The sequence below is a fragment of the Crocodylus siamensis genome, chromosome 2 (assembly GCF_052110815.1).
Source record: "Crocodylus siamensis isolate JL-2025a chromosome 2, ASM5211081v1, whole genome shotgun sequence".
NCBI lineage: Eukaryota > Metazoa > Chordata > Crocodylia > Crocodylidae > Crocodylus > Crocodylus siamensis.
The window spans coordinates 181,117,230-181,189,318 of NC_143396.1; the positions used below are offsets into that span (position 1 = coordinate 181,117,230).

Consider the following 72,089-nt stretch of genomic DNA (forward strand, 5'->3'; position numbering starts at 1 on the left):
AAAGCAACAAGTAAGCCTGTTCCTTAGAAACAATGGGCAGTTTTTCTACGTACAACTTGAAGATCCGATTTAAGAGATCCCAGTAGTATTACTGGCCTCCCCACAGGCAAGGGGCCAGGCCTGGATCTGGACATGAGGAAAGACATGAGAGCCAAAACCAAGATGCTAGACCAGAAATATATTTTTATTAATAATAATATTATGTCAGCAGCAGCACAATTCCAAAATGAAAAATATTTTTCCCTTTACACAGACAGACAGCTCCATCCATAGCAGTAGCAGCAGCAGCAACAACAGTGAGAGAACTGTTCATTGAGGCACTAAGTACACACAGATATCAATGAATAAACTGAAGGCTGACTCAGATGAAGGCCTTGCATCTTCTTCCTCCTCACTGCCCCCTTGGTTTCCGCCACCCAGGATGCTGTGTTTGCAGAAGGGTTTAACCAATGACTTGTTTGCATGGTCATCCTCCAGGCCATTTTTATGAGGTCTGGGAAAATGGCACTACTGCTCCCAGAATCAGCCCCAGAACACTTACAATACACACTTATCTTTAAGTAAGTGGCATATTTAACAGTGGGTCTGATCCAATGTCATTTGCTATCATCATAAAATTCCCCATGGGTGTCAGTGAGCACTGGATATACGCTGAGTGGATTGCTCATGTACTTAAAGTTAAGCATGTGTTTCAACACTGGGTTCAGTCTGAGTGTCATTCACTCCTATTGCTAAGGCACCTTTAACCACAAGGGATTCCCTTTATTCAGCCTCTTTGCATGCAGAGGGGTAAAGGAAAGAGTTGGGAAAACAATATTGAAACACTATGGTGTATTCTTTTACTGGAGTGATGTAAAATAGACCAAAGCCTCCCTGTTGAAGTGAATGGCAGGGCAGGTGCTCTTGATTTCCTGTAGGTGGAAATCAGAATAGTGAGCTCAGCTGTAGGGTTGGTTCTTCTTCCCTCCTTCTAATTATCTTATCTTGAAAAAAGGTAGCTGCCCAGATAATTGTATTTTGGGGCCAGATGTTAGAGGAGTATTTCCTGCAGCTAGAAAAGCCCCAAGTGTTTGTTATTATCTTTCAGAGTTTATTATTAAGGGTCAGGTGGAAGGGCCTGATTCATAAGACTCCAGGAAGGGGAGTGGGAGGAGTTAAGTGACCACACAAAAAGTTCCTGGGATAGAGGTGCTGTCTCCAGACTGGGAGTTCAGTTTTCTCTGAGCTCTGGCTTTGAACGGCCAATTTTAAGAATGAGGATGGAGGGAACAATATTATTTTAGGAATTTATTTCTGTCTGGAGGCTAGACTTCTCATAAGCTCATGCTAGTTTAGGAACTTGGTGCAACTCAGATACTTGATCTTGCCTGCCAATTTAGCTCAGGGCAAGACCTAGAAAAAGCTCCTGAAATTTATTCCTGCCTTAAGAGAGCATCAGGTTTCTCGGATCTAGACTTAAGTTAGGAATTCAGCTCAAACTAAGAGTTAGAGCTTTCAGGTTTCACTCAGAACATCCTCTCTTTCAAAAGCAGTGATGTGGGGGGGGGGGAGAGTAAGCAGAAAGGGCTACTTTGTGAAGTTTCTATTGGAATGTCTTTAATTTAAAGGAACATGTTTCTAAAGGGATCTTAAAGTAAAATTCCTGACTCCCTATATCTTTCTTCTGCTCTTGTCCTCTTCACTTTGCTTGGGAAACCATGATCTGCAGGCCATGCAGCAAGATGTGCAGGATTTACTTGTGGGGACTGATTCCCAAGTCAGTTAGCAGTAGACAATAGAAAGGCTTCCAATGATTTAACTGAGCTATAGATTAAATCTTTGGCCTTCTGTAGAAACTGATTCAACTTTAAACACATGCACCTGTTTGGAATCATTATTGAATAGCATCCTGATACCTATGGTGATAGAGAAGCCCTAAAAGAACAGATTAGAGCTTCTGGCAAGGACCTCAAAAAGGGCACAGTGGTAGAGAAAGAGAGCAAGTGGCCATCTTGGCCACAGTGGGAGGAGGAGATGGTGGAGGCATAAGGGAGGAAACCAGGGTGGTTCTCATACTAGTTGATAACATTCAGTGCATCAATTAGTGCATGAAGTTCATCCCTCACATTCTCCAGGGAGCGGTGGATCTTTTGTGGGTTATCCAGGAGCTCGATGCTGTGGGTGTATGGGTCATATTTCACTGAGAAAGGCCGCCTGATGCGTGCCGCATAGCTCCTGAAGAGAGAAATTTGTAAATACAGATGGATTGGAATAGTACAGGTTTGAAAAACAAGAAGGACATTCTCATGAAAACACTTCCAAAATAATTTCCCTTTTTCTTTTCCTTTCTTTTTTTTTCCAATAACTTTTAATTAGGAAAAACAAATAGACCTATCCTTGCTCTATTTTTAAATTCTGTCTTCTGTAGCAATAATGACTATCTAGTCCTGACATATTACAGAGATATTTCCATTCATTTGCATTTCATCCCAGATGAATTTGGCACTGACATTTCATTAGGCATAGGCATTATACTTTACTTAGCTTAAAATAAAAAGTGAATATGAAATTGATCTTGTCATCAGTAGGTATTTCTGTAAATTACAAAACATCATCTTGGCATAGGTAACATTTTCAAAAGTGCTGCAATGTCTTTTAAGAAAGAAAGTCTGAAAGCTTGCAAGTAATTTAGGAACATGCATCTCATGAATTTAGGGGTTTGCCCAGAGTCTGACGAGGACTGAAAATAATAAGAAAGTGCTACAAGTAACAGTAGAAATTTTAAAATATGAACAGAAGAGGCTCAAGGCTGGAGATAGGGTTTATTACAAAAGTCCTGGGAATGCAGGGCACATTTGCTAAGTATCTCTGTATGTGAAAGCTACAGTACTTTTACTTTCAATTGGATCTAGCTACAATCATAGTTGTGGATCCTCAGCACCTTTTCAAAACCAGGCCCCAGTGGTCAACGTTCTAAAATCCAAAGGTGTGAGAAACAGAGAAAAAAAATAAAAACGGATATGTTCTACATGGAATCTGCAGCCACTATTTGACTATATATATTCCCTATCTAAAAGACCTGCAGCTTTTATTAAGTCTATACTCTCCTTTTAACACTTCCTAATTGCTTAGGTTATGGCACCCTCTTGTGGGTATGTTAGAGACATTCAATTGCAGTGAATTTTGAGAGAGGCAAGGTTTCTTTATGATATATTTTACTGGATCAGCTGTATAGTTGGGAGAGCTGCTGGGCAAGCTTTCAGGCATCAAGTGATGTTCCTTGTATATTTCCTGAACCATCATGCCTACAACACTCTAACCCTGCTACAATATGGAGGATAGATATTTGGAAAAGGTATGATCTTTCCCCCTCACCTACTGAGGCCTTTATCAAATACAGCATTTTCATTGTTACTCAGGTTAGATTTATTAGCTCTATAAATTCTGGCTCAAGAAAGGAAAGATGGTCTGGTGGGGCACTGAAAAGCAGAGGCATAGCAGTGCTGGTCTAGCCACATGGTGCCCACAGCAGTGATGACTCCTGCTGTGTTGATTTGTAGCAGTGCGATCAGCCTGCCTCAATCATCCCCACCTCACTTATGCTACTGCTGAAAGGGTTAATGTGGGTGATTAAGAGGAGTCCAGTGGCCAAAAGTATGTTTTTTCTTGTAAATAGGGTAGGGCAGAAACATAAGGCACAAGATTGGAGGGGACCTTCTCAGATATCTCAGGCAACTGTGTCAGAGCATCTTTTTCAGAAACTGATCAAACACCATCTAAAAGCTAGCTGTGTGTTTTCTGTTCCTTCCTTCCCATCACAGTCCTCCTTGCAGTTGGTAAATCATTGCAGAGCCTCACAAATCTGAAGGGTATTGTTTTCCTTCTAATTTCAGTCTAAATTTGTCCACGTCCAGTTTATAGCTGCCTGTGTCACAAAAAAGCATTAGTATTACTGTAGGTGGCTGGAAACTGGATGGATAGCAATGTATCTGCCAGAATATAAAACTTTGAAGAACTAACTCTCTTTCTCTGCCTCTCTTCTGTGTCTGGCACAATAGGAACTTGGTCCATGACTTTGATTCCTATTAGTTAGTATAAACTGGTGATGGTTCATCATTATGATGATTATTATTCTTGTCATTATTGATATTTGCATTAGTTACCTCATGTTCAGCTCATGTATAAATATCTAAGTGGCCTTCATTGAACCTTTAAATAGCATCAAGTATCAGGTCTTCTAGCAGGGTCAGGTATTATAAGCAATTCTCTGAGATACTGTGAATTTCCAATAAATGGAGATGGATAATTAAATTATCTGGCATCACAGAAGCAGCTGAGTTTCTTTGAAAGGAGAGATTGGGAAGGAGCAAACCTGAACACTTGTGTCTCAGGCAAACACTGAAAGCACAGTAAAGGGTGTGTTAAATAGATTCATGGGTTCACTACTGATTCAGGGAGCTATGAGACATGGTAGGCTATGAGCACACTATTTATGATAAATTATTCTAGCTTCAAGAAATCCTGAGTGTGTACACTATGTGGGGTGCAGCAACATGTCAGATGGGGTTGCTTCAGAAGCATGAGATTGAACCCTGGTCTGGATTCATGATAGTGGCCAACCTTGCAGTAAATGGATTGGGTTAGTTAGTCAAAGGCAGCTGAAAGTGGTGAACACATCATGCTCCTACATGCCACTGAGCTCACATGATTAAGGCACATGAGGTTCTGTAGTCAGTGGGCCATTAGGCTTGGGAGAATCACTGACCTTTTGAGATGCATTGTTTAACAAACACCTATATTTCCTTTCATAATGAGAAAATAGGTGATGTTTCTCATTTTAAAAAGAAATAATAGGATGGAGCATAAGTATTTTCTTTTGTAGACTGTTCTGCACATCAGTTAATAGACAGACTGTAACCAGAGCAGTCTCCCACAGCACTGAAGAAGACTGAAAAATCGTTGCATTTACCTTGCTGTATTACTTCAAGGCTCAGTCCTACAAAGCATCCTATGTGTTCCTGCACTGATGTAGAGCCAAAACAGTATGAGTAGGGCCTTCCTCCCCAGAGCAGCTTGCAAGTTATCCTCAAGGCAAGGACCTGTCACTTTGTCCATGGAGTACTATGCAAAGGTAGGGTGGGTTTTTTTAATTGTTTATGCCATATTAGGACATTTAAAGTCAGAATAATTATTTTTTTTCTTAGTGGGAGGTAGATTCAAATGATGTTACTGAAATAGGCAGATTTCATTGGGTCTTTCTCCAGAACCTCATGTGTGCTATACCCCAACAGCAGGATATTATATGATGGGCTAGTCAACCAATGAAATTTGAGACTAAGATGTTATAAGCTCTGAAAAGCATTCATTAGCTGAATACTTCTTCTGCAAGGGTAGGTCAGATACCTAGCAACTACTGAGAGCTCACACAAGTTTCCAATACATCACAATGTACGTACGACAAGCCAATTAGTAGACTTCTCATCTAGGAAATATGGTTTGGCCTTACTTAACAAAGACCTTCATGAGGGGAGCAAAACCAAAAATTAGACTGAACTCTCATAACTGAGGCCTATTGGTTGCCTTCTCGCATAGAACTGTGGGACTTTGGGGTCTTTTTTTCCTCTACAGACTCTTTCAGCTGCAGCACTGTTCTTCAGCCCTTCACAGCTGTATAAATGTGTATAAACACACTTGCACTGATGAGATAACTGTTAGCAGCGTGGCAAGGGTAGGGAGTGTGACTGAAAAAAAACAGAGTACTAGACTGGAGATTTAAGGGGAACTTTGACTCAGACCTTGGGATCTACAACCAGGCATGAGTTTTTAGTCTCTTTGCCTGCCCTCTGCAATGTCAGGCTGTCACTGATGCTAGAGGTAGGGCTATCCTCTTGGATCCTTGTGATTAAGAAGCAGGTAGTAGATGTGGCTATTCTTTTAAATCATGCAGCCTGATCTACCTTCCAACTCCTGCCACTTGCTGGATTAGTGTTCTCAAAAAGATAAAGGATCAAGTAGGTAGGTAGTTCTTCTGGACTCCTGTTTTGAGCAAAAGATTAACAGTTAGGATTCCTGGAGGTTAAACTCTGCACCTCCATTTTCCCCATTTTAAAAAAGAAGCCTGTAGAGTCTTGTGAGGCCTAAAATGATTTTCCATAAAGTACTTTTGAGACGCTATAAGTACCAAGCATTGTTCTGAATGACACAGCCTGTGCAGGTCCTAATATGTTTGACTGTGTCAACCTAGTTTTCATCTTGGCATTTCCAAGACTCTTACCTGAGTTTGGTTTTCGCATCGCTGAAGCTCTCTGATACAAAATACACTGGCTGGTAGCTCTGATCTTGGTAGGGCTGCACAGCAGCAGCATCTGGGTCGAAATCCCGGACCTCCGGTTCATCTGACAGTGAGTGCTGAGCAAAGCACAAACAAAAAATTTAAAATGGAGACTATGGCTGATGCACATGAGAGGGATAGGGCATGTGGATTGGCTAAAGAAATCAGAAGGTGAGAGGCAAGAGAAGGGGGTTCTTTACTGCACTGAGTCTGTAAACCAAGAAGGGTGGATAGGTTGAGACTTACTATTAACTCCCCATAAGAGGACAGAAGCCCAGCTCCATAGGCCTTGATTATCCCATTTTGTTTGCAGAGTCCAAACTCCACTGTGAACCAGTAGAGCTGTGAAAGCAAAAGGGGAAAGAAAACCCTCAGAAATGACTCTCTCTTTCATTTTCCTTTCACCTCTGAACCTGCACATTCAGCTCAGAGCAGAGGAGCAACATCCATGTGGCTGCTAGGTGTGGCCTTGAAATGAATCCATGAGGTCACTGAGGCAGAAACCTCACTCTGAATGTCCCTATGCTTCAGAGCAGTTTGGATCACTTTCTCCATGCTACAACCACTAAAGTAGCATCAATGACTAGCCTGAGTCCTTCTCCCAAATACTTTTTCTGCAGCTGGACAATGGAACCGCTTGATTGTCTCCCTTCGGTAGATCTGGACTTTTTTTTTATGGTTGGTCTGCGGCTGATTTAATGGATGGTCCCAGCTCAGGAGAAAGTTTCTAAGGTCCCTCCTAGCTATCTAGAAAATTGTTACCAGCTCCCATTTAGTGATCTGTTTTAATCCTTAAACCATCTCCTTCTGAAGGCAATTAGATCTCATAACCATCCAGTTTCCTCAAGTATGCAAAAGCCATGGGAATGTTCTGGGGCAAGGAGAAACATCACTGGCTTAATGAGAGTCTCAGCCCAGCTCCTTTGTTCTTTTTTTTTTTCTTCAGCCCCCACATTCAACATCTTTCATCAGTAAATCCTGTGTTGCTGGGTAGGGCCCAATTCAGTGCCCTTTAAACTTAATGGAGAAGACTTTTGTTAACTTAACAGGCACAGAATCAGGAACCTACTGGCTGACCTTGGTGTCTTTACTGAATCTGCATGTAATGATAACCTGCTTTATAATTACTACTCCATTCTTCCTCATTAATTAAAGGCACTGCCACCTGAAGAGGAGGAGAAGCACACAGTGCTGCTAGCGTTGACTGGGATCTTTTCAGACACTTACAGTTGAAAGTTTCTCGATTTCTTCATCAGTTGCTCCCAAAGATGCAAGTCCAATATCCTGGAAAGGGAAGAAAGAAGGCTAAAGTATAAATCCAGATTGCTTCATAGTCTATCTAGATCCATTTAGTTTTGCTAGTGACTTGGGTGTCAGCCCCAGTCTCAGGCACTGCTCATTCTTTGGCCTTCTCACACTACCTGAGAGCCAGCAGTTCAGAGGCTAGCAGTAGATAGCATCAGACAATTTCTGAAGTCAAACTATAGCAACTTTTTTTTACCGTTCCTGATGGCACCTCTTGTATAGGGAGGTAAAAGGAAACAAGGAAGAAAGGTCATGGCATTGTTTCTAGACTGGGAGAACTCAGGAGATCTGTTTTTTTTTCTGTTGCCTTCCTGTGTGACCTTAGGCAAGTCACTTAATTTCTCAATGCTTCATTTCCCATCTGTAAATAGGAATACTACTTCCTTTTTTCCCTGTCTCTTTCACTTAGATTGTAAATAGAAATTACACCACACTTCCATCTGCAAGGCCCTTCAAGTCCTGTACCTTTATCCTATGTGAGGATTGTACACTTCTAAGAGTTCAGCAGAGTTAGACAGAGCTGGAGAGAGGGGCTAAGTACAGACAGTCAAAAAGCATGAGGCTGAATCAATTCAATCTTTACAGGTTAGTCTAAGTTGTATAAATTGAACTGATCAGCAAGTAAATGGACATTTACTTTTGATTCCAGAAATGTAGCCACATGCCTTCAGTGGCCCAGGCCAGAAGCTGGACAACACTAGAGCACACCTTCCTGCTTGGCTGGAGCAGACCACTTGAGCTAGGCTAGCCTACCCACCCTGCAAGGGGAGGTTTGTGGGGGAGGTGCAAAGCATCCTTGGATGCTGGGGGACTGAGAGTTGACTTGAATCTGGAGGGGATCTGGGATGGAAGTTCAATAAACCAATTTAACCTAAATCAGTGAAGTCTGATACTGCATCCATCCAGGTTTATCTTTAAACTGGTTTCAGGCACTTTGAAAGTGGTTTATTTGCACTGAACTTCTGTTGTGTTACAGTTTTGAATCAGTTTCCAATCGCTTATACCACTCCGTGCAATTTCTGTCCCTAGCAGAGAGTCTGATGACTGCCTGGGTGCTGGCAGCATGAATATAGACACCTCATTGTAAAAGTGGCTCCTGCCTTAGTGAACTGAACCCACAACATGACACTACCTATCAGCCTCACTTGCTATTGAGATGTGATTTCCTGCTTCTGATCAACCCATGTGTCCACCTTCTATTACCCAGTGACTTAAGTTTCCCAGCTAATACATATTTTGCTTTCTCCTTCCCTGCTGTCTCCATGAATATGAGCAGCTCTCCCTAAACATCTACCCAACCAACTCACCCTCCCTGCCAACTTCTCTTCCCCCTAAAAATTAGACCTAAAATTTAGACCATTTTCCTAGCAAGCTGACCAATAGTATCTCCTTTTCTTGTGACCCAGAATGTTTATATACAGATTATTCCTCTTGTTTAATAGGGAGATTGTCAGCTCTGTGATTCAGAGGCTATTTATTTTTGTTCTGTCTTTATGCAGTGCTTAGCACAGTGGAGTCCTGGTCCATGGCTAGTGCTCCTAGACACTCTGGGAATACAAATAAATGACGAGGAGGAGGACTTAAGCAGCAAATCACATGTCACAAATACTAAGCAAATAGTCAAAAGCTGAGCTTAAAGTAAAGAGATCCCTCTCACCAGAACAGGCTGAGATTACAATATCACCACATGTTCAAGAAACAATCAAAAAGTTCAAAGTTTTGTTTGGGGATGACTTGCAGAATGAGGTAGATCCATGGGATAAATTGCATGGTATGATGACTCTCTCCAGCTCTCACTGATAGTCCTACCACATGTTTTACTAGGTTTGGTTTAAGCAGTCAGCCTGTCTTCAGCTATGCTGCCTTCCAAATTATGTTTCTAAAAAGAGACAGAAGTCAAGTAGCTCAGTAACAGCTAGTGCATGTACAAAGCTCTGTGCAGTAATTCCTTCTGGGAGCAGATGGGGCTGGAGTTGACTTGAGTTTCCTTGTAATCACTGACCCTGACTGCATTAGGAAGGCCTACTGTTGGGCATTCAGGACAAGGAACAAAATGGCCTGTTTACCTGGGAAAATTGTGCAAATGTCTTGTCAGCCAGCATTGGTACATGCCCCAGAAGTTCATGACAACAGTCCCTTGCATGAGAAAGAAGAGAGGAAGGATTGATTAGGGATCAATAGATTTTGCACAGCAGACAAGAGTTAGCAGTAATGTAACTTGGGGGGGACAGGGCACCCGCCCTGGGTGCTGATTTAGGGAGATGCAAAAATAACAGCTGCTGCCACTGCCCCATGTACCTCTGCTGTCAAGGTGCCAAATTGCCTAGGTACAATGTGAGAGCTCTGCATGGAGGAGAATGATTTTTCTTTTCTTTTCTTTTCTTTTTTAATGTTGGGCAAGTACTCACGGCTCTGGGGAATGCATGGGTGAAGAGGCGTGCCGAATATACTGTGTGCACTGGAACACCCTGAAGGCCAAGCTGGCTAGGAAGTCACGTGCAGATAGGAGGCCAGCCACTGGTCGGACCTGGAACCCAGTTCTCTCTGAAATAATGCAGACAATTGCCTTTTATAGTGAATGTTCTCTGAGCCAGGTCTCTAAGTGATGCATCATCAGCCATTCAACTTTTTAAAAAAAAGGCAGTAAAAGTACAACTGCTGTAAGTAGAGGCATTTAGTTCTACCCTGGCCACCTTGGGCTTGTTCTTGCAATAAGCAATAAATTACCTGATGGCCCAAAAAAGGACAGTAAATAGTCAAAAGTTAAAACTCCATTGAGGACAACAGGTTCCTTACAGTAATATCTCAGTGCTTGTGCTCAGTCCCACCCTACCAACCCCACATGAAGGATATGGCTTTACACTAGTTTTCATTCCCTCTCCTCCCCATGTCTATCCTTGCTCCCACACTTGCGATACACATCTGCACACAAGGGGTCCCTAAATACTACTTCAGACTCCTATCCTACTCCATAATCTGAATATGAGTCACCAGTGTTCTCTTCTTGTTGTAGAAAAAGCTAACAGCCTACTGGATTATATTAACAGGAATTTCACTTGCAAATCAAGGGAAGCGATTCTTCCACTCAGTTCAGCCCCAGTGAGGTTTCCTTTGGAGGACTGTGCCCAGATTTGATCCTACCTTAAGCAGGGAGCTGGACTAGATGATGTGATGAGGTCCTCCTCTTCAACCTATTTTCCAAGGATCCTTGAGGTTCATGTGTCAGTGCACTAGCTTTACCTGGATTCACAGACTGGGGCATGTATTGATCACTGAACTCAGTCAGGCTCCCCAGAAGGGAATGCTCCCTGTACTAGCTCCCATTTTGCTCCTCCTGAAGTGCACACCAGGATGCTAAATCTCTCCCTCATTTTATACCACCAGCACAACTTTACAATACACTTACATGCTTGCTCCAACCCCCAAGTTCTCCCTCTTCCATATTCATACACACCATCTTTGTATGTGTACCAGGTTATCCAGGGATGTGGAGACCTACACAGTCACCTGTGAACCCACTTGTGCTCCTGGCTTGTGCTTCTCTTCTCTCCCCTTGCACACAATACCCACCTTTCAGAAAGCGAGAGACATCTTCCAGTTGAGGGATATTGTTTTCATTGTAGCCACAGAACTTCTCCAGTAAGTAAAAGGCCTCCAGGTGCTCTTTGCAGGCGTGAGTTGGGTATAGACTCTTCAGTGTGGTGTAAACTTCCTTCCTTCAGAACAACAGGTGAAACATAAGGTGTGAATTCAGCATCTAGCCTAATTCTCTGTACCACTCATTTAATCAGAGCAGACATGATCCAGTACTCATTTTCTCATCCTTTATTTGAGAGGGGTTTCCCAGGGGTTTGTCCTGGGTCTGGTATTGCTTAATATCTTCTTCAGTAGCAATATAGAGGATGAGACCGAGTGCACAGTTCTCAAATTTACAGGTGATACTAAACTGGATGAAACTGTAAGCACTCTGCAGAGTATGGCTAGGATTCAGAATGACCTTGATAAACTAGAGGAGTGGTCTGAAATAAATGAAATTCAACAGGAATTGTAGTAGACTGGGGAATGACCAGCTGGGCTGCAGTATTACAGAAAAGATAGAGGGGTCACAGTGGACCGTAAATTGAATACAAGTCAACAGTGTGCTCTTGGTGCAAAAAAAGCTGACAGCATTGGATTAACAGGAGTGTCACCTGCAAATCAAGGGAAGTGATTTTTCTGGGCTTTTTACACTGGTGAGGCCTCCCCTGAAGTACTGTTATCAGTTTTGGGCCCCACACCTCAAGAAAGATGTGGGTAAACTGGAAAGAATCCCACAGAGAGTGGCAAAAATGATTAGAGGCCTGGGATAGGCTGAAAGAACTAGGATTATTAGTCTGGAAATAAAAAAAAGACTGGAAGAAGCATTTGATTACAGTCTTCAAATAGCTTAAAGGTAATTTATATGCAGGATAGAGAAAGACTATTCTCCATGGCCACAGGGGACAGGACAAGGAGCAGTGGTCTTAAATTGCAGCAAGGGAATTTAGGTTGGATATTAGGGAGAACTTTCTCAGGTGGTTAAGCACCAAAACAGGCTACCCAGAGAGACTGTGGATTCTTCATTTTAGGACATTTTAAGAACAGGTTAGATGGGCACTTAGTTTAGTTGGGGACAGTCCTGCCTTGATCTGGGATCAGATTAGATGACTTCCAGAGGTTCCTTCCAAACTTACCGTTTGACTTGACTTTTTTTCAAGTCACTTTCCAGTGCTAATCCCAGTATATACCTCCTTCTATTTTATGATCTGCTTATTTGTGTAGATGCACTCTCCCATAACAAGTGACTGGGATTTCAAATAATGTTTCTTTTAATGGCTCAGGCTTCAATTGGAAGGCACCATGAAGAACTTTGGATTAAGTCAACACTCACCAAGTAGCTATCTCCTCTGCTGTGTACTCTACATGAGGGATTGGATCTCCACTGAAAGACAATCAGGGGTTAGTAAATAAAAGGAAGTGGATTGCATGCTGTGTGCTATGGATCCCAAGACATTAGACAGCACCCTGCCCCCCTTCTCCCTAACTCTAGAAACCCAGAGTAAGGGATGTACTAATCGGTGGTTCTCGATCTTTTAGGGCTCAAGGCATCCCTCACTGGACTTGAGGCACCTCTCCATAACTTCTGTAAATTGATTGGCACCTAATTTTAAAAACTAACTTATATGTTACAGTGCTTATCTTTTTTTAGTGGAGGTAAATGAGGATGTTTACCTCACTGGGCTGGCAGAGACCTGGTGGGATGAGCCATATGATTGGGAAGTGGATATTGAGGGCTATAGGCTCTACAAGAAGGATAGAGCTGGGAAGGGATGAGGGGTGGCCCTCTACGTGAAAGAGTGGTACCTCTCCTTGTAGGTCAGGTTTAATAGCAGGGAGAGATCTCTCGAGACCCTCTGGGTCAAGATACAAGGGGGTTCAGGAGAGGAAGACCTGATGACGGGAGTCTACTACAGACCTCCCAAGAAGAAGAGAACTATCAGGCAGTCTCCAAGGAATTGACTGAGGCAGCCAGAACTAAAGACCCGATTGTCATGGGTGACTTCAACTACCCTGACATTGGGCAGAGGACCATTTTGCCAGCTCCAGAAAGTCAGCTAATTTCTTGGCAGCTATCAATGACCTGTTCCTGTCACAGGTTGTCAAAGGACCGACTAGGGGTAAAGCCACTCTGGACTTAGTGCTTACCAAAGGGGAGGACATGGTAGGGGACCTGGAGGTACTGTGGGTGACAGTGATCATGATCTGATTAGGTACCATCCACTGGAAGGCTAGGATCCCAAATTAGTAGAACAGAAGTCCTAAATTTCAGAAGGGCAGACTTTGACAAACTCAGGAGGCTAGTTGGAAAGTCCCTCTGTGACCACTGACTGGATGATTTGGGAGTTCAGCATCAGTGGTTCTTCTTCAAGGGACCAATTCTCACTGCCCAAAAAGAAGCCATTCCCACATGATCAAAGAGTGGGAAAGGAGCCAAGAGACCTGCTTGGCCCAACAAGGACATTAAAGAACTTTTGCAAAAGAAAAAAGACATATAATCAATGGGGGAAAAAAAAGGTTCAGCAACCAGGGAAGAGTTCACTTATATAACCATGGTCTGCAGGTATGAGATCTGGAAAGCCAAGGCAGGCATGGAGATCAAACTGGCATGCAAAATAAAGGACAACAAAAAGTCCTTCTACAGGTACATGAGGAGCAAGAAAAAAATCGAGCTCCACTGTGGGACCCTTACTGAATACAGAGGGACAGCCCACAGTTGACCCCCACAAAAAACCTGAGCTCCTAAATGAATACTTCACGTCAGTATTCTAGAAGGCTAACAGGACTGTGTATCTATCCAAAGGCCCAGAGAACATGGGGAAGCCTACAGACGATATGAAATCAGTCCCAAACAGGTGAGGGTCCTCTTAAAACAATTGGACATTTTCAAGTCCATTGGGCCAGATGACCTACATCTAAGAGTACTGAAAGAACTGGCTGAACTCATAGCAGGGTCCTTGGCAAAGATATTTGAAAAGTCCTGGAACTCTGGGGTGGTCCCAGATGGCTGGAAGAGGGCCAACGTGGTGCCCATCTTTAAGAAAGGGGAGGAGGAATGACCCTGAAAATTACAGACCAGTCAGGCTGACTTCAGTCCTTGGAAAAAACTTTTGAAAAAATTGTTAAAAAGGCCATCAATCACAAGCTTGCAACTGACAGGGTGTTAAGAAACAACCAGCATGGCTTTGTAGAAGGCAGATCATGCCTGACAAACCTGGTGTCCTTTTTATGACCAGGTAACTAACCAGCTGGACAAGAGTCATGAGGTAGACATTATTTACGTAGACTTCATTAAGGCCTTTGATTCTGTCTGCCATGAGAGTCTCAATCAAACTGGAGGGGACTGACCTGGACCAGCCTACAGTGAGGTGGGTGGATACCTGACTTCGAGGCTGGTCCCAGAGAGTTGTAATCAATGGGACGGCCTCATCTTGGAGGACTGTCTCCAGTGGTTTCCCAGAGGGATTGGTGCTTGGATCTTTGCTTTTTAACATATTGATTAACGATTTGATTGAGGGAATGGAATGTTCTATGATTAAGTTTGTAGATAACACCAAGCTGTGGGGAAATGTGAGCACACCAGAGGATAGGATAAAGATTGGAACAACCTAGACAGACTGGTTCTATGGGCTGATCAGGTGAGGTTCAACGAGGAAAAGTGCCAGGTTGTTCATCTGGGTAGGAAGAAACTTCACCACAACTATATAATAGGCAGTAGCTCACTGGCTGGCACAGCATCTACATGAGACCTGGGGGGTCACAATTGACCAGAAGATGAATATGAACCAATAGTGCGATGAAGTCACCAGCAGGGCAAACAGAACTCAGGTGGGCATCAGCTGATGTGTTGTCAACAGGTTCAAGGAAGTGGTTCTCCCTCTCTACTCAGCAGTGGTGAGGCCGCAACTGGAGTAGTGCCCAGTTTTGGGCACTGCACTTCAAGAACGATACAGATAAACTCGAGAGGGTGCAGAGAAGGGCCACCTGCATGATCAGGGGCCTGAAGGATAGGCCCTAGGAGGAGCGACTCCAGGAGATGGGTTTGTTCAGTCCAGGTAAGAGGAAGCTGTGAGGTGACTTGATAAACACCTACAAAGAAGTCAACTCTTCAGGAAGGCACCCCTTGGGAGGATGAGGGCCAATGGTTACAGACTAATAGAGGGAAGATTTAGGCTGGACATAAGGAAGAACTTCTTCTCCATAAAGGTAACTAGAATCTGGAACACGCTGCTGGCAGAGGTGGTGCAGTCACCATCCTTGGAGGTGTTCAAGAGGAGTCTGGATAAGTATGTATTTAAGCTAGTTTGAGCTCTTTGACCTCCTACCTGTGGCAGGGGACCAGACTTGATGATTTTACCAGTCCTTTCCAGTCCATTGATTCTATGACTCTAAAGGATTGTCTGGGCAGACACAAGCCTGATTCTGCGCTTATCTGCTTAGTTAATCCGCTTATGTCCTCATACCTCAGGGCACACCAGGATTCCCTAGCACTCTGGTTGTGGATTACTGAGAGATCCTCCATATAGCATGGCATTAATTAGCTAACTCTAAACCTAACTGAGATATACTGGGAAACACACTCCTCTAACATATAGGTCATGGAGCCAATTAATGATAAGCACTTAGTATAGGGTCATAAGGCCAGTACAAGTGTTCTTGGACACACAGGGAATATACACAACTGTAGGGTTTAATAGGAAACACCTCACACACTGTTTTATGAAAGATTAAACAGATTATTTGTCAAATGTTTATAGTTCCCATAGAAATTTCACTCCTTATTGAAAAACTAAATACTGAAAACCAAGGGCATTTTCAGGAGGGTTTTAAATGAGTATCTGTATGGAACAAATGCAGTACCTATACTCAAACACATAACTCAGCATAATTTGTAAACAATGGAGGCCTCTCGGAATATAAGAATTCATCATTTGTCTGTAACTAGAAGTGCTAGAAGCCTTAAAAATAAACAGTAGGAATGCCTCATTTTATTTTAAAACAAACTGGATACCATTGATTGTACTGAAACCTGGTGAATGGAGTTACATGACTGGAATTTTAACATTCACTGGATACATCTAGGGAAGAAGGTTGGAATGGGAAGAAGGGAAGGGAGTGGGGCTCTGTATTAAAGTCACTGTTAGCCACCTGTTGAGTTATTGACAGTTCAAAAGGGCAGGACTTGGAGTGCTATTAAAGCCAGTGTTTTAACTCATAATCTATAAGAACGGGCACTATTGAGCAGCTTGTGACTGGCCACCAAATCAGACAAAGGAAGCAAGATAAGTTACCTTAAGCAGGATATAAAAAAAAAAAATCACAAAGGATGTGGATCAAGGGAACAAGGAACTGTTGTTCACCAAATCCCAGAATACTAGAACTAAGGGGCGCCCCCTGAAATTAGTAGGGGACCAGTTTAACTACACATTACATTAAAAAGTACTTCCTCTAGGTAGTTTTAATTTGTGGAATTCATTGCCACAGGAGGTGGTGTGGAGGCAGATAGATCTACTAATGCCCATTGAACATGAAGTTGAAGGTGTTTCCTCTGGCATCTCTTACCCTCCCTGGCATGACTGGACCACAGGTATAGATGGCTATACGCTGTACAGGAGGGATCGTGTAGATAAAAGGGGCGGGGGTGTAGCTCTCATGTAGCTTAAGTAAAGCTACGTGTCCCTGCAAGCTGATCTTGGTGACCAGGATGGACAACTGGAGACCCTCTGGGTTCAGATCCATGGGGAATGGCACAGGGGACACAATGGTAGGAGTCTCCCACCCTAAGTCCTGAGCTTGACCAGGAGTTTGCCCAGGAACTGCCTGAGGCCACATGCTCCAGGACCATGGTTGTCATGGGTGACTTCAATTACCCGGACATCTCGTGGGAGGATCACTCAGCAAAATCCGAGCAGTCGCAAAGCTTCCTCTCATGCGTAGATGCCCTCTACCTGACTCAAGAAGTCTATGGGCCAATGAGAGGCAAAGCACTGCTCGACCTGGTACTGGCTACAGGGGATGACTTAATCAGCGACCCAGTGATCGATGGGAAGCTGGGTGACAGTGACTATGAGCTGATCACCTTCACCATCCCGCCGTAAAGCTGGCAAGTCAGTCAGCAATACAGAAGTCCTTGACTTCAGAAAAGCCAACTCTGACAGGCTCAGGAGGTTTGTCAGTGAGGCCCTAAGGGACCATGACCCCAGGGGGAGGGGAGTTCAAGAAGAGTGGTTGCTCCTCAAGGGAGTGATCCTCAATGCACAAGCTAAGTCTTTTCCATCTCGAAGGAAAGGCAGCAAGAAGGCACAGCAGCCCCCCTGGCTCTCCAGGGATCTAGCAGACCTCCTGAAGCTAAAAAGAAAGGCCTACAAAGGATGGAGGATGGGATTCACCTCTAAGGAGGATTATTCTGCACTGGTCTGGTCCTCCAGGGAGCAAACCAGGAAAGCCAAGGCTGCAACTGAACTACAACTAGCTTCAAGCATCAAGGACAATAAAAAGTCCTTTTTCAGATATGTGGGGAGCCGGAAGAAAAGCAAGGGCAACATTGGACCCCTGCTGAACCAGATGGGGCAACTGACACCCAGGAAAAAGCCAACCTATTAAATGGGTACTTTGCATCGGTCTTTCATCAGTCCCATGGGATGCCCATGCCCACTACAGGACAGGGAGGTCTGGGTGAGGGAGATCCCCTGCCCTCCATTAATGCTGACCACGTGAAGGAGCACCTTGAGAGGCTGGATACCTTCAAGTCGGCTGGTCCTGACAATCTGCACCTCAGAGTAGTCAAGGAGCTGGTGAACATCATAGCCCAGCCTCTGGCACAGATCTTTGAAAACCCCTGGCGCTCTGGTGTAGTGCCCGAAGACTGGAAGAAGGCCAATGTGGTGCCTATGTTCAAGCAAGGGAGGAAAGTGGATCCGGCTAACTATAGGCCCATCAGCCTGACTCCTATCCTGGGGAAGATCTTTAAAAAGTTTATTAAAGAGGCCATCCTTAATGGACTGGCTGACGCCAACATCCTAAGGGATAGCCAGCACAGGTTTGTTGCGGGTAGGTCTTGCTTGACCAATCTCATTTCCTTCTATGACCAGGTGACCTAGCACCTGGACAAGGGAGAAGAGATTGATGTCATATATCATGACTTCAAAAAAGACTTTGATCTGGTATCCCATGATCACCTCTTGGTGAAACTGGTCAATTGTAGCCTTGGGTCCACCACGATCCAGTATGGAAAACTGGCTCCGTGGTCAGACCCAGAGGGTGGTAATCGTTGGAAGTCACTCATCATGGTGCCCTATGACCAGTGGGGTCCCCCAAGGCTCTGTCCTTGGACCCATATTGTTCAACATCTTCATTAATGATGTGGACATTGGAGTCAGAAGTGGACTCGCCAAATTTGCCGATGACACCAAACTTTGGGACAAAGCATCCCCACCAGAAGACAGGTGGGTGATCTAGGCCAACCTGGACAGGCTCAGGAAATGGGCGGACGAGAACCTGATGGTGTTAACACCGAAAAATGCAAGGTTCTCCACCTTGGGAAGGGAAGAAAAACCTGCAGCATCCTTATAGGCTCGGCAGTGCTACGCTGGCTAGCACTACGGAAGAAAGAGACTTGGGGGTCATCATTCACCACAAGATGAATGCGGTTGCTGCAATGCGATGCTGCAGCTAGTAAGCGAGCAAAACACTGGCTTGCATGCATAGATGCTTCTCAAGCAAATCCCAGGACGTCATTCTCCTCTTGTACTCGGCCTTAGTGAGGCCGCAGCTGGAGTACTGCATCCAGTTTTGGGCTCCAAAATTCAAAAAGATCTGGAGAAGCTTGAGAGAGTCCAGAAAAGAACCATGCACATGACCAGAGGTCAGGAAAACAGACCTTATGATGACAGGCTGAGAGCCATGGGGCTCTTTCGCTTGGAAACGTATAGGCTCAGGGGTGATCTGATGGCCACCTACAAGTTTATCGGGGTGACCACCAGGATCTGGGGGAACGTTTGTTCACCAGAGTGCCCCAAGGCGAGGCCAAAAGGTCATAAACTACTGCGAGACCATTTCAGGCTGGACATAAGGAAGAATTTCTTTACTGTCCAAGCCCCCAAGGTCTGAAACAGCCTGCCATCAGAGGTGGTTCAAGCACCTACATTGAACACCTTCAAGAGCAAATTGGATGCTTATCTTGCTGGGATCCTATGACCCCAGCTGACTTCCTGCCCTTTGGGTGGGGGGGGCTGGACTCGATGATCTTCTGATGTCCCTTCCAGCCCTAACGTCTATGAAATCTATGAATCCATTATTGGTTACTGAATTAGGGGACAGATCACTCTGGAGACATCTGATTCAATGCTCTCCCTCAACAGTGCGAGGAAGTCACCTCAACAGCATGCACCACTGCCACGGTCAGAAACAGAATACTGGGCTAGATAGACCATTGGTCTGGCCCCAGTATAGAACTTCTTATGTTCTTACAAAGTTGCAGCTAATAGTGAAAGTGCAATCCTAAGGAGAGCAGAGGAATATTAATTAGGAGTAGAAAGGCCATATATTATCTTTGTGTATGACATTGGTGTGACCAGTAGTGGAATATCGTGCCCTTTTTTGATGGTCACACTTTAGAAGGTGGTTGAAAAACTGTAAAGTGTTCTGAAAGAATGACAAGAATGATTCTAGATCTGGGCAACATGGCTTATAGAGGGGAACTAAAGATCTCAATCAACTTAACTTTTAGCTTATCCAAGAGAAAGTTGAAAGATGTCTTATTTGTAGTGGGAAAATTCCTTTGGGAGAAGGAGATTTCTTATAGCAGATGGTTCTTTAATCTAGCAGAGCAAGCTAAAATAAGAGACGTTGTTAAAAGATAAAGCTAAACATATTTGGTCCATCAGTGAGGACACATTTATCAGTGAAGGTAATGAATGCTTGGAACAACTTCTCTGGAGGCTGGGTGGATTCTCTAGTACTTCTAAAAGAAAGATGCTACATCTTGGACCAACATTATGGCATTGGTTGCAGAAATTGCTAGATTAGGTTCTATGGCTTGTGGTATGCAATCTGTGAATCTACAGGTTACTGTCCATGTTTTTTAAATTAGGAGGAAGGTAGGATGAACAGACTAGGAGTAGGGGAAGAACTTGGGAAGGCAAAATGGAGTAGGGAAAATGTGGACAGCAAAGGGGTAACTAGGAATTTTGGCACCCTGGGCAGAGATCCCCAAGAGCCAGGAGAAGGTGTGCCAAGGGGCGGAGAGTCTTATCTCCCTGCACTGGGGCTCCTGTTGCCAGTGCCATCATTTCTATGGTAAAATGTGGGCTCCCTCAGAGCCAGCTTTCTGGTGTCTCCTCTAGATTTGTGCCTGGGACTGGTATCCCACTCTCCCACCCCTATTTATACCACTGGTGGACAGACAGAAAATCTATGGGTCATTTTATGGAAGTAGTATAATGAGTTTCCAGCAGGTGGCACTGTGCTGCGCAGATATTAGGAACGTGTCTGTCTTACTGTTTGTAGTGGAAGGCAATTTCTGCTATCGTTTTCCTCCGCTGCCGGTATGCTTGGTCAGAGTATCCCTGTGACAGAAGGGAATAGAGAAACACGTAGTTACTTACTTACCATTTCAGCCAGGAAAGTCCATTGCTGACTGGGAAAAACCTTCCAAAAGTTTGTGATGGTGGCTTTTTAACTGGTCATTTTTTCATTTTTTAAAAATAAAGATTATTTGTTTTGTTTTGGGATTTTGTTTGGTTTTTGGGTTCTTTTGTTTGGTTTTTTTTAGAGATGATTTACTCCAAATGAGGGAAATCCTCTGGCGTGTGTTTTAATATAAAACATCAAACAGCCATTTTGCCATATAAGATATAAAGCTCTATGTCAACATACCTCCAATCAACATAGACATTTTAATGGGGATTTTGTGTGTGCGCACACACACACACTTTGTACTAAAGTAGCTCCATTCCCATCCGAGTTACAGCCCTGTACTCACTTTCTGGAAAGTATGGCAATCCCAACCCAATGTGTGCCACCTCTATTTATCCACTAAGCCCTTCAAACCAACATAAAGCATCAGTATCCCTTCTCTGTCACCAAAGAAACCATATGAAACTGAATCTGTTTTCTTGCAGGGAGGGGGAAAAGGCAGATGGGTTTACAGCAATTGCTAAAAGAGCTATCTGAGTAAACAATGATTTTCTCTTCTACATTGACTAAAAGACAGAATCTCAAAAATAGTCATCAGTGAAAAATTTGAAACTATTTGCTTTGTTTCAACTATTTAGGTTTTTTTTTTTTTGCATTTCATCTTTGTGTGTGTTTATGTTTTTTTACTATAGTTGCTTGAATTTTGAAATAAAAATTGAAATTTTTCATTTCCAAAATAATGAAACAGGACAGTTCCAAATTTCAAAACTTCCCTCCCATTATCTCTAAATTATATCAGTTGGAATTGGTGCTTTTCTGTGAACAGCTGAAGCTTTGTCAGACTAGCTTTCCTCCCCCAAAGGAGATCTTTCCCTGAAGAATTCCTTACTGGTTTCGATAATGGGTTCTTTCCATGTTTTTGTTTCTGATAAAAGACACATGACTGAGAAGCAAAGATGTGTTCAGAGAGACTAACTCACCGGGTGATCCAAATCCAAATCTGGATCAAATTTGGTTACTAAGTGGTGACACTTGTCCAATTCAGAGATTTTTCTTGGAAACCAATGAACTGTAAAAAAGAGAGAGAGAGAGGAAACAACATAATGTACTCTGCTTTCCTGACTGTTCTGTGACTCCAAATGATCCCTCTCACACCTCTACTCCCAGCTAGGCATAATACACTGACCCCATCTCACAATTAAGTATGGCTTCTCTTCCAGCCTCCCAATATTATGCTATTCCTTTACATAAGGAAACAACCAGGAGTAAATTGGTTCTCACTCAAACCAACCTCCAGTCTGCAAGAGCAAAAATATATTGCCCTAATAAGACACCTAAGATTCTACAGGACTCTCTCACTTCCTATTTCTCCTTTTGCTGAAGCTCAAGTCCTCATAAGCTAAGTAGGTGATGAGAGAACACCTTCATTTTATCATTATAATTATCTCCACCATTAGATAGGGACTGATGTCTTGGACAGGTTATTCATCTGTATCACCAGCTCAGATGACACAACAGTGATCAGGTAATAGTGAATGGTTGCAACCGTAAGAAATGTGAAAGGAGTTAACAGGAACCTATAATTACTAAGGTGGTACTCAGGGAATGCATTTATATAATCCTTTCTGTCTAACTGTAGTAAGAAGAAAGACCCCACGACTAACTGCTTTCCATCGTCTTCATCTCTTGCTCCTCTTTTCCCACTATCTGGTCATGTTTAACTGGAGGTGTTACCTATCCAGCCCAAATAGAAAGGCTGAGGCAGTATTGTATTTAAATCACTTGCTGATTCTCTTGACTCTAACAGGATAGTTTCACCCTATTCTTTTTAATATAGGGGTCTCAACAGTAAGCAACTAAAGTTCTCAGTGTATATATATATATATATTTTTTATAAACTACTAACACTACCTTCTATTTCATCTGCCTAATGGTTCTTCCATGACTTGTAACCACGTGGACTAGAGAAACCTCTTGAGTTTTTAAAGCATTATTGAAGTGTATTTTATCCTAACTAGAGAGAATTCGTCTAAGAACTAATGCTTACAGACAAGCAGTTAATCTTTGGAATCTTACTGATATGGAAAGAACACCTTCCATAGAGCCCTTTATGCTCTAAATTCTTATAGTTATTGGCACCAGTAGTGATAAGTTATGATTTAGAGGCACTCTCTTATTCAGAACACTTGGAAATTGGAAGATGGTCCCTCAGGTAGTAGCCAGTTACTTAGAGAGAATCAAAGGGTTTGTACAGAATGCATCCCACTCCATCATAAATTTTGTTTCTTATGATTCTTGTATGCCTGTGTTTATTGATCCTATGATCACTATGGCAGCTGTGTAGAAAGGGCTTCATTTTTAGCAATAAACTTCTACTCCTGTTGGCATTTGGGCCTGGAAGAAAGAATCAGATCCCCCTGAAAGGGAGGAGGGAACAAAATAAAAGAGGAAATTTTGAGGCGTTTGGGCTCACTGCAGAGGTATTTTGTTTTGTTCAAATTCTGATACTGTATCAGTCACCTGTGAAAAATGAAATCCCTGTACCTCCATTTGAAATGCTCATTCCCCACATTTGACTTGAGTCTGAAAGTTTCTTACGCTTGTCTTCCTTTGTGCTCCTCACATCTTCTGACACCCTTTTGATGGAGCTGATGAAAGTGGTAAGATCAGAGCTGTGGACTTCACACCGGACAAAATACTCCAGCTCGCTGGCCCCTTCACGAGGCTTCTTGCTAGGTCTTGTCTCCAGGTGATGAATTTTTGCTTCAAAGGTCTTAAAGAGGATGGAAAAGGGGAGAAAAATCAACCAAATTACATGTAAACTTTCTGAAAAATGAAATCAAAGTGGAAAAGAAAGTCCAGAAGTACAAGGCTTGCCCAAGATGCAGGCAGCATAGGAACATAAATATATGTGGTGGCCCTGGATACATGTGTTTCTGGATTTTTAACACCCAGAAGTCAGAGGCAAGATGCTTTTCTCTTAATTCCATACTCTTGTTCTACAAAATTGATTGCCTTTTTGTTCCATTAATTGATCAAAATTTTCAGCAGAAATCTGCACCTTTAGACTAAATGTGGTTTAGTCTAAATTCATTGGGAAAAATGTGACACAGTTCTCTTCCTCCCCCACCTCTCCCACCCGGTTCTTCAATCAGGAAAATCATAAAAAAAAATAAGTTTTGTCACTTTTAAATAGATTTGAAATTTAAAAATTCTGATTTGCAACTTCGCAGAATGTCGTGTGATATTTCAATATTTTAACTGTTTTGACTATTTCATTCTACTTTAGCACAGGCAGTCATATTGAAGGGCTGAAATTCCTGCAAAAGGAGTGTTACATTTTTCATAGATTTCATAGACATTAGCGCTGGAAGGGACCTCAGGAGATCGAGTCCAGCCACCTGCTCAAGGAAGTCAGCTAGGGTCAAAGGATCCCAGCAAGATAAGCATCTACATATTTCTTGGATCAAGGTCAAACTGATTGGCCTATAGTTTCCTGGGTCTTCTTTCCTCCTTTTCTTGAAGATGGGCACTACAGATTTGTTGCGGGTAGGTCTTGCTTGACCAAGCTCATTTCCTTCTATGACCAGGTCCTTGACTTTAGGAAAGCTGACTTTCATAAGCTCAGGAGGCTTTTTCTTGAGGCCCTGATAGGCCATGATTTCACAGAGAGATGGGGTTCAGGACTTCTGCATTGCTGACTGACTTGCCAGCTTTGCAATGGATAGTGAAAGTGATCAGCTCATGGCCACTGTCACCCAGCTTCCCTTTCCTTCCCTTCAATTCTTAGGTCACTGATTAAATCATCCCCTTCGGCCAGTACCAGGTCCAACAGCACCTTGCCTCTTGTTGGCCCATAAACTTCTTGAAACAGGTAGAGCTCATCCACGCGTATATGGAAGCTTTATGACCAATCAGATTTGGTTGAATGATCATCCCATGAGGTGTCTGGGTACTTGAAGTCTCCCATGACAACCATGTACCAAGAATGTGCAGCCTCAGCCAGTTCCCTGGCAAATTCTTGGTCAAGCACTTGTTCCTGGTTTGGAGGTCTTTAATAGAATCCTACCATTGTATCACCTTCACTACATTCCCCTCATATTCTAACCCAAAGGGTGTCCACTTGGCCTCCTTGGGTGCCAATCTCAGCTTTTAGGAACATTTTTCAGAACCCTGCCCCTTTTTTTTCAGCATGATCTCTCCTGTACAGGGTATAGCCATTTATACCAGTAGTCTAGTCATAGGAAGAGTCCCACCAGGTCTCCATTATCCCTATGAGATTGTAGTCATTTTTGTTTAAGAGAAGAACCAGTTCCTCCTGTTTATTCCCCAAACTCCTAGCATTAGTGTACAGGCAAGTAAGTGTGCTGTTGGAGACCCTAGGCTTCATTGCACTCATGGAGAAGGGCTAGGGTAGGAGTCCATTCCTTTAAGCATCCTAACCTGCCAGTTTTCTGGTTGATACTTGGTGAGCTTACTCTGGTGGTTGTCCACCTATCCCCCAGCAAGCTTAGTTTAAAGCCCAGTCAAGCAGGTCAGCCAGTCTGGCTGAGAAGAACTTCTTCAACCAGTGGAGTGAGGTGGAGGCCACCTCTTCCCAACAGACCACTGCCTCGCTCTCCAAAGAGTGGACTGTGGTTGTAAAAGCCAAAGCCTTCATGGTAGCACCAGTGCCACAGTCTTCTGTTTACTGCCTTGATTCATCTCTATCTCCTCTGTCTGTGACCCATAACTGGAAGGATTGAGGACAAAACCATCTGCTCCCCCCAGCCCCCTGAGCTCTGCTCCCAGTGCACTGTAGCCACTCATGACCCGGCTAGGATTGCTCCAAGCCATGTCATTTGTGCCCACATGAATAAGGAGAGTAGGGTAGTGGTCAGAGGGCCAGATAAGTTTTGGGATCCTCTCAGCTACATCCCAGATACAGGCTCTCAAGAGGCAGGAGACCTTCCAGGCGAAGGGGTCAGGATAACAGATTGCTCCCTCTGTCCCCCTCAGGAGGGCATCACCACAGATGCATTTCAAGCAGGTCCAAGGAGGTGATACTCCCCCTCTATGCAGCACTGGTCAGGCCGCAGCTGGAATGCTGCATCCAGTTCTGAGTGCCGCACTTCAAGAGGGATGTGGACAACATGGAGAGGGTCCAGAGGAGGGCCACTCGCATGATCAGGGGGGCAGCAGGGCAGACCCTATGAGGAGAGGCTACAGGACCTGAACCTGTTCAGCCTCCGCAAGAGAAGGCTGAGGGGGGATCTAGTAGCCTGTTACAAACTAGTCAGAGGGGACCAGCAGGAACTGGAGAAGTCCCTGTTCCCCCAAGCACTACCAGGAGTGATCAGGAATAACGGTCACAAGCTGGCAGAGGGTAGATTTAGGCTAGATATCAGGAAGTGCTAGTTCACTGTCAGGGCGGCTAGGGTCTGGAACCAACTTCCAAGTGAAGTGGTGCTGGCTCCTAGCCTGGGGCTCTTTAAGAGGAAGCTAGATGTACACCTTGCTGGGGTGGTTTGACCCCAGTACTCTTTCCTGCCATGGCAGGGGGTCGGACTTGATAATCTACTCAGGTCCCTTCCAACCCTAGAAACTATGAAACTGTGAAACCCACAATGACCACTCTGAATTTCATCTTAGAGATAATAGCTGGTCATGTTTCTTCTTCACTTGCACTAGCTGGCAGCTCTGCAAGCTCTACTGATGCTGCAAGAGGTTTGTAACTGTTGCAGAGATCCAGGGGGGTGGTCACCCTGGTACAGTGAGCCTTGGGACTACAGACAACCTTTCTCCAGCCCTCTGGCTGGACAGTATTGGGTGCCTCTTGGCCTCCCTGGTCCTGGCAAGAGACCTAGGTCTTCCCTCTATCTGGGGTGAAGAGCCTGGCAGTAGGAGTCAATCTCCTGTTCACCATCCCTGATGGCACACAGCTTCTGCACCATGGTTTGGAGCTCAACTATCTGGGATTCCAGAAACTCCAGTACAGGGCAAACCTCACAAGGGGAAGTTACAATGCTCCTGATCCCATGTACCTGGAGTCATGCCAGGCAGCCCCCACAGCTGAGAGCCAGGGGCGCCATCTGAATGGAGGCTGGAGCCATGGGTTCCAAGTGTGTGGAGGCCTCAGAAGTACCAGAGGGGAGGGATCCAGCCACAGGGGGGAACCTTGGGGTGCAACGTGTCCCACCCACCATTGCACCAGTAGTAGTTTGGCTACTACTGTGCCAACCACTCCCAGTGGTGATGTATATGGGGTGCACATGCACCCCCTGAGAGCACTGGTACACCCCCTGACTGGCTGCACTTGCCTCTTAGGCAATGGGCAGGGGAGGCAGGTGGGACCACTGGTGCCCCCCCTGCAGATGCCAATGGGAGAGTGGAGTGCTGTTGCACCCCCAGAAGTGGCCGCAGCCACTTTTGGAAGCAGCTGCAGTGAATGGCCACAGTGATTGGCTGTCTCGCAATTGGCCGCAGAGGGACACCCCTCCCCCCCCAGTAACTGACTGGTCACTGGAGGGGGGCACATGTCCCCCCTGACTAAGGTGGCACCAATCACCCATGGTCTCTCCCATCAAAGGCCCCACTTACCTCCAGTAGGCAGGGGTCATTGAGGGTCCTGTTGGGGTGTCCTAGGGCTTATGGGGGTACAACAGACTTTCACCCATGTGTCTCACTCCAGAGTTGGGACCAAAGTTCAAATTTCTTTCTTTGAACAGTTGAAACTAAACTGATAAGGGGCTATGTAGTTAAGAGGTACAAACTCTCAGATTGGAGTGTGCCAACAAATGACTACAAATAGTTTTAACAGCATACACTTGACACTTACTTTTTAACACTTTACACATAAGGAGGGCCACTAGTACAACTGCAGTCTTTTCAAAGTCACCTGTGGCTGCAGGTTTCAGGCAACTTTACCCAAAAGGAAATGGCACTAGCCTAAAACCACTGTACCTTTCTTTATGCATTGTAGCTAGCTTTGAACTAGCCAGCTTTGGCTGTTCCAGCTGTTAGCTTGAATGGAACAGCACAAAACTCGGTGTAGCCAACAAAACCCATCCAAGGAGCTGCCTATATACTTGGATAGTTAAAATGCTTTAGGTTTCTGCTGCTGTTGTATTTGTAGACATGAGATGCAGTTACTGCAAGGAACAATCAGCCGGCTTTCATTCACCAGTCAAAGTTCGGTGCTCTGGCCGAGGTGCTGAAATAAACAGGGTCTGTAACCTATCGCCCACAAGCCGGATCCAGCCCATGAAGAGATGTTATAGGAATCGGCATCAGTAGGTGGGAAGTCACAATTGGGCCTGGGGAAGCAGCTTATGGCACAGGCCACAGCTAGATGAAGGGTAGTCAGGAATGGACCCAGGGTGCCTGGAGCCAACAGAAGTGGCTAGAGGCTTAGCCAGGTGGTCAGAAGCAGCTCAGGTGTGGGGAGGAAAACTGGACCCACCTTTATATTGAAGAATCCAGTGAAGCACTGAGAAGGCAGCAGGGGCTTGGCAGGAACGGTGCCCAATCAGAGTTTTTTTTCTAAGTTCCACCTAGACAATGGGTCTTCCCACCATAGAGGGTTGATTTATAATGGGGGTCGGTCTGTTGTCCAATCAGAATTTCTTTTCTAGGTCCCACCCAGGCATTAAGTTAACCCTATTCACTTTAGTGGTGGGGTTGACCTGTTGTCTGGCCCACCTTAGGACAAAGCTGTATTAATTTGGCCTATTGCTAGTGAAGGGTCAATGATCCATGAGAAATCATTCATGAATTTTCTTAAATCTCTGAAGCAGCAAAAGGGCACAAACACCTTGAGTACATTTAACTCCTTCTCGCCCACAAACACACACACAAATACATTTTCTCTGCATTCCTGACAGCATCCACACCACAGTTACAATCCCACCATTAAGCAGTTTTCTCTCAAACTCAGTGATAGTCTCAGCAAAAAAATAAAGAAAATGGAGACATCTCTTTAGATAGATGTAGTACTACATCTTCCTTTTTGTCCAACCATCCAAGGCATCTGCTCTACCTTTTATCTGTGCCCTGTGCCTATTTTAGCCTGGAAGTAGTATATTCAGTCTGATCTCCACCAAAGTAATAGGTTGCCATCCAACTCAGCCATTAAAGTAGCTCTCAAAAAGCAGTGACTGATTGATTGCTTTAGTTTTCCTTCCAATAACTTCACACCACTGATGTGACCTATCTAATAAGTAGCACCTTTCAAATGGATTATTTAAGACCTTGTGAAATCATAAATAACTAGAAAGGCTACTTTTTTTATTTTTGGCTCCTGTTACCTTTGTAAGACAAAAAGAAGACAAAGATACAATGGGAGATCAGTCAGTGGTACCCTTGCAGTTTCTGTAACAACTTGCTTATTCAGAAATATTTGGAACTTTACCTTTCCCCTATACTTTTCTGGCCGGAAGGGAAGGGTGCCATGTTGGGAACATAATGCTGGCAATTAAAAGAACACCAAAACAGTCATTTGAATAACCAGGTGGTAACTTTACTTCAGGTGGTAAACTGGAATAAGACCCCTGAAATGAAAGGTGAGTTATACCAGCTGCAGATTGCTCACCATGGTTACTCTCTTATTAAACAGAGTGGAGATCCCCAAAAGTCAGACATCACTAGCTCAGAGACCACCGTTTTTTTCACTGTCAGCACTCAAACTATGCTGGCGGTACGCACATGTAAGTGCAAATATCAGATGAAACAATATAGCTCACTTTTTTGCCTATTCTCCAGACACTTGAAGTCAATAGAAAAAGAGTAACTTAAGTGGATGTTCTATGTATATACAGTCTGAACTAGTTAACCTCTTAGTGGCTGATTTGATGTGTGAAGCATATATTCAGCACAGGAAAAAAAAAAGCTAGCAGTTGATGGGTTGGCTCAGATGGCTAGTAATGTCAGAGAAGTGATTCTACGTTGAGGTCATAGGTTCAAGTCAATCCTCCTATTAGTGGTGATTGACTGGCAGTAAAATAGCTGTTCAATGGCTTATGAAGTTGCCATCTGTCTTGCACACAGATGCTGATCTTATGAAGGGCCTTTGTTTATGCATCACAAGTAAACTGGGCCTTGTTATATCTGCTCCCCATGGGGAACAGATATAAAATAATGCCACACTAACAGGAGGCCCTTCCCAATCAGTATGAGGCAAATGCATTGAGATAGAGAAGCTACATGGAAAGTGCATTCCATAATATACCTGCCCAGAGGTTGGCCTTCAAGGAACATATTTGGCACTTTTCATCACCAATTAATTTACCTAAAGATAAAGGGGGAAGGGGGGGGGAGAGCAGGGATGAATATACCCTCTTCAAAAGAGTTTAGGCAACTTTGTGGATATTTTCTCTAAGAAAGTGAAAACTAACTCTTGCAGTCCGCTTCACTGAGCAATGATCCATTCTTTTCAGAGACACTCAGTTCTTCAGGAGAGGAAGGGATGTGATTTTTAGTCAATCAGAAGCAGTAAAATGAGAAGGAACAGATGCAATGTCACAGGTAAATTTAATTTAGGATTGTGTTTCTGAATGTACCAACCAACCACCCTATTGCATTGTCCCCTCAATAATCAATACCTTAGCATTAATTTGACAGCTCTGATTGCATTACCTATGCTTTGGCTGCATAAAACGCACAGAGCAGAGTGAAACCAGCTTCCCTGCAGCCTGATTCATGACGAAGCAAATGTCATTATGCTCGTCTGCTTTCATATCTTGAACCTACATTGCCAGAGGGATCTTGGAAATGAATGTTTCCCTGTTATAGCTTGACATGCTTATGTTTTCACTTTTTTTTTTTTTTCCCAAGTTCTCTTTGTGACAAGCTGAACTTTTTTAACACTTCAGGAGGTCCTGATTCAATTAATAAATCACCTTGGAAGGAAGCAAGCACAATCTGCTTGCTTGATTTTTTTTTTTTTTTTTAATGTTTATATTTTTAAATCCAGTGTAAAATAAATATTCCCCAAATCTTTGAAGTGGAGAACCCTGCAAAATTTACAGAACACAAACAGTTCAGCTTCTTGTACCAGATGAGTAGTAAACTGCATTTAAAATTTATTGTTCATGAATTCCCAAGGCTTTCTTAACAGTTGTGTACTTCCTAGGAAGAGATAGTAACTGTAACTGTAACTGCAAGTGTCCAGCAGTTCTGTAGTACAGATAATGCCACTGCTAGCATTAATTATAAATGTATGCATTTTTATCCTGGTTCTATCCCTTCTTGTAGAGGAGATTCACCATCACTCATGGCCAATAAAGAACCTGAGAGATGTTCTGTAAGGTCAGGGCATCTCCTCTGCTCTCATTTCTATTTGTGTAGTTTCTAGTGAAAACTTTTTGCAGATTCAATTGATTTGTCTATCTCAGCTGTCTTTTTAGTGTTGTTGTGCAGTGTTAAAGTCAGGTCCCATCCCTCCCTCCCCAGAAGTGGGTGCATCTCTCCAGTATATAAGAGTGACATGTGTAGTATGGAGGGCCTACTTCTCCTGCCTGTCACACCACTGTAGTTAATGGAATTAAATCTGTGTAAATGGAAGGTGATGTAGGACCAGGACTTGCAAAGTAGCTCCTTTGGCATGCAGCGTGCTATGTTATTATATCAGTAAGTTGTTATCTTTGACTACTGGCTTAATGAATACTTACCTCCAATTTTCCATTTGAGTGTCATAAAGATGCTACTTTTGATTGGTGGCCAGAAGGAAAACATCCAATTAATTACCATTTCCCAACACACTACTGTATATAATGACATCATAAAGAATGTAGCACTAAAAAAAAAATCAATACAGCTCATTTAAAATATGTAGACCAAATTTATCCCTTGACTAAGCAGAGCCCTGTGAAGTCAATGGAAGCTGTTCCATTACACACCTATATGAAACTGGTCCTGAAAAAAAAAGGCTGAAGTTCAACAAGGATGTAATTCAGAGATAGGCAAAGTCTTAAGGAAATGCAAGGTATGTGAGGTAGCTATGTAGTTCACTGCAAGCAGCCTTTGAAAAGTGGGTGATTCATCTGCTGATACAGTCTGAGTCCAGGTCTTCCATGGCTTAACATTAAGTTGAGTACCCTGGGCAACTGTCTTGCACACTAAACATAAGAGGCCATGACTAGAGTGAGGGATGAATACACATTATTTATATGTTAAGTATGCTGGTTACTAGCTCGCTCTAAGCAAGCTGAGAGCCTAGTATTTGTACTGAGCTGGATAGTGCCCTGGCTGTATCTTACTCATTGGGAAACAGTGAGCTAGAGGAAATAGCAAATAGATCAAATTCAGACAAGATGTTCTTCATAAGTTTAATATGTTAACTATGAAAATCAGGTTGTATCTATTTATAGCCTGAACAATTACTAGAGAATTCAGAGTATGGAGGCCTTAAACTTGATTTTTTTTTCCCCCAACTGAACTCTGATGAATTGGCAGATTCCCCATAACACAGTCCTAGGCTGCCCTCGCTCCTGCTACACAGTGTTTGCTTTTGAAAGAATGAGAGATTAGATGCTCACCTCAAAAACTTTAAATGCACGGGACAGGGAGGAAGATTTAGCTCCCTTGAGCATGAAGAAAAGATTCAATATGGCCCTTCCATCCTTCTCCTCAAAGACAATCATTTCTGTGGACTCTGCAGCATCAGTGGCTGCAGCTGCAGCCTCTCTCTCCTTCCTGGCATCTTCAATGAGGCTTTGCCGTCTACCAATGAACCGTGGAGACTGGAAAGGAGAAAAGAGTTAAAGAGGTAGAAGTCATCTCCTCAAGACAACTGATGAAGTATCAGACTTCCAGTCCCTGAATTTGATCTTAACTCCTTCATGGGCTAGCAGAGAACTGCACCTACTGAAGACAGCCAGATAACCTTGATTTGACACCAGACATTTTTCAGAGCTTCTGAATTTAATGATCTTGATGTTCCGCCAGTCAAGCAATCCTTTGTTCTGCAGTTCTGCTGTCTATTAGCTGTCCTTACTAATGAAGGTCCTATTTCACAATCCCACAAATTCATTTCAACTCTTTCTAATGAAGTTATATTTGTTTTTGCTTCAATCTTAAACTGAGTGATACAGCCCTAGGCCCCTAGGATATTAGTGAAGCTTCTAGTTTATATTTTAAATGCAGAAAATGTGTTGTTTCTATTTGTGATGATGCACTTCATCTGCACCCCCCTTTTCAAAATTCTAGATCTAGCCTTGCTTTTCGTTATTGTTCAATATAGAAGGCCCTGGGTCAATCACTGATGACAAAAGGTCCATTATACTTTTACTACACCATTTTTTCTTGTGCTGCAGTAGATTCCAGTGAAAAGAAAATATGTCAGTGACAACCTCTTACTTATGTTCTTTTTATTCAGTGACACTTAAGGCAGGGATTGCTGAGGTAATTCTCCGTCAACGTAAACAGACCTAGTCCTCTTGAACTAGCAAAAGAACTACATCCCTTTACATCCATAGAGAACTTGCTCCATCTCACTATGCCTCCATTTTTTACAAGCAACTCTTGTTTGCTCCCAAGTGAAAAATTCTCTGTTTTGGAGCTGGGGAACTGAGGCACAGGTGTGAATAAGTAACTTGCCCAAGGTTTGGAAAGGCAGGTTGTGGCAGAGTCATGAACTGAGTTTAGATCTCCCAAGCACTAGTGTAATGCTGTAACTTATTTCTTCTTATAAGGAAAATGGCCAGACTGAGGTTGGTCCTATATGGGTCTTCAAACAGGCCAGATATGCAGTGGAGAACAACCAAAGGGTTAGTTTTGCACACGATAATTAACCAGTCACTGAATATTTTGCTACCCTACTGCAACGTATTTCAGGATTTCCTTTTACAAAGTCTTCTTTTAAAAATGTCTAGCAACTTTTATTCCAAGGTATTTATCTCACTAATCAGATCTGGGATTACTAGAAATGAGGCCAAGGGAAACTATTCAACTACAGATTTCCAATATCTCAAGGGAGAAAAAACTGGTAGTTTGGTCTGCGTCTACAATCAGTAGTTCAGGGTTGTTCAGATTCTGGTGATAGCTTGGGTCCTTCTCCTGTATTTAAATATGTCACTGCTTGTGGTTATTAGTGTTCAAGCTTTATAAAATCTGACTTCCCCTTACTTGTTTTACCTGCCAAACTTAGAAACCCAAAATTTTCTATTTCACATTTGGATTTTTTTTTAACTCGCAAAGCAAACAAAATTGTTATAAAATGAACGTTCTCGGATTTTTTCAAAACATTATACCATGCAACTACAAACAGTCTCCCAATGAGCACGAAAAGACCAACACACACAATGAAAAAGAAATAATTTGCAAAAACATGCGAGAATTAAACATAAAGATCAGGAGCACAAACAAACCAAACCCAAGTGTTTCCACTTTTTCATTTGGGTTTCACTGACAAACTTTGAGTAATGAGAAAATTGTCCAATAAACTAAAGGGTTTAGGAAATATTTTGTTTAAAGAATTTTTTAAAAACACATTTTTAACTAGCCCAGTTATTCTATTTACATTCTCTTAGAGACTATCCCCTAAGCATATATCCTCTCTCTCTCTCATTGTGGATTATTTAAAAGTCTGGACACAGCTTTAGGGCTTTACTCTGACATTTTAAAACATGCGTGCGCGCACATCTAGGGAAGGTGGGGTGGTTCAGAGTCATGTACCAACTTAGGAGGAGTACTAAAATAGTCCTCCACCCCTGTGGAGTCCATGCTCCACAGAGTTGCCCTTGCAGCAGCAGCTGGGTGTCCTGACACCATGAGGTTGCTGTAACAGCAAGGGCTGGGGTTGGTAGGTCACATGGCAGCAGTTGCAGTAGTTGCTGCAGCAGGCATAGAATAAATATGTGTATAACTTTTCAAACATTGTATTAAGACTTAGAACAATATGTTTAATGGAACCAGTGCTTATTTTAAATGGTCTGCAATGAACAGGAGAAAAATCCAGCACCTCAGCAGCTATCCACAATAAACAAACTCTGTAATGATCTGAAGTTCAGCACATGCTTTACCAAAAAGATGCTCTCTGCACTTGTCCCTGAAGTTCAACAAATTTTTAATTTTATCAGGGTAAAATTTTAATTTTATCTGGGAAGGAAAGAACCACACATGACAGATTTAAATCCTGTATCTTGTATGTTACTGAACAGGGCTCAGATAGTATGACAGAGTGTGTGTCATATAAAAACCAGTATGGAATTGGGCAGCTGAGATCATGTCTAAACATGAATATGACCCATGTTGTTTCCATTCAGTGAGCTGTGCTACGTTTCTGTCTCAAACATGAGCAGACAATAATATCAGTGCCCTGCTACAACTAATTATCTCGTGCTCCTCCTCTCTAGAATGGATTGTTTCACTCCTATGCAGACTGTTCTAGATCAAAAGGAAATCAGTCCTCCCTGTATGAACGGCTAGTAGAAAGGACAGTGGAGTTCACCTAGTCTGGAGAGGTAAGTTACCAGGAAACGGGATTTTAGCTGGGTGGGGGGGAGAAGAGGAGGGTATAGACAATATAGTTTTCCTGCCGTTTCTACTGCTAACTTGATTTTTATCTGTAGGCTTCCTTTTTTTTTTCATACTACCTTCATCAGTACTTTTATTGAAATATTTTGGCAGGTATTATTTCATTCTCTAGAGATGTAAGCTATAACTTAAATTCTGATTCTGATTAAATCATAGCATAGTTTTGTTCTGACCATTTCCAAACACCTTCCCATTCGAAAGCAGTGATGGGACTGGGAGAGATTCTGGATTACAAAAACAATCTATAATAAATTATATATTAAATAACATGCTGCACTGAGATAAGATGCACCTTAAATAACTGGTCATAGGCAGCACAGAAAGTCTTGAAGGAAACAGGATCTGTGCAACTAACACATGCTGACAAAACTTATTTCAAGAGATAGCGCTATTTAATGTTTCATTTTCCTTTTAAAGACTGAACACTCACACAGGTTGTATTAGAACTTGACTGCACACCTCTACTGTAATTCCTGATAACAGCCCAGACAGATAGAGAGGGACTTTTAAGCATTAATTTGACTGGCAATCTGAAAAAATGTCAATAATTTAAGAGTTAGCTACCTTTAGAAGTTCACTGTTTGCCAATAGGAAAATGCCAAGGGAAGATGCAGGCCCTCCCAAGCTATTTAGTGATCATTTATTACAGAAACCATGCATACATCTTTAGTCCCAAAGCCCTCTTCCCTTCTTTCCTAGTGTGTCTCCCGAAGGCTGGGTTTGTTTACACAGTAGCTGATTTTACTAAATACAGAGGATTCCACAGAAGCAAGGAAAGAGGCAGTCAGTAAAAATAAAAAGAGCAGGGGGAATAGAATTAAAATCAGTTTATTCCCTGCAACAATGCACATGAAGTAATTTTCATTGCCACACACGGTATTCAGAAAAACAGTCTGGTGTTGGACAAAGTGGCCTCATTTGCCTTGTCCCTCCACCTCCAACATCTAAGACCTTTTAAATGGTCTGCAATGAATAGGAGAAACATCCAGCACCTTGGGAGGTGGTAGGAAAAAGGACAATTGGAAATCTCTTGTCTGGGAACTCCCTACATGTAAGGCAGCCCACCAGCGACTTTGTTAAGGGCAGGGCTGGACCATCACTGCTAGGAAAAAACAAGAAAAGGTTTAGAATATATGTATTAGAGAGAAACATATATTCTAAGTCCTGTATGAAATCCAGATTTTCTGTACATGCTCTTTGCACACATGAAACGTCCCTTCAGAAATCTACAAAGAAAGATCTTTATAATCTGGCTACCTAGCATGTCTGGGACAAACTATGAAAGGTACCAGTTTGCCACATGTAGTTGCTAGTCAAAGCTGTGACATAAGATTCTTTAGTGCCATGACTGTGAAGCACTAAGTTATGCCATGCAGATACCACTCACTATGACAGTCAGTCGTCTAGCATAGACCCTTTTTGACTGACTATTCATTAAAGGGTTTCACTCTGAAAAGTCTTGAGTCACACAGGCTACTGTTCTTGGCAACATCAGTTGGGCTGTGATGACAAAACTGTTTTTAACTAAAACTTCCTAAATGTCCTTAGAGCAAAGATAACAGAAGCAGTATATTTGCTGCTGACTGGAGTTTAATTTTTAAAGGTAGCTTATGGCTCAGCACAATGTTTTATCTTCACCTTCTTTAGAGTTATAGGTCATGTGGGATTATTCCACACACAGAGCTGAGAGTCATAAATCTAAACTGGTGGGAGAAACGAACATGGCAATAATAATTACATAGCAACGTTTTGCAAGTTTGCTTGAATTCCCACTGTCTTGCAGATCTGCCAGAATAAAGAGTCATGCATTTTCATTACACTGAAACAGAAGAAATCCTTTCATTTTAAACCCCTGAAAAATAGAAAACCTATAATGTGTTTAGAAGTGCACTTCTTAACCTTAATATTCTTGGCTTTAGTTCATTCGGCGTTTTAATTTAATGGGACTGTTTTATTGTACTATAATTATTATTACTTAAATGCCTATTATAATCATTACTAGCAATAATAATGATGACCTGAATGGCTTTCTACCTCACATTTCTATTTTATTTAGGGTGCATCATTATTAAGACTGGGTTTTATTGGGAGCGGGGGGGGAATTGCCAACCTCAAATACCAAGGTCCCTGGGTGAAGGCAGTACATTAGAAAGTAAATTGTTACTCTGTCCACCTGTCTACAGTTGCAATCCCCTGTGTGGCTTCAGTTCTACTATAGACTTTTGGGTTTCAGGGTGGGGATGGGGGTGTCTTACCATGAGGGCCTCTACTTGCTTGGAGTCCAACTCTGAAACTGCCCTGCGGAAGCCTTTGGCTGAAGAGGCAGAGGAGTTGGGGGTTGGCATCCTTGCTGCTACACGGGCTCTGCTCTGAGCTTTCCCTTACCTTGCCAAGCTTTTATAGGGCAAGTCTGACGTCAAGGACCCTCTCACAGGCCCCACCCCTTCAGCCTGAGGCAGAGAGAGAAGAGGAGGAGGAGGGGATGTGGAGGAAAAAATGCTTCTGTCCCATTAAATCTAATTGCTACAAAGATTGCAGCCACCCAGCTGTCACACACCAGCCATCTCTCCTTCCCCTGCTGCCCCCAAAAGCTTCTGATCTTTGTTCCTTTTTCCTGTGTGTGTGTTTTTGCTCCTCTTGAAGGGGTTGGCTCCTCTGCCACATATATTTTAGTCTTCTCCCCACTTTCTTCTCCTCTTTGAGTTGCTCTGAAGTGGTTGCAAACTGTGTAGAAAGACATAGCAAAGATAAGATTGAGAACTCTCCCTCTCCCCCTTTTTGTTCTGCAGCCCTGATTTTGAGGTAGGGGACTAAACCAACAAGAAAACTGGAACCTTGGGCTTTTTACCTGACCCTGAATTCATGTGCATGCCTGCTGGCATAAATCAGGAATAACTCACACCTTTGACTTCAGCAATTTCTTTACTGCCCGAGCCCCCAAGGTGTAGAACAGCCTGCCATCGGAGGTGGTTCAAGCACTGACACTGAATACCTTCAAGAGTAAATTGGATGCTTATCTTGCTGGGATCCTATGACCCCAGATAACTTGTAGTGGAGTTTGGGATGGCCAATCTTCCTACTGCCTTTTTCAAATTCACTGTACAGAACTCTCTTAAGCAGTCGATTGTTGTCCATACATATGATGTGGCTGACCCAGGTCATTTGCTCCAATGCTAGCATAGCTTCCAGTCATGATTTTGTCAGACCATTTAATTCCCATTATGCTGTGTAGGCGGCGCTGCAGTCAGTTAAGTTTTCTGATATGGCGATGATAAAGGGGACAGTTCTCTAATGAGTATAGGAGACAAGGGTGCCCAGCCACTCCGTAAACTTGGCATTTTGTAGATACTTTGACCCCCTTTCTTGTCCATAGTCTTTTTTGTAGGTGATCAAAAGCTGAGGCAGCTGACTTCAAGCGTGCTAAAAGTTCTTTGTCAATGCTGGTGTCATCGGTAATTATGCTACCTATGTAGCAAAAGGACTTGATGTTGTTTAATTGGCTGCCATTCAATTTTATTTCTGGTGGTGATGGAGGTGATAGGTTTCTGTCAGGAGGTGCTTGGTACAGGACTTTGGTTTTCTTTACGTTAGCACAGAGGCCAAAAAAGGAAGTAGCATTGGCAAAGGAATTCAGTAAATGCAGCAGGACGTCCTTAGAAAGGGCGACAAATGCTGAGTCATCAGCATACACTAAATCCTTTTCTTCACTTTGTTGGGATTTGCTTTTGACCTTGCACCAGTGGAGGTTTAGAAATCTGCCATCAAATCATGTTGTTAGGGTGACACCAGTAGCAGTAGTATGTACAGTGACTTCTAGCACTCCAGCCAAGAACAAAGTAAATAATGTAAGGGCAAGCTCACAGCCCTCTTTAACCCCATGAGCTACATGGCATCAAATGAGTCACCCACTGATACATGGGCCCACATGTTGTCATGGGAGCAGTGTATGAGGTGAATTAGTTTGTCTGGGCAGCCAAACTTTGCAAGAAAGCACCAGAGAGCAAGGCATCCAATAGAGTTGAACACCTTACTAAAGTTGACACATGCAATGTACAGGGGCATTTGTTGTTCGGCAGCTTTCTCCTGTAACTGGCGTAGGGTAAATTAAAATATCATCATGTTGGCAGTGCTGCTTGATAAACGAAAACCACACTGGGATTCAGGGAGTATATTATTTGCAGTAACCTGGAGTCTTGTCAGCAACAGCTTACCAAGGGTCTTATCAGCAACGGAGAGGGGTGAAATATCATGAATAGTTGATGCAGTCATGTCTGTCTCCTTTGTGCTTGTAAATTGTTATGATTTTGGCATCTTTGAAATCCTGGAGTAAAGCCTTGTTATTCCAGCAGAGAGCAAATGGGTCTAGCAAAGCTTTGTGAAGTGTAGGACCACTGTATTTAAGTGCTTCAGCTGGGATTTCATTGGCTCCAGCTGCCTTTCTGTTTGCCATTTCAATATGTGTATTCTTAGCCTTGTCCAGAGTTGGGGGATCTTTGAGTTCATACTGAACTTGTCTTTGCTCAGTTGAGTTGACTATTTGATCATTTGCACTCAACTCATGATTGAGGAGGGTCACAAAATGTTCTTTCCATCTTTCTAATATCATACTGTACTCATTCAGGAGGGTGGTGCTGTCAGTTGACAGGATTGGACAGGTATTGGCTGTTTGTGGTCCATAAACAGATTTTATTCAGGATTTTACTCCTAGAAAAAACCCTCGGATGTTATTAGTATCAGCAGGAGCTTGTAGTTCTGTTGCTTTGTTTCTCCACCAATTGTCCTCCATTCCCCAAAACCTTTTTTGCACTTCATATTTTGATTTCCTGAAGCCATGAGAAAGGAGGGGCTGTCTAGTTTAAATTTAGTGCATGGCTCAATGGGCCACAAGGAATGCTTGAATGTTGTTGTCATTTGCATCAAACCAGTGCACATTTCATTGAGTTGGGACACCAAGGGCTTCTTTAGCTGTTGATTGCGCTGCAGTTTGAAAAGCGTCTCACCTTTCATCAATAGTTCCACTTGCTCTTGCATCGGCACATTGTGATAGCGCAGCATGAGCCGAAGTTGCTAACTGAGTTCTTGCCTCTTCTGTGTGAAGTTTCAAAACATTGACACATTGGTTTGGTTTTGGAGCAACCTTCTGTCTACGAGTGTGAAACTTGATGTTCAGTTTAGTATGGATAAGCTGGTGATCTTTAGAGCATTCTGTGCCTCGCATAGCGCTGGTAAAGTAAACATCCCTCAGGTCATTGAGATGAGTGATGACATAGTCTACAAGGTTGCCATCATTTTGGCCAAGGGTGCTGCCATGAGTAGAACCACTTTTCTGGCATGTTAAAAAAGGGTGTTTGTAATAGCAAGGTCAAACTCCGTGCAGTGTTAGGAGACCCACATCCAAATTTCTCCATGACTGTTCCAAGTGGTGTAATGCAATATCTTCAGTGCATGCATTGAAGTCAACCAGTAGTAGGATTGTATCATTGTTGGGTATGTTTTTTAGAGTGTCACTCATCTGGCTATTGAGCTGAATCTTTATTTCTTCGACAAGTAGTTTTGGGGCATAGGTGCTTAGTATTGGCTGAAAGGTGTTGTGGGACAGTGGTATCCACAGTGTCATTAATGTCATTAGAAGTTATTGGTGCTATATTGACTTATACCAGCTAAGGGTCTGGCCCAGTACAGAATATAATGATGTTTCAGTGAAACTCAGTCAGTTTGCATTCCTGTTGCCTGAGCTACGTGGGTGCACAAGCTTTTTTTTTAACAAAAAATTACACCAGGGAGTTAAGCAGCAGGTAGGGGGTTGCCATACCAGGTCTTATCAGCTCCCAGCCACCTCTGCTTCCCTGCCCTCTTCATTTGAACTAGATCTTCCCTCACATTTTGAACACACAGTTCTTTCTTTGGATTTAATTTAATCTGTAATCCCCTCTGTGCCTCTCAGACTTCCAGTGGTCCCTCTGCTAAACACTGCATGCCTGAAATGTTGTGTATGCGTGTGGATGTGTGTGTGTGAGAGAGAGAGAGAGAGAGAAAGAAAGAACCGTACAAAAGTGAAAGGTAAGAGGCATTTGTTGGACTTTGAAAACACTTAAAATGTTCCTGGAGCCTGTTCCTGCTGTCAGATTCTGAATTACTGCATCCATAACAGACTCAATGCAGTCCACCCTTCCTCTCAATGCATATGTGGAGCTTCCACTACCCTGGAAGATAGTTCTAGGCAGTATACTAAGGGGAAAATTGATTTAGCAAATATATTCAGGTAAGAGGCAAGGACGAGGTGGCCAGTGTTGCTATGCTGCAGTACCTCCTTGTGGATGGAACTGAAGTTCTGGAAATATTTGATACCAAGCGCAAATCAGAGCAGCCCCAAAGCTGCTTTTGATTGTCGACATGGGAAGTGGACCCTGCCTGGCAGGAAGAGCAAAGATGGGACAACGACATGCTGCTTGCAAAAACTGAGATCTCCCCCCCACCCCCGCCCCTCCCCCTCACTGGGCTCTGCACTGAATATCGCTTGACCAGATCAATGGGTTGGGTTCTATGTTGTGCGTTTTTTCAGCAATTGCACCAAATAAAAAACATCCTGGTTGATGTTATGTCCAAGAAAGTATTTAATCTGGAAACAGAATGAACTGATGAATTCCTGTGGTTCTCTGCCCCTTCTCTGGGAATGTGTACACACAAACGTGCCTACCCATAGATATATTACAGGATGAATGAGAGAGACACTGTTTGAAGTAGTAGTATGTCATTTTTTTTAAGATCCAATGTCCCAGCCATTAAGTTGAATATTTTACAACTAAATAGGAGATGGATCATACCCTTACTGTTCATCTTCCATGAAAGACAATTAATCCTTAAATTGGAAGGGAAGAGGGAAGTCCTTTGTCAATTGACAATCTGAAAATTACACCTATATACTTCCTATGAAAATCTGTTCAGCCTGTCTCAGAACCTATGTACTGTTAAACATCACCCCTTTTTCACATTTTCTATGTGATGATATGTTGAATAAATGCCTTTCCTGGTGGTGACCTGTTTTGACTGAAGGGAAGTGTCATCTCTTGGGCTCTTAATTAGTAATAACTGAACCTAGAGATTAGAGTGTATTCTCTCCAGTAACATTTGGGTTGAGGTACTGATTTTGGTGTAGCCCATTATAGAATAAGTAGTAACTAGAAAGGTCAGAATGAAATTTCCTGTAATCCAAGGACTTTGGATCTGGAATGTAAGTTTGTTTACAGCTCTCATTCAAAAGGCTCAGAATTTATCTGTAGAAACACCCAAAATGCTACTCTAAATCTAACTTAAAGTGATCGTGGAAACAGCTTTTTTCAAGATTTTTTTTCTCTTGTTATTATTTTATCCTGAGTGGTCAGAAATATGCCAAGCAGAACTTTCCTTGTAATACAGCAGGACTTCTGAATTTCACACAAACCGCACCCAGGAAGAGAGGAGATGCAAAAAATGGCAGGGGTAAGGGGAGAGGAACAGTCAACCAAACTGATTTATACTTCATCTGGTTGAAGAAATTTGGTTCCTATGAGGGCAGGAGAACGAGTTCAGATCCTTCTTTATTTCCTGTACCTTTCTTCATAATAGAAAGATTAAAGATAGGGCAATAATTATATAGAAAGTTGTTAAAAAATAGTTCCTTCATCAAAGGACAAACAACTGAATGTCTGAAATCCACAGCTCCTAGAGATGATCTTGATGTATGCTTCTAAAGAAAAACACATCAAGAGAACACATTAAATGCCTTATAACATGCAATTTAGTGTGGAGGCACTGAGCAATTTATGACTGAGTTTTGAATAAGTTAACCTTAGGAAACTGTGGTTAGCCTGTTATTAGTGTTTTCTAATAAAAATTATTTGGAGAAACTTCAACACAACCTTGTTGTGTTACAATAGATGGTTTTGTCACAATCACAAATCTTTGTGAAACTGGGCCAGTTTTACTAAAATTGCAATAAGAAAAAAAGGAATGGGGGTAAAGTTCAGTTTGACTATATTGAAACTTCCAGTCTCAATATTTTATGAATGAAACATTTTGATTTTGTTGAAAGAAAATGGCAACAAAAGAAAACATAATGGAGGTTCTCATCACGGAAAATACCAAAATATTGGGATTTTACTCTGCTTCAGAACAGTCAAATTTTGAAACCCCTTGTGAACAAGAATCTTTCAATTCACACAGCTATATTTGTAATATATTAATTGAAATAAGGAGGGTATTTTATTACATTTTTTTAATTTGGTAACCTACTCAGTACTGCCATATATTGACATAATAAAGCTTTAATTGGAGAATTTTTAGAAGGGAACATTGGGTATAAAACCAGTCACCAAAAACAATTCCAGGTGTTCAAATCTGTGGTCAAGTTACTGATAAGATAGTTTCAACACAGACAAGAGCAAGGTGATGCACCTGGGGAGGAACAACCGGCACCATACCTACAGGCTGGGGAACTCCCCTCTTGTCAGCACGGAGGCGGAAAAGGATCTGGGGGTCATCATTGACTCCAAGATGAACATGGGCCAGCAGTGTGGGGACGCAGTCAGGAAGGCCAACCGCACCTTGTCGTGTATCCTCAGATGCATCTCGAGTAGGTCCAAGGAGGTGATCCTCCCCCTCTATGTGGCACTGGTCAGGCCGCAGCTGGAGTACTGTGTCCAGTTCTGGGCGCCGCACTTCAAGGGGGATGTGGACAGCATGGAGAGGGTCCAGAGGAGGGCCACTCGCATGATCAGGGGACAGCAGGGCAGGCCCTATGAGGAGAGGCTGCGGGACCTGAACCTGTTCAGCCTCCAAACGAGAAGGCTGAGGGGGGATCTTGTAGCCTGTTATAAATTAGTCAGGGGGGATCAGCGGGCATTGGGGGAGTCACTGTTCCCCCAAGCACTGCCAGGAGTGACCAGGAATAACGGTCACAAGCTGGCAGAGGGCAGGTTTAGGCTAGATATCAGGAAGCGCTACTTCACAGTCAGGGCAGCTAGGATCTGAAACCAACTTCCAAGAGAAGTGTGCTGGCTCCTACCCTGGGGGTTTTTAAGAGGAGCTTGGATGAGCATCTTGCTGGGGTCGTTTGACCCCAGTATTATTTCCTGCCATGGCGGGGGGTCGGACTAGATGATCTACTCAGGTCCCTTCCGACCCTAGAAGCTATGAAACTATAATGATATTTTCAAAGTGGACATAGGAAATTTGATATAGTACTTACTTTAAAAATACTCTGGAAGCACAAAGTATAATTTAAATGTCTCTCAAGAATACAGGTGTAACATAATCAAAGAGTATATGTAAGGAATAATCTGCAAAGTATTGGCTTTAAAGCCAGATGGCATAATCAGAAAAGTGCTTGAGAATACTGTACTGACAAACTGATTCTGTTTGACTATATTTTCTCTTGCCTGATGTTTCTTCATGTTGCTTCCATATGAAAACAGAGACTTGATTAAAGTGCATCAGTTCCTGCTACTTGTTGTCCTGTCCTAGCCAAAACGTATTTTTATAGATGATATTTTATCCCTATAAACATAGATCTTTTCTGAGTCCTACTAAGCTTTTGGCCTTTGTTGTATCTCGTATCAATGACCTGTGCATTGTGTGAAATAGTTCTCCACAATTTCTACAGAGGCATCTGCAATGTATACCAGAGTGGAAACAGGGTAAAATCCTGGCCTACTGAAGTCAATGGAAAATTTTCCACAGAACTGCAATTTCACCAGTAGTCAATAAAAACAATTCTGGATTTAAAGAAAGAAGGAAAGCAAAACTTTTTTTTATCTGGCTGGGAGGAACTAATCACTTTAACTCATCTTTCTTTTTCCTTGGTGTTTCCTTTTTTGGTTTCCCCAATTCAGAATAATTTCTGATGTTGTCCTTTTCTGAAATTCTCAGTCCTGCTGCCAGATGCTTCTACTCTTCTTATGGTTAACCTGCATTCAAGCACTTTGATGGATGGAAGTGGCAGAGACCTGTAGCTTGGAGATGGGGCAGTAATACAACAACTTTAACATAGGATCATAGGAAAGTAGTGCTGGAAGAGACCTCATAGGGTCACCTAGTTCAGGCCCCTGCTCAAGGCAGGATCATCCCTGAATAAACCATCCCAGCCAAGTGTGTCTAACCTGCTCTTGAAAGCTTCCAAGGATAGTACTAATCTGAGCCTCCAGGCAGTAAGCAAGTATTGAATTAGAAGCTATGTGTGCTATGTCTTGCAGGACTGGAGGAAAATATATTGGGGTATGCTGACCTTTGAATACCCTCTTTTCTATTTACTAGTGCTGTAGGGAGGGTTGGTGACATCTCACAGGGGATGTATGTGACCTGCTAAAGATTACACAGATGAATCTTCTGGACAAGAAGGTTCAGATGCAGCTCCTAGAGACAGATCTCTCCTGTTTGTTGCCTCTGCTAGGAGGAGTGAGTAATTATAGCAGGGCAACACCTAATTATTTTTTCCAGACAAGGTCTGGTGCCTTGCTTCTGTGATGCATCCAATTCCCACTCCTGGAACTGGATTCCCATTCCCCAGTTCTTTGTAGCCTTGTAGTGCAAATTTGATACCAGCTTCTCTGCTTCCAAAATCCCCTGTTTTTTTTAAAAGGTTACTCCCTCCCCATACCCTTCAATCCTAGATACAATTCAGACCAGAGATAAGCAAGAGCCACAAAAGATGAAGCGGTCTATAGTGGCAACTATATGTATTATGGTTATGTTTGGAGGCCCCAGCTCACTGTTCTAAGCACTTGTGCTCACACACACTAAGTGTCAGTCCCTGGTAGCATAACTAGGGCTAGGTGACCAGGGCATGAGTCCCAGGTGCTGACTCCGAGGGCAGAGGTGCTGGAATGGAGGCAGGGGCCCCAGGGTGGCAGCAGGGGCAGAGCTCACACAGTGGGTACAGGTTACAGATGCAGAGACCAGAAGCCAGAATCTCTTTGCCAACCTCAATCCTCACTTCCTTGCTGTCTGGGCTCATCCTCACACAGCCATCCTCAAACTGAAGCCTTGGCACTCGACGTGCAGTTCAGCAGCAGCTCTGAGAGTGTTAATTCAATAGCCGTTGGCCACACAGCAGTGGGAAAGGGAGTGTGACTGATGATGATGAGGGTAGCAGGCTCCAGCCTCTGTAGCACAAGCCCCTCCTTGCCCCCTGGCTTTGCCCAAGGTGCCAAAGTAGCTAGCTACACCTCTGCCAGTCCCTGACCTGAACAGTGCAAATAGATGAGGCAGACAAAGCAGGAAATTGTTCTTCCCATGGCTCTGACAAAGAACTGAGTATGGACAGATGAAATACATGTATCATTTGAAAGTGGGGGTACAGGGGGAATAGGGGGACACCTTCTTCAGCCTCATCCACTGTGACCATTTTGCCTGTCCACTTTATCCTGCAGTAAGTCGAAGTTAAGCCACAGTAGTCTACCACTTGTTTCGTTCAAGGGTTAAGATAAGAGCAGACAGATGAAAAAGCTGCAACAGATTAGCTGATATGTGCTCATAAGTCCTCCTCTCATAAAATTCATAAAGCACTGTAATTGTTTCATCTGCCCATGGCCTTAGGCACAGGGACATTCAGTGATTTATGGAAGCTGTTCAGAAAGTTTCTGGCAGAACCTAAACATGAAGCTAGATCTTCTGAGACTCAGGTCAGTGTCTTAATCACCAGGGCATCCTTCTTCCTGCTTCCTCTACCTCAGCACCTGATGTTCCCTTGGGGCACTTCAGACTCTTCCCTAGTTCAGAGAGAAGTCAAACAAGATGACCAAAGAAAACAAACCCATACCTGTTAGGAGGCAGCTCACAGCTCTGACATTTCCATCCCCTTGGTGCCTCTATATCTATGTTAATCATCTTTTCAGTCTCAGCTGCAATTAGTGCTGACATCAAATGTGGCTTTTATTTTCTGCGTGTGTGCCTAGTTAAACATTGGACTCCCCAGAGCCATATCTGCCTGCAATTGCGCCACCATTTGACTAAGTAATTAACATCTTAATGAAGAACGAGGGGCCCTTAGGAAGTGTTTAAGAGGGATTAGAAATGAAGCACAGGCTCTTAGTCTTAATTAGCAGTTTGACTGGGCTTTTGGGCTGCAGGATCACCTCTGTATGCCTTTGGGTATGTGCATATAGGGATCATGCTGAGGATAAAGAGATTTATCTGACGTAGAAGAGGAAACGGAAAGAAGCAACTTAGATGAACTAGTCCAAATGCTGGGAAATGAGTTGACTGAGCAGCTCTGCTGCAATGTGCTGAAGGGTAAGGCTTAGCCAAAAGAGATTAAGGAAATGGCACGATCACACACACACACACAGCACTATGGGTCTGTTGGATGTTCCTTTCATCTGCTGTTGGATCCCAATTCAGCAATGCTGAAGAAAAATGTCTGTTGCTTTGGACCTTCCAGGCAGATTATTACAAAGTTGTCAAATACCAAATGAAATTAATCATCTTTGGTATGAGTCTTAGATGGAGGGACCAGTTTTCTTCAGTAGCACAACTGAGAAGGAGTGCACAGGGGTAGAGCCAGGATTTGGCATTGGGAGCAGCAACCCACCCTGCAAGGGTGGCTGAACCCTGGCTCCCAGCCTCCTCCAGCTCCCTCAAATCCCCAACCACCACCACCACCATTGGTGCTGACAGAGACTGTGCTGCGGGAGCCTCTAGGAACTTTTTAACATCCCCAGAGCAGCTAAGAATCCCCCACCTTCCCATCCATGCTCAGAAGCACATCTCCTCTCTCCTCCCTCCACAAATCTCTCCCATCTACCCTGCTTTCCAGGGGCAAATAAAGCTGCAGAGGTGGTCCTGTGTGCTCCAGCTGGGCTGAGCAAGGGCTGGGCTCATATGGGACAATGACAATAGCAGCAGCAGCAGCAGCAGCAGCAGCAATGTGTGATGTAGGGGGGGAGGGATTCCCCCAACCTGCCTGGTCCCCCCAGGGGCAGAAATGGGGAGGGGGAAGGCCATCACTACTACCACTGTCCTAGCTGAGCCAGCCCTGGGCAGGAGCAGCTCTGAAGATTTCCCTGCCCCTGGCACAGTAAGGAAAATAGCAGCAGCAAGGCTGGGAGCCAGGGGTGGGGAGGGGAAAGGAGGAGAGATTCTCACTCACTTTGGGAACTTCAAAAAGTCCCCTGAGGTTTCCATGATATAATCCAGCCTGAAAGGCAGGGGGAGGAGTAGTGCAACTACATCATTACAGCCCCTCTGGATCTATTCCTGGAAGTGCAATTGAAGAAGCAGCCCCAGCTCCCCAATAGGGAATTATTACAAAGTTGTTAAATACCAAATTACCTTTGGCACAAGTCTTAGATGGAAAAAACAGTTGTATTACAGAAATAGAGCCCAAAAATAGCACTGTTGGCTGTGCTGGCACTGTCCCATGCACTGCCACTGGTCAGAGCATGAAGCTTCCCCGTTATACCTCTGATTCCACTGCCCAGTTAAAGTTCCAAGCTGTCTAAATACAGTGCTGTAGATTGGCTTGGTCCTTACCTGAAAAGACAACACAGATGATATTCTATGGCCCAAGAATAAGGTCAGTGGCCATCAACTGAAAAGCCCCCACTTGACTTCCATTGGCTTTGGATCAAGCTTCAAATGTGTAAAGTTACATTCTGGGGAGTGCTCTGGGAATCATGCAAGCAGTTGGTCTTTTAACTCATATTTCTTAATGCGCTCATCTGCTATGTATTTCTGGAGCCTCTCTCATATATTGCCCTTTCCATAGCCCATCTAACCTTTAAACACATCCAGAGATACAAGAGTTTTCCTACCAGTAACCTTAAGCAGCATGCACAAGACCAAAAGACACCACTGAAGCACCAATACCCTGAGCCAACTTCAAGTGAAGTCAATTCCTACTGATTTCTTTGCATTTGGTGGGGGTTTTGTTGTTGTTCAGATCTCAAATGCATGACATTCTCCTTCAGCATTAGCTGCTGGTGGTACCATATCCATTACTTTGCTCATCACTAACCCCACAGGTTCACTGCTGCAGTGAATCAGTGGCCTTTTGAAAAGAGCATATCTTGTCAGTACCTGAAAAAAAACATTTTGGCTTTGTGAAGCCAGAAGCACAATGTAAAAATTCAAGTTTTCTATGCAGTTACAAAACACACACACAAACTGTAACCCATATACTCATCATAATCCCACTAACTGAATTTGGGGTCACACAGGTCCTGGACTGAGAAATAGAAGTTCCTAAGGTTCCAAAAGCTGAAAGAAGTGAGAAATGATTTCTACCACAGCACCCTGCTATTTTAACCACTGACTGCATTGGCTGTGTAATTTCCTGACCCTGGGGCCAGGGCTTTAGGGAACATGTGTCATCTTCCCCCTGTGACTTCTACTGTTCTTTTGCAGTGGTGATGTGGAGGTAATGCAGCACTCCCACCCCTTCTGCAACTTTTGAATTTAGTGTGGTATCATTCTAATTTGTGTCTTTTCCCCCATGAAAATATGGGATTAGAAATAAAGCAAAAGAATCTGGTTTTCATTAGTGCTCCATCAAGAAGTGGGCAGAGATATAGTTTTTATGAAACAATTTGCAGAACATGTCTATATACAACTTCTGACTTCTGTTTGATATTGGAGACCCTATGATACCTATATTAACCTGTGGATTCTATTTTGAATGTAGGACTTGTCTATTTTGTGCTTTTACCGCCATTTTTGGATGACATTCTAAGGGGTGATCACACCACGGTAATAAAGGGACAGTTGTCATCTTTCAGATAACATTTTATAGAAATGGAAATGTTCTTGTAGAAAGGAGGCAGTTGCACCAAGATGACTTGTACATCCTTGTAGATTTGTGATTTAGTAACAGAACACCTGGTAGAGGAATTAGATCCCATAGTGTTGCTGACCAGAAGGTCAGCTGACAAAGGGAAACTGGATTTTATAAATGAAGGTTACCTTGCCTGCCATTTCAAAGAGAAGGTAAAGAGACCAGAAGCCTGGCTGGAGAAGTAGGAAGAAACCATGTGCAGCAAGGAGGCTGGAATAGGCATTGGACCCTTTAAAGACTCTAAACTACATTCAAAGAATGCTCAAGAATAAGGAGGAAGCTGAGGCAGGGAAATGTGCATAAATGTTGTTTTGTCTAGTACTGTATATGCCTGGTACTAGCTGAAAGTTGGCAGTGATTGGACTAGAAACTTTGTTACAGAGTCTGTATTATGTTCTTCATCCCTAGAAAGCCAAACCACAGTACAGAACACCCAAAACGTTGGAGCTATCTGAGAGAAAGTGATGGGGCAACTACAGTGTCTTGGTGGCTCATCATTGGGCCTTATCACTAAGGGCCACTGAACTGCAGACTGTATGTTTCCATTTCTGTGAAGTGATTACAGTCTAAGACTGTACTCAGGAAGTATAACAGAGGTCAAGAAGAAAAACTGCACTGGAGTTTTTCAGTCTAATGGCAGCTAAATAGCATAAGAGGCCAAGCATAAAATCTGGAAGCAGCACCTACACTTATCAGAAGGGGAGCTTTACTAGTGCTGTGGTGTCTTTTTGCATTATTAGGATGATGCGTCGCTGAGTCCATTCATGCTGAACAACAGGGATCTGGTTGTGTGTGTACAGAAGCCTGAAGGGCCTATGTGAGTGAAATTATCCTTTTTAGGGAAATAGGATTTTGTCCTTTCTCAAATAAAGCAATTGGTGTGGTACAATGGATTTGCAAAGCTCTGAATTTTCATACTGCTCCCATCTCCAGCAGGTTTCATGCAGGGTATTTGCTGTTCTTTGGATTCAGGATTAAAATCACAGCCCCTCATTTCCTAATAAAGATACTCTTTGCAATTTCAATTTGCCCTAGTTGTCATTTGATCAGCGGTGAAAAGGGGAGTCAGTTGTGAGCACAATACTTAGTAAAACCCCAGGAGTCTCTGATCTCTCTGGTCCTGTTCTAAATGCAGCCCATCCAGACTCAAGGAACTGGTCACATATACTTTGAAGGGCTGATATACAATACTAAGAATGTGGCAAGTGCCTGTTATTCAGACAATAGCTGAATCTCTCATAACCAATAATGCATAGCTCAATTTTCTACTGTTTCATAGATTTCATAGACATTAGGGCTGGAAAGGACCTTGGAAGATCATTGAGTTCAGCCCTCTGCCCTAGAGGCAGGAAGTCAGCTGGGGTCAAAGGATCCCAGCAAGATAAACATTCAAATTTCTCTCAAAGGGGTCCAGAGTAGGTGCTTGCATCACCTCTGGTGGCAGGCTGTTCCAGACCTTGGGGGCTTGGACAGTAAAGAAGTTCTTCCTTATGTCCAGCCTGAAACTGTCTTGGAGGAGTTTTGTGACCATTTGACTTTGTCATCCCTTGGAGCACTCTGGTGAACAGGCGTTCCCCCAGATCCTGATGTTACACCTCTTATATACTTATAGGCAGCCACCAGGTCCCCCCTGAGCCTGCACTTTTCCAGGCTGAAAATTGCCGTAGCTCTCAGCCTCTCATCATACAGCCTGTTCTCCTGCCCTCTGATCATGTGCATGGCTCTCCTCTGGACTCTCAAGTTTCACCACTGTTGATTTATGTTGGGAATCCAGTTCCCCATACATTTCTCCTCCCCACCGCCTCCTCCTCACCCTTCCTGACCCTTCTCCCCCTCATTTCTTCCTTCCATAGTCTTGCATAATTATAGTCTGCCACTTGGAGCAATTACAGCAGAGTTTAGCCAGCTACATCAAACAGCTTGTTTTCCCCTTCACAGCTCCATTCAACATCACTGAATGCCACAAAGGAGTTTAATAACCCATAATGATACCTCATGCCTCAGCGTCACTGGCAGCCTCCCTGGGGCTGGGACCACAACAGGAAAAATATAAATAAAATCCACATCTCTACATTACATTAACTTCACAGCCTCCCATTATTTAGAAAGCACTGACTTACCACTTGGGCCATCATACCAGGAATGAACAAGCACAGCTTTGTTAACTTCACCTCAGTAAGAACAGAGGCCCTTCTATACCTGTCCTTACATCAATCCACTATGCCACTGGACACTTTGGTTTGGGTAGGTAGCTGGGAACAGTGCGTGAATCTTGTCCAGTTGCTCCAGGGACACCCTCCTGTGCACCAGGACTAGCAGACTGGTGCCTGTGAATCATCCTGGAGCACAGAACTCATCAAGTGTACCAATCTCTGTTTCATGAATTAGATTCATGATTCATTCATCCTTCTGTTGTTATACTTTGAGGGTACAAAGGGCACTGGCTATGTAGGGCATGCATTATATTCAGGAGCAGACAGGGCTTTTCAGTGGAAATCTGCCCCCTTTTTTTGCACATTGGTTTGGTCTGGGCTCCTTCCTTCCTTAATGCTCCTTTGCCTACTGCCAGGATACCAAACCTCCTTCCAAAGATGCTCCTTTGGGCTTCTTCCAATCCATTCAAGACTATCTAGTCCCTTCAGGCTGTATCCTCTACTTCATCACTGTGATCCCACATCTTCACAAGCTATAAAGCCTCAGATTTAAGCTTCTAATTTTCCTCCCCAGCTGAGTGAGACACGTAAGAAATCAAAAAACTTTTTTTTGGCACATTTCTCTTGCTCCCAAGGGGAATAGGTATGGTAGATCCCAAAGCAAAAGCACTGTGCTGCCCACTTAACAAGTAACACCAGCTCAGGGGAGGTGGAGAGATTATTGTTTTAGAAATAAGCAAAGCTGTACAACATGGATCAGCTAGCTTAGACCAGGGTAGCTCCACTGAGACTGATTTTGAGGATCAGATTCAACATCTTAAATTCAAAATGTTCATCTCACAAATCTCAGTTTTGTACTAGAACCTGCCCAATATTTAATTTGGGCTTTGCTTGATGGGCCATTACTATTCTGGGAAAGTTTCACAATGGCTCTGTGCAAATTGGCAAATGCTTTTTTGCATGAATGCACAAAGAAGATTAGTGTTTTTGAATAATTGTGTACCTAAGAACTGAGCTTGACTTCTCAGAAAGCAGCAAAAGAAGTTGCACACTTTCTACATTAAAGGGAAAAATGCTATAGCAATTAACACTAACAAGAGGCAGAAAATAGACAAGGAACATGTGAATGCAAAATTAGAAATGTTATATCGTTAATTCGACCACCACTGCAGAATCCAAAACAACAATCATTTCTTAGATCAATAAGGAAGCACTTAAGTGTAATGTTGTCATTGGAAGTACAGGCAGCAGACAGACAGGCAACATAAATTGTATCTTCTGTTAGTACACTCAGCCTTTCAAAGTTGTAAAGTTAGTTATTGATACATGCTCATCCATGATGCCATAACCCACAATGTTGTAGATACTTCCCCAATACCACTTCTGTAAAGCATATCAATACAACAAGATAAAAATCACAGTGGGGATCATTCTTCTAGCTCATGAAATCAGAAAGACAATGCTGGATGGTCTCTGGGGAACCTAACAGCTTTGCCCATATTTCCATCAACCCAGGAGCACCATCTCTGATGTTTTGTATGGTCCTATGGAAGTGCACATGTATGCAGCCACCAGCAAAAAAGTAAAATATATCAAGATCCATAAGCAGCACATTTCCCAGTGGTGTCAAGTAACTTGCTGTTTAAAAAGCATGGTCAACTAAGGACAGGAGGAATTTCAGAGAGAAAATTTACCACATCATGAAGAGGCAGAACATATGACCTACCTGCCAGATGACCCTTACTGAGATCAGGCCATCTTCAATATTGTCAGCTCTTGTCGTTTGGGAATGTCTTAATTCATTTTGTCAAAGCCCCAGCTCCTGGAGTCAGGAGATTGTCAGGTCAGTCATACCACTTAACTCTGCCTTCATTTCTCTGTTAAATTATGTTAAGAGGTACCAAAGCTTCCTTACTTGTCTTTACAGATCTTCACAGGTACAGAGATCAATATAAATACTTCCATATTTGTCTAGATTCCAGTCCCAAAAAGTTTCTACAGAGAAGGGCGAATCTGATTAGATGCCATAAATGTCATTTCCCTTTCATGGCCAGAGTACTTCACTAATGCATTTCCATCCTGTTCTGTGACATACCCTTCTGTCCTAATTATGGTAATCAACACAATGCTGCTCATTTCCCCAGGACTGACCTGCATATCATTTTTCAATTCAAGCCTTGGACAGGAGTGTCCCAGGTTGGGATTTGATACGCCAACAAAGTATTTAAAAGAAGGCAATACTGCTCCTAGATTGTAATAGAAGTATGCAGGCAGGATGTTAAGATGGAAATTTGGTGGGAAACCGCCATGAAGACCTAAGGTCTCAGACAGTAGAATACTCTCTAGCAGATTAGGTTCAAAGTTTGCTGGTAGATATACTTCAGAGAAACCTAAACATCTCTATATATCACTGATTCTGTTCCATTTTAGTGCCTCACTTCCATAGGCACCTGAACATCCATCCCTTACAGTGAAGTTACACGTTACATTACATTTAGATCATATTAAGGGCACTTAAAACATGAACATCCACAAAGTAAAACTTGTTCACTCCTGCTATATGCCTTCTGGGTGTCTCAAAGTTAAGTCACTTCAGTTGAGGGTTAACTCTGGGCCATGTTCCCTAACCTGTGTTAGCTCTGTGAAACAGAGTGAAATTATCCTAAAACAAGCTGCCTGCTGTCTTCCAGCATCCCAGGATGCACCACTCTGCCCAGAGCAGAGATAGAGCCTAGATGTCCTGACTCCTAACTATGCCCCTCTTCACCAGCCCTCTGGTGGCAAGTCAGAGCTGTGCAGGCAAGAAATGGCATTAATCCTTAATGTACAACTGCTCACACCCTGTTCTAATTTCAACACCGTGTAAGAGAACCTGGAGGCACTCTGTTCTTTTAAGAGAAGAAGCAGCCTAGCCAGGGAGCCTTGCAGGTTAGGCAGGGTGCAGCAGCTGCAGGTCACCAGGGCAATAAGCTACTGGAGCAATTAGTGGGCACCTGTGGGCAGTCAGCTGACAGGAGGTAGGCAGGGCCCTAGGAGCCTATAAGCCCCAGGCCCCCAATACCATGCCCCAAGCCTCTCAGTTGTCCCGGACATTGTTGTGTCTATGGTCTTTTCTTAGCAGCCCTCTCCGAGGCCCCTTCCCATATGCTCGCCCTCTCCCTGGGGCTTATCCCGATCCAAATCGCCCACACTGGGGCCTTGCTTGCGCAATTCCCACCCACACTGGGGCCTATGTGCCTCGCGCTCCCCACACTCGGGAGTCAGGTAGCTGTAGCCGTGCCTGGTTCCCAGACCCGCCTTCCCAGGTCACTCACCCGCACTGAGCTCCTCACCCCACTTGACACTGCCCCACTGGGGCTGGGGTCTATGCAAGCCCCAAAACACAGCACCCTCTCTGGTGCCAGGAACTCCCACACTACTGGGGAGCTCCCATGAGGCCTCCTCCAACCCCTACAGCCTCACCCGGTCCTCTGGTGTAACAATAAACAAAACCCATAAACCACTCGGCTGCGACACAGACTCAGGCCTCCTGGCCAAACTCTAACCCTAAGCCCTCAGGCTCATCAACATTACCATCCTGGCCAGGGGTTCCTCTGTCTGGTATTCTCCACCTAAGCTACTCAGGTCAGCAGGCTTCTCATGCTCTGCTTACTCCCACAGAGCTCCATCTTCTGGAACTGCCTGCTTGGCCTCAGCCTCGGCTATTTATATCGGCCAGGCCCTGCCCCCTCCTGGTCAGCTGACCTCAGTGGTTGCCCCAGCAACCCACACCTGTCCTTTAGGAGCAGGCACTTCAGTGCCTGCGACAGAGGCCCAGCAAGGGGCTGAGGATCCATGAAGACTAGTAGGATGTTTGAGACCCTAGTGGGGGTTAGTGGAACTGGAGCCATGGAAAAGTCCATGGGTGGCCTCCCTATTTATCATTATTCCATAAAGGTATGGAAGGTGAGATGGGAAGGTGCCCTAGGGGCAGAGCAGGTCATGGTCACAGAGCCTGCAGTGGTCATCACAGCCACCCCTGGGACTCCAACATGCTACACACTGCTTGACATTCCATAGATTTAGTATGATTTAAGTATAACATGTAACTTCACCCATAATGTTTTCACAAGTCACCTGCTTTGAATGACTGATCTTTACAAGTCTTTGTCCTACACAAAGGAAAGCTCCTACCCTGTATGTCACACTAGGTGCACATCAAAGCATCCCTTCTAGCACCTGACCATCTTGAACAAATTACACATGTGAAAAGTAATGAGAGGAACTCAGATCTGGTTGATTAGTCATTCACTAGCCCCAGTCACTGGCAGCTGTATTTTGACAGGGATTGTGTCTAATTATATTGTTGGTGCTCCTTCACCCTTCCTACCCTAAACCCCATCTTAGGGCCTATTTTAACAACTTTTGCAAGTCCCTGTATCCCAGGAGCAAATGGCCAGCAAAATATTCCCTGGATCAGGCAGGTTGACTGGAGAAATTCTCTCAGCCAAAAAAGAAGTCAGACCAGCATTAAATTCTGATTTCCTACAGTTTGCAAGAATGTGATAAGTAGTTTCATAGTTTCTAGGGTTGGAAGGGACCTGAACAGATCATGAAGTCTGACCCCCTGCCCTGGGAAGGAACAAGTGCTGGGATTTAAGCACTCGGAAATTAATCTTCCTTTCAGCGGACCACCCTCTCTTCTGTAGCCCTCAAACTCAGACCTCTCACTGCTTATTTTTCTTGTATGCTTGATTGAAAATGCCAAAGGCAGGAAGTCTGTAGGAAATAGTGGCCAGCTAAGCCCATCTATAGGTGAACAGGGAAAATTGAAAGTGTGCTTCTACTTAATGCAAATCAGTTGGCACATTAAGCTCCCTTGTTTCCCCTGCAGATAAGAAGGGGAGACTGAGATGCTCTTACCTGCTACTGGGCATAAATTATGCAGTCTGAAGTAGAGTTTCATAAAAAGTTCCATTAAACTTGCTTGGAATTTTTTATGCTCCAGGGCCAGACTCTGTTCCACCTCTGTGGACCCTGTGTGGGACCCTGTTTTACCCTGCTTGTGTCCTTGAAAAACAACATTAATGTTCCTACTTGAATAGCCCATCATTGGAGGTATAACCCTGAGTGAAACCTGCTTCAGGGCAGGTGTCAAAGGAGTCAGCTTCATGTCCCTGATCCTGCTGCCAGGGCAAATGCTGCTGTTGCTGCTGCTGCTGCTGCTGCTGCTGCTATAGGAGGTGTCAGAGTGGCCAGCAGTAGGGGAGCCCTTACTGCAGCAGCTGCTGAATGGCATCACTAGGTGCCACTGGGAAAGGTAAATTTGGTGGCAGCTGCAGTAATGGCTCCATTAACCCCAAGCTTCTGGCTGCCCCAACACCCCCTCCAGAAGCAGCATCTGCCCTGCAAGCAGCACAAGACTTCCTTGAACCCTGCTGCCTTCAGTCCATGGAGACTGTGTGGCTGCACTCCTGAAGCCTCCTTTAAGTCTGCACCTGGGCTCATTCCTTGCTAGCTCACCCCAAATCACTTTCTTGCACATCAGCATCAACCATTTTAGCCTTAAGAGTAAGTCACAAAAAGCAGCACGTAGGAGAAGGATCCATTCAGCTTTTGCATTAACTCTGTTTTCAGAGACTTGAGCAGGGCAGAACTGGATTGGGATCTAGCCCATATGAATTCAGCACTGATCCAGTTGTGCCATTCATACAAGTAGATGTCCAGTTTCTGGCTTATCTTCCCCACAGGAATTCAGATACCAGAGTAGAAAGGTTTTTACCACTTCCCAAGAGGGAAGGAAGGCTCAGGTTAATGCCATCAAGAAATGTTGGTCTCTTTGACCACACGGCCCTCTCAGTGTTCACTAACTGTAACATACCTCATACTAACTACCCTATGAGCTACACATTTTTGTCTGGAAGGAAAAGATGGTAGTTTTTTGATACAAAGCAGCAACCAAGATGTTCAAACATTACTAATGATTTTAAGGCTCTTGGAAGGAGCCTAATTTTCAGAAGATACTGAGTACCTAACTCCTGACAACTCCTCCAGTCCTTTCGTTCTGAAAATGAGGCTTAGGCTTCTAAGTCTTTTAGAACTTTTGAAAATTTTACCACCTCAGCCAGTGTTTCCGAGTCTACTGATGGCCATTGCCATACAAGAGGGAATAACTAAAATGTAATTGTAGTGTAGCAATAGCAAAAGGGGGAGTAGAAAGTCCATGTCACTGATGACAAGCCAGCTTCCCCCTCTGTGTAAAATGTTCTAATACCTACTTGTCGAAACAGCAGACACCTCTTGAGTCATTGAATCTGGTTTCTGTTGTCACAGGTGACCATGTCACAGAAGCAGAACTTAACACTATTTAAGTTTCTTTAGCCTCCACTACTGCTAGGATTTTTGGTTATAAAACTCTCTTGCCCTCAGGCACTGCAAAAGAATAACTTTGGGCCAATCTTAGCTGGGGTGGTCCAAAGCATGCCCTATTACCCACTCCTATGCCCACACATGCTCTAAACCCAAAAATATGCCAATAGGGCTCTCTAAGAATCTCCCCAGTGGCCACTCAAGCACTCTGGAGACCAAGGACTTGAGAGCAGCTGCAAGAAGGTGCTCTAGAGTATCTTGATTAGCATATTCCCAGATTTGGAGTACATATGTGTGTGGAGGTGGGAGGAGAAGGGAGGTACCGTCTTAAGGCCATCTCAGCTGAAGAACACTGATGCTATCGTAGGCACCAACTTTTTTTTTTTTTGCTGGCTGCCACAATATAAATCCTTTTCATCCCTGAGTTCCCAACAGAGGGGAGTTGCTAGGTTCCCACCTGTTTTAATGTACATCAGAACAAGTTGGATTGCCATTACAGAAGATCTGCTCTTGGACAAGAACAGGAGTGTCAGTAAAGCTGAAAAAAATAAATGGAGTTGTATCTTCCCCAGCCTCTGGCTCCAAACAACTCTAAAAGTAAACAGATACCTAAAATGCCCTCCTTTAATCATTCCCTCCTTTCCATGGGATTAACATATAACCTTCCTCATCTTATATCTACATCCCATTTTCCTCTTTAATCCCCTTCCTGGCATCCATTTCTTCCTCCTTCCCCCTCTTCTCCTCCCTCCAACCTACTTCTCACCCACCTTTACCCTCCCTCCATCTCTCATACACGGTCACAGAAGCCTTGCCATAGCCTGAAGGGAATCGCCCTGTACCTTAAGTGAAATTGTGTTCAATTTATCTTATCTGCCACTGGTAGGGCCATGTGTTTTTTCTCCAAATCCTCTCCCCGCTGGCATGGATGTGCAGTTGGGGGCATTGAAGGTCAAGGGGTCCTTGTAAGTGACTTATGATAATTGCAGTCTAGCAACTGCTCTGAAAATCTAAATTCCTCTCTGACATTTCCAGTCTAAAGCTCCCACTGACTCAGCTGCTGCTTGTGATATTTAAACAAGGATTATCTCCTTTTTATTCTTTTCTTTTTTGATAATAGTATGGCAGACAGCTAGTTTAACACTTTCCTATGATAGCTCTTGCTGCTACAGATGCAGCTGACTTTAGGCCCCCTGCCAAAACTCTGACCAGCTGCATGAGGGTTGGGCTAGGTCTCCAACAGTAAAAAGTAATGACCCTTTCCCTGCATCCTCTGCCGATGCCATGAGAAGTTGTAATGGGATATAGGTATCTCCTGCTATAAATGGATGTAGCCCCATTGACTTCAGTGGAGCTGAGCCAGTTTCTTGTAGCTGTTGGCCTGGCCCATTTGGTCAGTAGCAGTCTGTTCAATAATAAAAATCCTTTTATTTGAATGGGCTAGGCTAGAAAACAGGACGAGAGAAGAAAAACAAGAAAGAAAGCTTGGGATAGTTTTTAATCCTAGAGACAGATAGAAGTGGATCAGGATTAGGGGACAAATAGGAACTAGCCAAAGCTTTAATATGTTCTTTAAATTGCTTTTAAAACCCTAGCAAATATCACAACTGCCCTGATACCAAATACCTCAAAATTTGGACTAGCTGGATAAGATTAGGGGAAAGAGACGGAACAGCTAAGAAAAAGCCCCTTGGACTTTCTGTTCTTTTCACAGGGTATGAACAGCTCCTAAGAACTAGAGTAGGTCAGAAAATACCTTTCTATCCCAAGAGAAAAGGTTGGCTTTTTTTCCCACCCCCCCTAGAAATTAAATTTCAAAAAGACTGTTTTGGAACGATCAATGTGTCTTGTTTTGAATTTGAGTTGCATCATTTTTATATTGATTTCCTATTTTGATCCTTTTTAAACATATTTAATTTTTAAAAATGTGAGCTAAAGTAAACGTTTAAACTAAAAGTCACTTCAAAATGAAAAATCCCAATCTTTTGTTCAGAAAATGTCAATGCAGGACTTTTCACATTCCAAAAATGATTTTTTCCTAACTTTTTTCAAAATAAAATTTTGTCAAAATCACCATAGAATCATGGAGGAAAAAGTCGGGTTTCTTTTAAAAGATGGCTTTCTTGATGGATAATTGTGCTTTTTTCTTAATGAAAATTCTCCACCCACTTCTAATAAGACAACAATGATTCCCATGGCGGGAATATAAGGCCTCGATATAAATATCCTCCTGCTTTTCCCCACCCCCCTCACTTTAATCTCATAAACTCCGTCTTTTTTTCTTCAGTCAGTTTACTTTGTACATTCCCAAACCAACATCTTAAATATCAACTTAAAGGAACCATTTATTTAAGTGCAAGTTTGCTGGAGGCATAAAACAGCTCATCCCTTCCCAAACACAGAAGGTGAGATATGAGACAGCACTGGCCCTTTCTGTGTGTGATCCAAGGAGAAAAGTTGTGGAATGGGGCAGGTCTAAAAGTAACAACATGGGACATCCAAACAAGGGTAGCTGAGGAAACAGAAATGGATCAAAAGATCAAGAAAAGGAAATTACACAAGCTCACCAGTTACTGTCCCATTTAGACCAAGTCAAGTCGTTGTTGTTAATGTGTGTCCTACCAAAAGATCAGCCAGTCTGCTTTCTTCTCAGGGGAAAAAGGGGAGAGCCAAGACAGGCAAGAAAGAAAAGTCCTGCCTTGTCATTAGTCATCTTATAAAACCACCTCCACCCCTCCATGCTGTTTTTAGAACTCAACCAAAAAGACTTTGCCATCTCCATGTTAAAGTTTCACCTGAAAACTCATTTTCTGTAAGATGCCAAATGGGATTTTATATATATTTTCATATCTGTGTGTATCATATCATATCGTATATATATAGGCTGATGCAGATCTTTATATTTCCCATAATCACATTGACATCTTAGTGACATAGTGAAATGTTCCCCACTCCTATTTGCATGTGTATCGATTCTTAATCTGTGAGCTCCTTTAGGCAAAGACTGTGTTTTGTCTGTGTGGACAGCATGCATTACACTGTAAGCATTATCATGAATAAAGACAACTAATAAAAGTGAGGCCCTTCATTCTCCATTGGTAGAAGAAAAAGAGTCAAAGCAATGATGAGTGCAAATGAAAAGGCTTGAGCACAGTTTTCAAAAGTAACTAATGATTTTGGGTGCCAGAATTTTTGATTACTCAATTTTAGACACTTTGCCCCATCCCTTTGCCCCAGGACAAGCATTCACCATTTTCTAAAAATCGTTACTTCATATGCTGTGTCCAGTTTGGTGTTCAGAATCATTAGTCATTTCTGGAAAATCTTGGACCTTGCATGCTGGTTTCATTAAGCACCCAAAGGTTAGGCAAACCTGGGAGAACAATCAAAAGATCCTAATGGTGGGCTTAGTGTTAAGATTAGGGATAGCTTTGATTCTTACATGACCTGGACTGTCTTAGACTCCTTAATGTTTCAGGTTCTGACACAGTTTGGCACATGCAGCCCTAGACTTGGTTGTGGTTTGTAGGCCCTACTGTAATATAAATGTTAAATAGGAGTAACAATCATGATCTGGGCAGGGTTAATGTTAGAGGGCAGGAAGTTGTTGTTTTTGTCATTGTTGTTCTGTGTTTGTTCACTGCCTACCACCATAGTCCATGATAAGAGCTCCTACCTGCTACCACAATACACATACCTAGTAGTAATGAACACTAAGTCGAGGCTTGTATTCTCTTGAAATAACTTCCCTCATCCAAAAGATGCTCAAAAATGGCCATTTCCCCAACACATCCTGCCTGCTTCAAGATACCAAAGGATCTATCTTTCTCTGGGAAGTTTTCTAGCCAGTGCTCAGTAATGCAGGAGGGATCAATATGGCTGATAACCTGTCATTACAACATGCCCTAAGCAGCTGCCTTCTCTCTGTGTTAAATCATCCCTTTTAAGTGGTCTTATATTAGGGAGAGAAAGGGAGCCATTTATTTCTGAAATTGGGTAAGAAACAGCCTTGCAGGGATGATGAGCTAGGGAGTGGGGGGGGGGCACTCCTTACTAACCCACGGTGTAATTGCAGCAGCAGCAACAATATCGGCCTCTGTGCCTGCATCTCATATTTGACAAATCATCAAGTGAGACCCAGTCATCCCTTTCACTTCCTCAAAGAAAATGAAGGGATCAGGATGCAAGAGCGGGTTTTGCTGATTTTTGTGATGGAGGCGCAAGCAGAACGGACTAAGCATATTTAAGTGTGTGTATGCACAAAGGGAGCTGGGGGGAGAGGATGTAAAGGCTTGGGACAGATGCGTATTGTCTCTGGAAAGAGGCACTGTGTGTTGCACAAGACAAGAAAACTTCTGGGGCCAGATGCAGATTCTGTGAGAGAGGTGATCCAAATCCATTACCTTCCTGTAGGTGAGGGGTGCATCCACTACCTAGGATGCCTTAACAGCCCTGAATTTTTTGCAGTGAAATCAGTCTGGCTCCACCCCTCTCCCAGCTGAAGACGAAGAGCAGTAGAGCAGGGATCTACTGCTCTTCAGAAAAGTAGATCTCATTTAAGACTACAGCATAGACAATAAATGCTAGACAGAAGGGTCCATCTTATGGAGGCATGTGATGGCTCTTGTGCTGTGCTCCCTAGGGCACACTATCACCCCCATTTTGGAATTAGCACAGTTCACTTCGCAACTGCCTGGTGGCGCATATTCTGACCTGCAGTGTTTTGGTTTGTTACAAGTCCGCCATTCAGCCAAGAAGCAGTTTTTGTGCATGCTTTCTCTCTATACATCCTATGGTGTTAACTGTTGGCTAAGCCCTACCAGGAGTTTCCTCACTCTAGTCATTTGCCCATAAGATTGTCTTCATGTTAAGCACCACCTCCCTCATTAATATTACAGAGGACCCTCGCCTTCACGGGGGGTATATTCTAGAGATCATCGCGAATGGGGAAATGCGCAAACACTGTACTGCGTTGTGACGGGCTGGCTGGCAGTGACCTGGCCCGGGGGTTTTGAAGGGGTAAAAGATGATTGGAGGACTTGGGACTCCCTTTCCACACCAATCAGGCCCCAGAGACTCACCCCCCGCCACCCCGTGTCCCCTGATTGGCCCCTTGGGGTACCTGAAGGGGGATAAAAGGAGTAGCATGGGCTGACTCAAGAGGAGACCAGTGAGGGACAACAAGGAAGGAGCTTCACAGAACTGGCAAGAGCTGAGCCAGTGAGGCAGGAGCAGTGCCGCAGAAAAGCCTGAAAGAGCAGGACCTGGAGGCAGCAGGGGGACCCTCAGCAGCATGGCATGCGGCCGGCAGGAGAGGCTCCCCACTGGGCTCCAGGATCCCCTGGGAGAGGCTGCAGCCAGCAGGAGAGGCTCCGCAGCTCCAGCAAGGATCTGAGCAGCGACCTGAGAGGTTCCCAGCTCTACTTCCAGCTCTTCCAATCAGAGGTCAGGCAGCTCAATGTGAGGCTGGGGCTCCGGGAAGGTCAGGACCCCTAGCAGGCTGGAGCAGTGCCAAGAGTGGTGGCTGTGTGGCAGTGTGCCAGCTTATCATGTGGGAGATCTGGATTCAGGTCCCAGCTGTGGTGATTTGGGATGAGTGAGCTACCAAGAAACAAATCTTCTTGCAGTGGAAAGGGGCCATTGTGTTTTTCCCCCTTTCTCCCCCTCCAGGTACCAAGGCCCTATATTTCCTTGTCATTTTGCATTTTGTGCCTTTTTTATATTTCACCAACCTGTATTGTTTGTTCTGCTGTTTGTGTTTTATATTTTGTTAACCCTGTTTTTTATCAATGATTGTAAGTGTCTAACCTTTGTTGAATCCCGCCCCCTCGGGGCACTGTAGTGTCCACTATACCCTCTGATTTAAGCCTGTTATGTTCCCAGTATTAAAAGTATTAAGTCCCCATTGGTGGTCTGGCTCTGCTCTATAGGGGGAGGAGAGTCCCTACACCTCCCACAGTGCTTGTGCACCTGCTTTGATCCCTTCAGTTGGAGAGAGGGTACCTCTTGGAGTACCACCCGGGGTTACAGTGTAGTCTGCATTGAAATCTTGTTGGGGCATAATCCCATGCCGCTTCATGGTCTGCTGACTCCAAATCCCCCATCAACTTCACATTATGTAGGCTGTGCCTCTCTTTAAATTTCTCAATTTTTAAATTTCTCAAATTTTGCCCCTTACTTGTGGACTGCAGTAACAAAGTGTCATCATGCTGCATGGGGAGAAAGCGTGGGTTGGCGCGGTACACCGCAAATATTTGAAACCGCGAATTGCAAATCTGTGGATAGCGAGGATTTCCTGCATTTCCAGGCTTGGCCTGTCTGCAAAGCTTAATTTAGTCATCCCCTTCTTTCCTCTGGCCACCAGGAGATCATCTGTGGCAAAACTCCTGCTTCCAAGCTATCTCCCATTCGGAGATTGTGTGCTCTTTCCTAGAGAGATGCAGCAATTAAATCTCCTACAGTTCTTTAGTTTAGCTGTGCATGAGAACCATTTTCTAAAAGAAAGAATACAAAAAAGGTGTGCCAGTCTCAACCTTAAATAATTTGGCAACTTTTTAACATTGTGGTAACTGGTTCATTGGGGAATCTGCTCCACCCAGAAAATGCTACTGCCACTGAACACTGTCACTCTATGGAAGTGCTAAGGTTCTAAATCTAAATGGTTTTAGTTCTTCTATCTTAATTGAGTTGAGACTGATATGCATGATCTTCAAATAAGACATTCTCAAGGGACAGCAAGGTCTAACGGCCATAAACTCCAGGAAGGCTGATTTAAACTAGACATAAGAAAAAAAGTTCTTTGTGGTGCAGGTGTCCAGGGTCTGGAACAAACTCCACCCAGAGGTGGTGCAAGCACTTACTCTGGACTCTTTCAAAAAAATCTGGATATTTTTCTTGCTCGGATCACTTGATCCCAGCTGACTTCCTGCCTATAGTTGGGGGGGGCTGGACTTAATGATCTCACAAGGTCCCTTCCAGCCCCAATATCTATGAAATCTGCTTATCCCTTTGGCTGGGCATCATATATACTCCCCAGAAAGAGGTGAGGCTCATCCTCTGTGCTACAGCCTTCAAGGCACATGGCCCCTTTCTATGCAATAGGGGTAGGAGTCCCCTATTACAAGAGGATCAAGAAGCATGCCAGTCACATAACTATCCTTTTGTCTAGTATGTGACACTGCTAGCTTTGAGGAAACCTATGGTTAGAGAGAAAGGAGATGATCCAGAGAGCACCTCCGTGTAGCATGGTGCACAAGCAAGGTTTTGTTGGCCTTTGTGGAGTGTACACATGTACCTGGCACTGACGTTTACAGAAGGGGTGGAGGAGAACATGTGTCTCATCACAGGCCCTATCATGCTGCCACAGTAGGGCAAAGTAAACACTCTCCTAAATGGAGAAGCTTTTGCTGTTCTATCGATAAGCAACACAGTACAGATGCGGAGACAGCTGCTCGTTGTTCCCTGCCACCCGTGACGCAGTCTCTCCTTTCAGCCAGGGCAGTGAGTGGAGAAGGTCCCCGTTAACACAGATTCTGATCAAACAGGGGCTTATTTGGATTGTATTGTAGCTGAAGCACAAAAGGAAAGGGCCAATGATGCTAGTAGTGAAGGTCACCTGAGATTTAACAAGTGACATTTAGCCCTAGTGTAACCCTGCCTCCCTGTTCAGTTTAGCTGCCCTTCCTTACCTGTTCCATTTACAGATGTGTATTTCCTGGGAACCTGTAGCCTGGGGAAGATCCAGGAAGTCTTCCAGGCTACATGGACTGTGGTTTCACTTGAAAACTGGGAGCATGAAAGAGCATCCTTCCTGCTCCGTCATGCTACGCTTTCCTGGGTTCTGATAACATGAGGTTTTGCATCTCCCAGTTCAACATACGTGTTCTTTGGTCAGAAGTATGGTCAGCTGAGAATAACAGGGAAAAATCCTAATGAGGTTTGTGTTTTTCCCACTAACAAAATAAAAATAAAGCGTATTAGTTCTACAGTTACTATTTAATACATCAATAGATGTAGCATCTAGGCCTCCCAAACTATATAGTCAAGTCAGCGGTAGACAAGAATATAATTAAAGGCATGCTTTGGGGGATTTCTTCCTCCTACTACCTTATCTTTCCATATGTCTTATCTTTGTCCTAATCTGTTTGTTTTGTTTTTTTAACAGCTTTCTCTGAAAGAGTTGACTTTGGCTACATGCTCTGAGAGATGTCCGAGCCTTCATCAAGGGACTGAAAATTCTTTAATATTGACATTTTTTCTTGTGTAGCTCTTAATACCTTCTTGCTGAGTATTGGTCCCTTCAGTAGCTAGTCTCTCCAGGGAGACTATTTCCATTCCAATAACAGCCTGAAAATTTATCACCCACAACGGGAATTTGATCCTAATAGTGGATATTATCACCAAATTGATTCCTATAGGACATTAGTTATAAATGTAATAATTTGCCAAGAAATTGTAAGGGGGACACATGTTTCTCAACAGAGAAATAGCTAGCTTTGCCCATCTCTCTGATGCTGAAACTCTTTTTCTGAAATGCATCCCGTTTTTTTTAACCACTTTCTTTGTGTCAGTTCTCAAAACCAAGCAGCAAGGATTTTGAAAGGTAAATAACAAAAAATATGAGAGAGAATCATTTTGCAAGATCTATCTTGAAAATGTCACAGTGAAAAAAGGAGAAACAAAACAAAGCAAAAAACCTACCTAAAAAGTGCATGGCAGCTTGTCAATGCACTTTTCAATAGGCTGAGTGAATCTTCAAAAAAAAAAAATGTGTGGTATTGCTAGTGCCGATAACGTAATGATTCTCTTTTCTTTTTTTTTTAATTGCTGTTAGTCACCAAGTGCTGTAAATGGATCAACAACACCAGATTAATTTGTGGCTTTCTACAAATGGTTTCTCACTGAGCTCTGCAATTTTCCCTTCCTATGTCTCCTGCACAGGTATTTGTTCCTATGATCAACTTCGGCAGGATTTGGCCATGTTTCAAAGGGTCAGTAACAATCTGGTGGGGAAAGGAAGAAATGCTAAGTGTTCCAAGCTCCCACACTTGATGCCGAAATCTCCATTGTTAGCCAGGTAAAAAGTCGCTTGGATGAAGTTCCGATGGAGAGAATTATATTTGTGATTAGGAGTCAGTTGACCTGTGTTTTAATGACAGCTTGCACTGTGATCGTGGATATACTCTCTGTGTTATTCTCTGGCTTCATAAAATGTAGGTAATGATATTCTCCTGTCTTTATAACATGCATTGAGAGTTTTGGGATAGATAGAAAAATGCCATACCAGTGCTCAGTATTATTTTTTCAAAAGTTGATATTTATTAATATCATATCCAGAAGGGTGCACTCCCCACCCCCTCTGATTCCTGCTCCAAACAAAGTTTAAAGGCAACTGCCTAGTAGTGACAGCAGCACTTCTATTTAGGCAGCAGTGAGGGAATCAACTGACTTAATGGTTCATTAGGTTTTTCTTGATTCCTTCTAAATCCTTCATTCCACAGATGTTAACAAGTCTCTTTCCTTTTAAATAGTATTTTAATGGTTCCACTACTCCAGGGGCATGTGTACACATGCATTTACTCTGGCCTAGATTTACTCTGGTGTAAACTAATCTGAAGTAAGGGTTTTCAGGCAGGCATCTACATATATGTGGGGATTAGGGAGTAAATATGTACCCAGTTCCATGCAGCCCTGCAATGGGCCCCTGTTGCCACAGGGGGAGCACACAGGACAGTCACCAGCCACTTCCAGTCTGCATGTGTTTCCCCGCTTAGCCTGGGGCTGGCTGGGAACTCTTTCAGTCAGGGACAGGTCACAGCCTGCTCCAGGCTGAGTGGGGAATTGTCTCCATGCAGGGAGCTCCCAGCCCCTGCTCCACAATCACAACTGCTCTCAGCAACAGAGTTGGCTGTTTATACACTGGCTAGGAACAAGTTTCCACCCTCACTCTGCAATCGCAACCAGGGAGCAGGGGCTGGAAGATCCCTGCTGCCAGGGCAGCGATTCATTGTCCCCACCTGGGCACACAGGGTAGGTGCTAGGGAGCTTGTTCTCCACCCAGCTCCATGAGTGTGGAGCTGGGCTGGGAACACACTGCCCTGCCCCTGCCAACAGGGAGCTCCTAGCGCGAGCTCTGCAACAGTAGGGCCAGTGCTGGGAGCTCCTTATCTCCCAGCTTGAGCTCCACAATCACGGGACTAGTGCTGGGAGACTTTTATTTCACAACTGTGGAGCTCAGGCCAGGAGATAAGGGTCCTCCAACCCAAGCTGAGCCCTGTAACTAGAGAGCTCAGGCTAAGGGTCTCCCAGCGCTGGCCCCATGGTCATGGAGCTGATGCTGGGAAATAAGGGTCTCCCTGATCACAATGGTGGAATGGGGGCTGAGAGATGAGGATCTCCCAGCCCCTATTCCCCATTCGCAATCTCAGAGTGGAGGGCTTGGAGCTTCCTGCCACTGGGGAAGGGGAACATAGTCCTGGTGTGGACACCTGCAGTGAAGCCCACCATGGCAGCAGGTAGTTCCCAGGGTCAGGGAGCAATCTCCCACCCCTGATGGACAGCTTACCGGAAGCAGATTTTGCTCCTGGTCAGGTGTCTATACAAGCATTACAGTGTCGTTACTAATCCCATGTAAATTTGCTACTTGCATTTGCAGGAAGCAAATTGACTCAGGATTAGGGAGATTTTCTGTGAAGTAAGCTCGTGAAGGTGTAGACACACATGCTTACTTTGCACTAAACTATGCTAATACAAAGTTAAGTGTCTCATGTAGATACACTGCAGTTCTCTTTCCTTCTGCAATACTGCTGTCTGTTTGCTGCTCCTAATAATGTTGCTCCCATTTCGCAGCCCTGCAGAGTTTGTTTTTTTTTAACTCTAGATAAAATCATTAACTCAGGTGGGGAAATATAACCTCAGGTGAATATTAGCTCAGGTGTGGGAATCATTTTCAATGAAGCTTTGGAGATATTGTGCAGATGCTGAAGAAGGCTTGATTTTGTTTTATGAATCTGAAAAAGAGACGCACATTTAATTATAACGATTGCAGGCCAAATGGAACCACATTTTTGGATTATTTTTGCCTAGTTTGTTGTGTTTTTATATGTAATATATTATATAGCAAATTAATAGAAGGGAGGTAAAGCATTGAAACAGGTTACTGAGAAAGGTTGAAAAAGGTGCTGTTTAGCCATCAGTCCCCAGCCTGTACCAGTGCATAGAATTGTTCTGTCCTAAGTTCAGAACTTTGCAGTTGTCCTTATTGAATCTTATAAGATTTCTTTTGGTCCAATCCTCCACTTTGCAAGTGTTAGAGAGGCCAACTAGGGGCCTTGCTTTTTTTGACCCGCTGCTCTCAAACAGGGAAGCATTGGTGGGGAATGTAGTAGTGGATGGCAACTTGGGCAGCAGTGACCACAAGACAACTGAGTTCAGGATCCTGAGGAAAGGAAGAAATGAGAGCAGCAGAGTAAAGTCCCTGGACTTCAGAAAAGTAGACTTTGACTCATTCAGGGAACTGTTGGGCAGGATCCCCAGGAGGCCAGTCTGAGGGGGAGAGTGTCATGGCATGGGGTCCCCAGGGATGGCCATGATGCCCCTGGGGCTCCTTGACCACGGGCACCCTCTTTCTCTCCTGCCACATCTTGCTGGTAATTCTAATAAACCGAGAACCTGCCCTCGAGCTTGTATTCTGGACATGGTCTTGATGGACCCCACTGAACCCTGTGGGTTCTTAGATCCCTTTTGGGTCCCACTTCAAAACAGATGCCTCACAGGACACCCTCAGCCTTATGGGCTAGATATGTGGCTCCAAAAGCACCCCTTTATCATGCCCCAAGTCTCACAGATGGAATTTAAATGTTGTTTCTCCTGGGGCCTTGCCATAGCTCGGCCTCTTGTCCTCGCCAGGCTCTCCACAGCCACCTCTGCGCACCTCTCCAGCACTGGGTTGTGCTCACCCCTTGTCGCTGCGCCCTTCCCTGGCACTGGGGTTCCCACACTGTAGTGGGCCCCCAATAAGGCCTCCTCCTTCCCCAGTAGCCTCAGTCCAATCCACCAGTGTATAAACTGGAAATAAAATATGAGCCCCTGGGCTATATCATAATACAGTCCGCCCACCAGGTACAGGTGCAGGCTAATTTACTCTTTAGCCTGTTGCCATAGTAGCAAACACCTATGGGTTTTTGTCTGGCTCTTGGGGCCCTCTCTCTAGGCAGTTTCTGCTCTTAAAGGAGCAGGCACCTTAGTGCCCGCGACAGAGAGGAGTCCAGGAGAGCTGGTTGTACTTTAGAAAAACCTTACTGAGCGTGCAGGAATGAACCATCCCGATGCAAAGGAAAACTAGGAAGTATGGCAAGAGACCAGCATGGCTTAGCAGGGAGCTCTTTAATGAGCTAAAATACAAAAAGAAGGCTTACAAGAAATGGAAACCCAGACAAATGACTAGGGAGGATTATAATAGTATTGTTCAGGCATACAGGGATGAAGTCAGGGAGTCAGTCAGCCAAACCACAATTGGAGTTGCAGCTAGCAAGGGACAGGAAGGGTAACAAGGCTTTCTACAGGTATGTCAGCAACAAGAGGAAGATCAGGGAAAGTGTGGGTCCCTTACTGAATGGGGGAGACAGCCTAGTGACAGATGATGAGGAAAAAGCAATGCCTTTTTTACCTCAGTCTTCAAAAGCAAGGTCAGCTCCCAGACTACTGCACCTGACAGCATGGTTTGGGAGGAGGTGAGCAGCCAACAGCTGCAAAAGAGCAGGTTAGGGACTATTTAGAAAAGTTGGATGTGTAACAAGTCCATTGGGCCAGACATGATGACCCTGAGGATGCTGAGGGAGTTGGCAGATGTGATTGCAAAGCCACTGGTCATTGTCTTTAAAACTCATGGATAATTGGAAAAGGGCAAACAGTTCCTATCTTTAACAAAAGGAAAAAGGAGGACTTGGGGAACTACAGGCCAGTCAGCCTCACCTCAGTCCCTGGAAAAATCATAGAGCAGGTCATCAAGGAATCCATTTAATGGATTCATAGAATCATAGAACATGAGGATTGGAAGGGACCTCAGGAGGTATTTAATCCAACCACCTGCTCAAAGCAGAAATATTCCCAACTAGATCATTCTAGCCATCTAGCCAGGTTTTGAAAACCTCCAAGGATGGAGCTTCCACCACCTCTCTGGGGAACCTGTTCCAGTGTTTTACTACCCTCCTAGTGAGAGGGGTTTTTTTCCTAATATCTAGGACTGTGTGAGACTTGGATCCAGACCCGCTTTGGATGCTTCGGCGTCCAAAGCGGCACTTCTGGATCAAAGGGCGATCCCAGTAATGGTGTCCGGAGCAGGTTGGGGGCATCTGAAGTACTTTGGACCCGCTTCGGATGCTTCAGACCCACTTTGACCATTTTGAGGCAATGTGGGGGGGGCAGGGAAAGGACAGAGAGTGGG

At 43.8% G+C, this 72,089-nt stretch overlaps 1 protein-coding gene across 1 annotated transcript; it reads right to left on the reverse strand.

Annotated features, from left to right (window-relative positions):
- Positions 1-211: 211 nt before the first annotated feature.
- On the reverse strand, positions 212-37,713 carry TH (tyrosine hydroxylase). Its single transcript, XM_090034929.1, has 13 exons — positions 37,594-37,713; positions 32,341-32,544; positions 23,426-23,600; positions 21,808-21,896; positions 20,690-20,757; positions 12,525-12,575; positions 11,186-11,331; positions 10,024-10,159; positions 9,682-9,751; positions 7,538-7,594; positions 6,557-6,652; positions 6,254-6,387; positions 212-2,214 (listed from the first exon to the last, which is right to left on the reverse strand). Exons 1-13 carry the CDS (start codon positions 37,681-37,683, stop codon positions 2,055-2,057), a joined length of 1,476 nt encoding a protein of 491 aa, XP_089891055.1. The 5' UTR covers positions 37,684-37,713; the 3' UTR covers positions 212-2,054.
- Positions 37,714-72,089: the final 34,376 nt, after the last annotated feature.

Coding starts and splice junctions, on each gene's coding strand:
- TH (XM_090034929.1), bottom strand. CDS start 37,683: ATGCCAACCCCCAACTCCTCTGCCTCTTCAGCCAAAGGCTTCCGCAGG. Junction 12,576..20,689: donor ATTGCCTTCCACTACAAACA/GTAAGACAGACA, acceptor ATTGTCTTTCAG/TGGAGATCCAATCCCTCATG. Junction 7,595..9,681: donor CATTTGCACAATTTTCCCAG/GTAAACAGGCCA, acceptor TTCCCTTTCCAG/GATATTGGACTTGCATCTTT.